The sequence below is a fragment of the Pteropus medius genome, unplaced genomic scaffold, assembly GCF_902729225.1.
Source record: "Pteropus medius unplaced genomic scaffold, Ma_sr-lr_union100, whole genome shotgun sequence".
NCBI classification, from domain to species: domain Eukaryota; kingdom Metazoa; phylum Chordata; class Mammalia; order Chiroptera; family Pteropodidae; genus Pteropus; species Pteropus medius.
The window spans coordinates 4,639,955-4,712,043 of NW_024349505.1; the positions used below are offsets into that span (position 1 = coordinate 4,639,955).

General features: G+C 37.0%; 3 protein-coding genes and 1 pseudogene across 8 annotated transcripts in view; 3 read left to right on the forward strand and 1 right to left on the reverse strand.

The window, feature by feature from the left end:
* Window positions 1-4,730: 4,730 nt before the first annotated feature.
* LOC120618167 (uncharacterized) lies at window positions 4,731-4,849 on the forward strand (annotated as a pseudogene).
* Window positions 4,850-6,866: 2,017 nt separating this feature from the next.
* JRKL (JRK like) lies at window positions 6,867-10,806 on the reverse strand. Of its 2 annotated transcripts, none has more exons than XM_039881989.1 (2): window positions 10,717-10,806; window positions 6,867-10,320 (listed from the first exon to the last, which is right to left on the reverse strand). In XM_039881989.1, exon 2 carries the CDS (start codon window positions 10,156-10,158, stop codon window positions 8,584-8,586), a length of 1,575 nt encoding a protein of 524 aa, XP_039737923.1. In that variant the 5' UTR covers window positions 10,159-10,320; window positions 10,717-10,806; the 3' UTR covers window positions 6,867-8,583. The 2 variants fall into 2 exon arrangements, with proteins under 2 accessions (XP_039737923.1, XP_039737924.1); XM_039881990.1 differs by lacking the exon at window positions 10,717-10,806 and adding an exon at window positions 10,480-10,705.
* A 126-nt stretch (window positions 10,807-10,932) lies between these two features.
* CCDC82 (coiled-coil domain containing 82) lies at window positions 10,933-38,290 on the forward strand. 5 transcript variants are annotated; one of them, XM_039881988.1, is made up of 9 exons: window positions 11,248-11,442; window positions 13,167-13,243; window positions 15,786-16,540; window positions 17,007-17,214; window positions 25,668-25,760; window positions 27,061-27,185; window positions 29,849-30,019; window positions 32,341-32,444; window positions 37,365-38,290. In XM_039881988.1, the coding sequence occupies exons 3-8, from the start codon at window positions 15,800-15,802 to the stop codon at window positions 32,419-32,421; spliced, it is 1,419 nt and encodes a 472-aa protein (XP_039737922.1). In that variant the 5' UTR covers window positions 11,248-11,442; window positions 13,167-13,243; window positions 15,786-15,799; the 3' UTR covers window positions 32,422-32,444; window positions 37,365-38,290. The 5 variants fall into 5 exon arrangements, with proteins under 5 accessions (XP_039737921.1, XP_039737919.1, XP_039737922.1 ...); XM_039881983.1 differs by having other exon boundaries at window positions 11,250-11,442; window positions 32,259-32,444; XM_039881984.1 differs by having other exon boundaries at window positions 11,250-11,442; window positions 13,170-13,243; window positions 32,259-32,444.
* A 3,023-nt stretch (window positions 38,291-41,313) lies between these two features.
* Window positions 41,314-72,089, forward strand: part of MAML2 (mastermind like transcriptional coactivator 2) — a 324,105-nt gene continuing 293,329 nt past the window's right edge. Inside the window, exon 1 of the mRNA XM_039881991.1 lies at window positions 41,314-43,112. Within this exon, the coding sequence (XP_039737925.1) occupies window positions 42,600-43,112 (513 nt within the window). The 5' untranslated portion in view covers window positions 41,314-42,599. The remainder of the gene's footprint in view (window positions 43,113-72,089) is intronic.

Here is a 72,089-nt window from a genome sequence, read left to right on the forward strand (position 1 = left end):
GGAATTTATCAGTCATTCATGCTTGAATCTTTTTTCTTGGGTATTTGCTATCATGAGCTAAAGATTAGGAAAAAATATTCTAATCTGGTAAACAGAAATTAAATGTTCCATGTGTCTACATTTATTTTGAAGCTTTTTGTATATTATGCTTTTTTAAAATGTTACATAACTTTGTATATTGTCATGAACTAACAAGAAACATGTTGAATCCTTGAAAACTAATTTCCTCCTTAAAATACCAAATTAGCTTTAGCCTAATTATATCCTAATTAGGCTAAATTCATATATTCCAGATAGTTAAGCCAGAATAATAATGATAGCCTGATTGGAAGGCAACTCTGTAGAGCTGAAGAGCATATGATTGATGTTAAAGCATCTATCATGATGACTGTAAAAATACAAGATACTTATTAAAGACCAGGCATCTTTGTAATTCAATAAAACACATATTATCTTGGGGAAGATTTTATGAAAACTTAAGATAAAACTCCTTTATTAGACATTTTAATACTTTTAGAATATAATCATTACTGAACATTTTTAACTCTTTACTTTTATTTGTATTTGATTTTTTTGTTTTAAGCCAGAAAATCATCTCTAAGTAATATAAAATGGTATTGTGTATAAATAAATATCTGGAATGTGTCAACAAAACAGATTATTTCTATCATGGGTTCATACGAATTAATGAGTATTACATAGTGTAAGCATTTCTAAATGATAACCTCAAAATAATTCTGATTTTATGTATGCTAAAACTCATCAAAAATCACGAATCTTGTTGTGCATCTCTCTTCATCATAATGTTGATCACAGAAGTACTACAGCAAGCTAAAGTACAAGAGTTATCCTTCTAACATACGAAATATATAAATTACTTAATTTCAAGTTTATGATCACACAAATCTGCAAAAAAGGAATTAGGGGATGATTATTTAAATTTTGGGTTATGGAGTAGGTAAATATTTGGAGGTAGATAATTTGAGATGATATGTGGGATGAGAGAATGACTGAATGAATAACAAAATTGCTTGGTTACATTAAAGGAACTAACAAAGTACTAAAATTAAAAGGGGGTAATTGTTTCTTTAAGAGACATCTTATTATTTAAAATATAAAATACATTTTTTACCCATTAAGATCAAGAAGAAAGAGATTTTACTAACTAGGGTACAAATATAGCCTAAAAAATTCATGGATAATTGAGTTTTCGACATTACATTAAATTTATTCCATTTGTTAAAATATCTGCAGTATACAGAATAAGAATAAGGTAGTCTTAAACACTTAAATAAGAATAAAAAATAATAGTGGTGTGTAATTGTATGATAAAATGCACCCTTTTGTTTTTAATTGTCATGGAGCCCTTATACTTTTGCAACAGATTTTTCTTTACATGCCTTATATAAGAAAAGCCTTATCAAATAAGTCTTTTATAAAGAATGATATTTATACACTTTTCCCTCACATACATACTGACAATTTCCTATTACTTGTGTCAATTTATACCAGACAAATTAACTCATGGTCTTTCTTAAGTCATTCTTGTAGGAGAATATAGAGCTCAAAGAGCAAAAGGCAGAGAACTGAGGCTCAGTCTGTAGGAAACAGTAAGGATACTATGAAGGCAGATATTTTGTTAGATACATAAAAGACATTATGTCTAAAAAGGGTTAATAGAAAGTCTAGTTGGCTGCTTCATATCATTTATTCTCAATTTCAGAATTGCATCAAATACTAAACATCTCTATCATCTTTTGTCAAAATGCTATTAGTGAAAAGGTAGACTCTCACTGTTATCCAGTTTCTTTTCAGTGATAACTGAAAGCACACAACTGCTCTCAGTCAACTTGAATCATCTAAATATATTTTTTTAAATAAATTTTAAAAACAAATCTGCCACATTATCACTCACTTAGCAACTTTTTTTCATAAAGAGATAAAGATTATACAAATGCTTGTCACTAATCAATTCCATGTTCCTTCATTTATCCATCTCTTTTTCAGATTTCTCTTACCTGTTTCTTTAAACTTTATTAACTTTTTAATAAAATATTAGTTTGTATACCTGGAAGGGATCTTCAACCACAATCGACCTTTTATTACCTTGATACCATTAGGAACTACTGAAATGCCCCTTTCTTGAATTTTTCAGAAATGTCTTCAAGTGAGAACTACAAACAACATATAATATTTTAAAAAGGTGCCTTTTAGAGTATGAATAAAAGAGTTAGTTGCCACATCACATAAGAGAAAGCAGCTTAAGAGAATTGAAAAAGGAATGCTAAAGCTTGACATATTGTAAATACCTAAAATTGCTAATCTTGACCTCTACAATACCCTCCTTCAGCCATAACTCCTATTCTTTAAATCACTTTATTCTCTTACTCTTCTCACCTTTGATTCCCTTTTGTCCTTCAATCCTTTCAATTAATAATATAAAAATTAATATACTAGTTCACAAAATATTTTACATTATTTTATTTAATCCTCTTAGCAATCTGTGGTATTATTCCCATTTTAGAGATGAGAACCAGCAGAATTTAGAGATTCGTCCAAGATTACATAGCTAAGACTTCTCGTATCAAGAAAAATGGAGACAGCAGATGCTTTATTCTGATCTTATGTTAATCATATAAATAATAAAAAGTATATGTACTTTTAAAAGAAGCAGTTTTAGCCATCTTAAATACAGGAAGGTAAACTTTTAGAGGACCCAAAACTGTGAGAAAATTGTGTTTCATATAATGAAGTGGTGAAAGCGAGGAGCAAGAGTCCAGATATAACCAAGAGGCCTAGTGCAAGGATCCAGGCATATACACCATCTTTTAGGTTAGGCATGAGAAAAAATGATGCCTGTCTTCAGGGAACAGAGCTCCTGGTAATAACAGAACAATGTCCCTGGTAGCTGGTAAAGTTAAGAATGGGGAGGATCCATGCTCAGAAAACAAACTGCTGAATCCTCATCTGGCAGAATATAATGCCTGTTCCTTATCTTATCAATGGCTCCAACCAAACCTTAGCAGATGTTTCTATATTTCGCACAATAAGTGCTGTATAAGCAGAGACCATAGTCTTTCAGGTGATCTCAGCTATAGTGAGGAATGCAATTAAGGATGACCAAATGTTAGAAGAGTATCAACTCCATGAAAGACTACAAACTCATTTAAGGTTAGGGAAGGGCAGATAATTCTATGAGAATAACTGACATTACCTATTTTTGTTTCAGAAAGGGCTAATTACTCACTAAAATGTGTGCCTTCTCCTTCCATAGTATAAAGGTGTTACCAGGAAGCAGCTGCTAGCTAGGGAGTCATTTCTGAGCATCCCCTCTATCAAGGTAGAACAATGTGATTAGTTCTCATCATTAGAATGTAAACTGAAATATCACTTCTGAGAGAAGTTAACAAGTAGTGTATATTCTTTATTCTCTCTATTCCTAACTGCAAACTGGATGCAGATGATTCTAAAGGTCTAGCAAACGCAAAATCACAAGATGGAAGGAGCCTGGGTCCATGAATCACCAGTTGAATAAAAGTCATGCTCTGACCAAGTCTTATATTATCACAAGACTGCTGAAAGAAAAAAACATTTATCAAAAGTCTTTGAAATTCTAAGATTTATTTTATCAGTGGGAGTTACCCAGATCAAGAGAAATTGGTACCTTGAAGTGGGGTGTGGCTGTGACAAAAATCTCAAACATATGGCATTAAATTAGTAAAAAGGAAGCAGGCATCAGGGAAATAACTACCAGAGACTGATAAGATGGAACAGTAGTAAAAAAACATTTTGTAAATATGACCATAAATAATTTGGAAAGCAGGCCAAATACTTATGTAGCTCTATAGCAGTGGTTCTCAACTGGGGATGATTTTGCTCCCAGAGAACATTTGGCAATGACTGAAGACAATAAAACATGAACATTTTAGTTATTTTTCAAGACCAACTCAATTGTTATAACTCTACTCCTCATATCTGATTATACTACATTATGTCACTCATATCAGAGAGTCTTTTATTTGCACCCTCTTAGTATGTAACAATTCATTTTTTTTTACATTTGTCTCCTCTTCTCCATGATAAATTTCTTGAATGCAGATTGCCTTATCCATGTATCTCATATATTTTCTAGAACATGTCTTATAAAGTATACAATTAGTGTTATAGAGTACACATTTGTTGAATGAATGTATACTACTATGCAAAGCATTATTCCATGGTCCTTGATCTTATAGTCCAATATTAAAAACACACATCACAAAAATCACTTTATAATATAACAAGTCTTATAGAACCTGAGTTCTTCCAAACACTAGTTTTCACATTTGAATACCCTTTGGGTATTCTTTCACTCCCAACTTCTAATTGCATGAGGCTAGTTACTGTATAAAGTTGCCATCTGTCTTAAAGAGGGAAAACAAATGAGAGAACATTTCTAAGTAATGTAGTTGGTTTAAAGAGTTTGAATAATGGTCTTTTAAGGTTAGGAATTAGAACATAACAAACTAAATTTTAGTACTTGAGTAGCAACAAGGGTACAAAAAGCAGAAACCCCTATGGCTATCCATAAGAAGAAATGGTCAGAGGTAAAGGCATGTAGACACATGTATACACATCAGGAAAGGCTAACTACGAAAAAGTAGACATAGATAAGAAAATAGATAATTACCTATTTTTCTTTCAAATCAAGGTAGATAAACTTAATTTGGTATTGTTAAAAAATCCTTTGAGTCTACGGTCATGCTGCCCTGAACACGCCCGATCCTGTCTGATCTCAGAAGCTAAGCAGGGTTGGGCCTGGTTAGTACTTGGATGGGAGACCACCTAGGAAGACCAGGTGCTGCAGGCGTGTAAAAAAAAAAAAAAAAAAAAAACCAGAAAAAATCATTTGATCTCCTTAGTCCATCTAGGTGGCTCTGACATTAGGATATTAATAAAGAGATTACTACAGGTGGGAAGTAAAGCAACAATTTTAATTTCCCTTCCAAACTTAAACCCGGCTTCTCAATTGAAGATACACATCTGGACTTCTGAAGACAGAGTGACCTGGAGATAGATTTGAGATCATAAGCATGCAGATAATAGAAATGGAGGTAGTCACTCAGAAGCAGTAAAAACTAGGAACAAAACAAACAAACAAACAAAAAACCCTTAAAATGTAGAAGATATAGAAGCCAGCAAAGGAATAAATGAGGAAAATAAATCATGATGGTTTCCTTACATAGCCCATATAACATTATGTTAGCTGTTCTATATGACCTTGCAATTAACAAATGTTTTTTTCCCAAATGTTATTTTTCTACATTGATTTCAAGATCTCGAAGGACAAGAATCACTCTTATCCTTCTTTTACATTTTCCTAAGCCTGCCATCCCCAGTATACAGTCTTACACACACAGTAAAACTCAATGAATTCTTCACTGAATTTAAACCTGGCAAAGAATCACTTCCTTCACCCATCCATCCCCTCCTTTCTAAAAGCCCAAATCTGTCATAAAAAGCAGGTCTCTAATTTCCTGCATCGACCCCTTCAGGTAAAACTACTTTCACAGAATTCTTGGCTACTAAGAGTGTGGGTTAAAGAAACATTATAATGTACAGTTGTTTTCTGAGAGATGTTGTATCAAAGCTCGTCGATGAGGACACCTGGCAAGACTGGTTAGAGAACATGAGCTTATGGCTAATTTCTTAGTGAAGAAATAAAAAGCCAAATAAAGCCTCTGCTGGGGCAGTGAAGGAAATGGGAATTGGAAACTAAGAATTTATGATTTGGGGACCCAAAGAGCAGCTGGCATCATTCTCTAAGGGGTTCCAACTACTGATCAAACATATTTAACTTGGCACTGACTTGTTACTGTAATTCCATAGGTGAGAAAGGAAAAAAAAAAAGAGAGAGAGATTACAGGGGCCATCTATGAATCAAGCAACACATACTAGTAAGCCAGAGACTAGGATGCTGAGGTGCACATCATTAAAAACACTTCACTGTAAGCCATATTTCTCTTTTCTTCTCTTAACTATTTGAACCTAACCATCATTTTCTTCCCCGTATCATCTCATTTGGGGGCTTAATTTTTTCCCCCCTTTGATCTGTATGGATCTGAGTGTATACATGCTCATGTGCTTTTGGTAAGAGTAGTTTCCAATATCTCTGGTCTAGCAAGACTTTCATGTTAGTACTATATTGTGCCAACTCTTTGAGATTACCTCAGGAACTAAATAGAAATGTTTGCATGAACTTCTTCCCAATGGTGAGTTTTAAATTGTGGAAGAAAGGATCCTCACTGAGCATGGCTAACCAGAAAGAAGAACAGATGATCCAAGTTTCAAATACTATAAGTTTGTGGATAAACAGTGAAACAGACACTACAGAGTAATGAAAGGAAGACTAACCTCATAAAAGGGTAAAGGAAAGGGCAATTGCTGCCACAAGTACACCGGAAAATAAGTAAGTTCAGATAAATGTGGCAGGTGGTAGAGGGGTATGGCAAGAAATAAATGTTGAAGAATAGAAAAGGTTAAGAGGATAGCCTAGGTTAAATAATATAAAAGCAGGCTTTGGCATCAAATACCCGAGTTTAAATTCTTACCTATAGCTAAGTAGTGGTCTTCAGCAATTATGAGTGTGAGCTGAGCATAAGTATTTCCACCTAATTCACAAATTGAGGATTATATAAGTACATTTCTTAGAACATAACACAGTATTCACTAATTGGCAGCTTTTATAATTATGCTTAAGGATAGAAGGGTCAAAATAGTTTACCACTTGGCAGCTACAGAAAAGAGCAAATAGCTATAAATCAAAGAAAGTATAGTCTCTCACCGTCTAGAGAAAAGAGTCACAAGATCCACACTCAAGGCCAAAAAACAGTGAACCTTTTTTTTTTACTAGATATTAAAGTTTAAAAACACACAGCTTAACAGTAATGGTAATATTACCACTAGGTGGCAATAATACAGCTGAATTTCACTGATAACGTTAATTTGAAAACAGCAAATCCAGACCAAAATTCCAAGCTTTTTAGTACATACTTTCATTTTAGGAAAATGAAAAATCCCTTTACATACAATTAATTTATAGCAGAAAGTGTAATTATCTGATTCAATATCTATGTTAACTTTTGATGCTTTTTTCCTCTGTGTACTAAGGCAATTCATGCAACACATACTACTTTTAAAGTTCTCATCACAGATATGTCTCTAAAAAAATCTAGACATATATCATAAAGATAACAGAAACTATGGAAAGCTAAAAATCTTTTTGAAGTTTTAGAATTCTAAGAAAGGCACTATAAAATACAAAGTATTTCAATTACAACATTAAATCTTTAAGAATGAACGACAGAGAACAATTCTACTTTATTTTTTAAATTTAGGGCCAAAACATTAAATAATATGGAGACACTTTGCTTTTAAATTACAAATTAAATATTCACATAAGTAAAGTCTTTTCAGGTCTTAAATAAACACACTAAATTTTTACTAAGCAAATTTATCAAAATTCTCACAAATTCTAGAATAATGTTTTTACAAGTGCCAAAATAACAAATGATGAAATTCCTTAGAATCTGGCACTTTCCATAATTATTTCTGCTTTCTTCATAAAGCAGGTCATAACCTATGGCTTATTTAAAACATTAAAAACTTCTTTATGAAATAAAAGGGGTAGGTATGACTTTTTAAAATTATAGACAATGTCAAGTACACAGTAAAAAAATAACTTTCAAATTCCAAAGATGTTCCCCCATATATAAGGTGGGAGCTCATATAACCATATGTAACATTACAAAACCTATACTACAATTAGATGAATAAATAATAAACTATACTGTTACCCAATTCACAATAAAGACCCAATTAAAAGCCTATTTATTCCCTTTGTATAAATAACGTACAGTTCCCAAATTTTCAACTCAGTTTTCTACAAATGAATAGATCAGAATATCTTTTATATATAAGCTTTCCAATAGTTTTCTCGCTAATTTAGCAATCACTTTCTATATTGTATTTACCTCATTTCCAGAAAAATCTCTTCCTATTGCCACCCAAATATAACAGTATTAATTCTAAGTTATTTTTGTAATCCATAGATCACTGTTTCCTCATTATAGAACTTCATTTTGAATTATTATAGATCCTGAAATTCCTCATTCTCTCAGCGTATACAGATACTCAAAACAGATAACTGTTTAATATGGTTAACACAAGATTACTGTGGCAGCTCTCACAAATCAAACAAAAGATTTCAGGAAAGTGCTCAATCTGTTCACTACTGTAACTTTTGCTAGAAAATTTAGAGAATGCCACTGTTATGGAAGGGATAATTGTAGATCTACAAAAGTGAATACATGTGTACATGTAATTTATATCTATACAGAACCAGCTTTAAATTATCTGTACAAATAAAAGGACAACAGAAAGAGATGATACAACAAAACACATAACCACAAACCACTTCGGATACATTTTTGTATCTGTATTTCATAGGACTGTGAGAATTCAGAACGCAAATAAAATTAAGCCATTATTGCAAAGAGGTTGAGTTACAAACACAATCACCAAACCAATAACAATAAAATGCCGTTATTGACTTGAGTTGGTCATCTTCTGTTTATTTCTGATGGTGGCTCGAAGTTTACGTATCACCAGTCTATCAGGCAGAATCATATCACCTTGCTGTTCTAGGTAATCCAATAAGTTTTCAGTCCATTGGAGAGCAGCAGCATGATTGATATGTTTCTCTGGAATCAGTTCTATGTCCTCCTCCTCATTTTCACTGGATTCGTCTGTCTGGCCTTGTGCTCTTCTGATGATTTCGCTATCAGTTAACACCTCATAACCTGGTTCAGTACTGTCCACTTCAAGCCATTTTTCAATGTTCTCAGTAGTCACATTTTCCAATCCTTTAGTGTGTTGTAAAATGGTGGCCACGGTAGCCAGCGAAATATCTTCTTCATCAAAGTCCAAGCCTTCTTTCTCCTCTATGGTAGGGATAATCTTCTTCCATGCTCTGCTAATGGTAACTGGCTTTACTAAATTCCATGCCATTGCTACTTCATAAAGTGCATCTAGCAGAGTTAGCTTTTTCCAGAATGATTTCAGGTCATTACCTTCTTCCAAGTTGTTCTGGAGAAGACCTGCACGATAGTTTCTTTTCATTGTGGCTATGACTCCCTGATCTGAGGGCTGAATCAACGAAGCCACATTAGGTGGTAAATATTTAGCAAATATTTGGCCATCATCTGATCTCAGTACATTTTCATTTGGATGTGTTGGTGAATTATCCAACAAGAGCACAGCCTTTTCCTGCAGTCCTTTGGATCTTAAGTACTCTCGAACTTGTGGCACAAATATCTTATCAAACCACTGTCGGAAAATGGAAAGATCCATCCATGCACCTTTCTGGCTGAAATAAGAGACTGGCAGGTTTGAAGTGTCAATTGACTTGAAAGAGCGAGGTTTCTTTGCTTTCCCCACAACACAAAGTTTAAGTTTGTGTAAACCTGTTGCATTGGCACAACACATGATAGTGACTCTTTCTTCAACTGACTTGTGGCCAGAGACAGTGTATTTACCTTTGATTACTGAAGTCCTGGATGGCAGACATTTCCAAAAGAGTCCAGTTTCATCTGCATTGTAGATTTGTTCAGGTTGCAGATTCTCTCTTTCAATAAAGTCTCGAAAGTTGTTACAAAAATCTTCCACAGCGGTCTCATCTCCATTTAATCTTTCATTTCTAATGTTAATTTCTCTAATGCTGTGCCGCTGCTTAAAACGAGTTAACCAGCCGGCAGAAGGGTTAAAATCACCATCCATTCCCAACGCATAGAAGAAGAACTCTGCCCTTTTTGCACAAATGGGTCCGGATACGGGATTCCCTTTTGCTCTTTGCTGGTTGAACCATTCCAACATTGCTCTGTCCAGTTCCTCATACATGGACGGCTTCATAGATTTTCTCTTGGCCAGAAGGCTTGTGGAATCAGAACTGCTTGCATAAGTTATAATCTTTTCCTTATTTTTTCTTATATCCCGAACTGTTGTCTCACCAATTCCATAAATCACTGCCAGTTGTTTGGAAGAACCTCCGTCTTCAAGTTTCTTTATAATATCCAGCTTATCTTTAATAGTCAACACCACTCGCTTGCGTTTCCCGGACATGGTGAGGCTCTGGGACTCTCCTCACACTCACACTGACGCAGTCCACAAAATTCTTCTCTCGCACAGACTCACTTTAACGGTGTTACACACTCGGTCTTTCAACCTTACCAGGAACCTAGTGGCCCTGACCCCGTCCCCGGCTGGGCTTGGCTGGTAAAGCGACTGCAGAAGAAGGTGAGAGGGAAGGAAGTTTGAGGGAAGGGCCTTTAACTTAGATGTGCAGTAGAGGAGGCCCCAAGTCACCGCGGTTAATCCGGATTACAAACATTTTATTCCCCCAGTGGCCGCGGTAAAGACTATAACCCCATCATAATCACAAACCTCTTTTGCGCCTAGGTCCGGAGTGAACGCCGGCAACTAACCCTTGCCACACCCCAAAGTTACGGCAGAGAGCGGAAGAGCCAGGGAGTGCAGACTGGCCCCCTTCCCCAGGGGGAAGGTGGTTTAAGTCCGTCCCCAGCAGCCAGCCCGTTCCACCGCAAGCCCCACTCCCCGGCGCTGGGCTGGGCCTCGAGAGTCCCCACAGCCCCTCACAGCCCGCCGGGCCCCTCTCCCCACCTCAGTTGGAGCCGGGACCCTGCACCGCTCCCTGACTAACACTCCGCGACCGCTCCGCCCCTGCACACGCTCCCGGAAGACACCCCCTCCAGCCGCCCGGCTCCGCCCCTCGCCCCACCCAGAGGCGGGACTTCCCCCGATCCCCGGAACAAGGAGGAGCGTCGCTGGTCTAGAGTGGGTCCCCGGGGCGGAGGAGGAGGCGGAGGCAGAGGCGGAGGCAGAGGCGGAGGAGCATCCAAAGGTGAGGGGGGAGGGGCGGGGCGGGGCGGTATAGCTCGGGGCGGGGACTCGCTCCGGCTCCGGCTGCTAATGGTTTACGAGAGGGGCGGGGGAAGCCGCGCCTCCCGGCGGCTCAGAGAAAAATTCCCGCGGTTGCCTTCGGCGCGGGCGGAACCGCCCTGGGCTCGTTCTCCCCTGGCGGGCCGCCTGGGCTGCGCTGCAGTGGGCGGGATGCAAGTTCTTTCCGCGACGGGGAAGTGGGCGGGGCTGACGCGGGCAGCTTGAGTGGTGATTTCGCGCGTTTCTGGCCTTTCGGGACCCATATTTGTTTTCTGAGTGCCGAGCTCCTCTGGGGTCCAAGGGTTTGTGTCGTCCAGCGCACGTCATCTCGAAGGGTTGTCTAAGGGTCCCGTTTCCTAGCTACGCAGCTCCTCCCCACTCCTGGAGGCAGAGTAGCAGACCCGCGGGCGTGCTGCGCCGATTACCTGCGTCCCGCCAGAAAGCCAGGTTTGTAATCATGAAAATGACTCTGATGTTTACTCCCGAGAGCATCTGTTCCTTCCTCTGCCACTCATCCCTGCTGGATTTAGCGAACCACCTTCAATGTTACAGATTTTAATGAATACTTATAAGTCCGGGATGCCAAACTGGCAGGATCCACTCTGCGAAATTGTGGAGTATTGGGCCATAATAATTAGTGGGGGAAAATGGCTTTCCTCTTTTTATATGTTTCTTCATATTTTCCTATTTCTGTCGTGTTGTGCTGCCCTGTTTCCCGCCAGTGGAAGAACTATGATAAATTTATTCACAGCAATGTGATAAGAACATAACTGTAGCCCTTAAATCACGTATTATACTGCCTCGGTTTGATGTCCCTTGTAATTTCATCAGATTGTGAGCTCCTTGGGAGCAGAGACCGTATTGTTGATTTTTTTTTTCTAGTTACACCACAGCTCCCTGCGTGTGCTGGCACATAGAATCCCATTAAATAACTATTTATTTGGCTTATTAAGGTTTCTCCTCTAAACCGTCATATGAAAGCAAACATCAAGGAAGGGTGATGTTTTACAAATAAGAATTCATCTCTTTTGGTGGCATTTCAAGTAATGGCTGGGGTTTTACTGAGCTTCAAATCTTAAAGTGTAGCCACCACCTAGTAGGCAATTCCTGGAATGAATCTTTTTTTGAGGATTAATTAACCTCAAAGTCCAGAAGAAAGGACATTTCTTCTGATGAGAAATTCAAGTGGCATCAAAGTACCCTTTCTTAGTTTTAGAGTTACTGTGTTAGAGAAAGAACACAGGCAATATGGATAACTTTACATTCTTTGCAGTCAGCGTAGCTATATATGTGCGTCTTACCATTAACTATGAAGCCCAAAGATGTGATAGTATTGATGGTCTTCACTTACTTAATGCTTTCTATTTGGAGTCTTTCTTTCCCATTTCCTAAAGGTAAGATATCGTTAAAGAAGCCTCATTAATTCTCATTTCAAGAAATTGAGTGTATGCTCATACTTAGCATATATAGAAATTACATCCATTTGCATAGATTCTTTTTTGAGTGAATTCTAACCACCAAGAAATGTCTCACCTAACAACCTAGCATTACCTTCTCATTCCTCTTAGGTCAGTTCACTCACCTTTTCCCTCTATCATTATTCTTTCTTCCCTAGCTAACATAGTAAAAGTATCCACAATTTTAAAAAGAGAAGCCAACCATATTCAAATTATCTAATTTTTTAATGACAGAAATTTTGACATTTATATAAATGGTAATTTTGGAATATGAGAGACACCCTATAAATCTGGCAGTTGGCCTAATGAAACTTGATTTATTTTGATTAGATAATGTGCCTCCTCAAACATTCAACACTGAAGATTTCCAAAATTTTTTTCTCATCAGAGACTACCTCTCTTTGAAATTTTTACTTTTCAACCTAATGGAGAATTCCTTAAATTTTGTGATTAGTGTCATCAATAAGATGGTAGAGAGATGTCTGCAGATTTTCATCTCTTTAGTACATTTTTTTCTTGCGTATTAGATAAATAATTTCTGGAAGTTTCTGGCCTAACTCATGTACTAAAATTCAGTTATGTAATTTTAAAAAGCATGTTTGTAAACTTTATTTTAATTCTATTGTCTGAAACTAAAGTTTAGCATAAATGAGATAAAAAATGACTTTTTAAAGGCATAATTTTTACTACCTTGTATGAATGTAATATTGGCAGCAGTCATTGTGTAGCCCTGGACGGGGAATCAGGAGACCTGGTTTCTAATTCCTCACTAACAAGCTGTGTGATCTTCGGTAAGTCATTTAACTCTATGTCCTTGGCTTTGATTTTTATAAATGAAGATCAACGATATCTTCTATGATCATGTCAGGATTTTAAAATATGTATGAAAATACACTACTGTACACAGAGTTTTCTTATAGCTTAACTGTGCAGTCATAGGTATTTTTATAGTATGACGTTCTTAATTGTCTCACCATTGTCATAGGAATCGCCTACTGATGTGATAAATAACTCTTTCCAGCATGGTATTGTTTTGTAAATAATCATCCAGTATGTATGAAACTGCTTTTGAGTACTAATAAAATCTTCTTGCACTTTATTGTTCCTACTGTCCACATTTGCTTTAGTGTATGTGCTGAAGGCATCTTTGTCATTTGTTTTTCTATTTTTTCATTATTTCTCTCAATTCAGATTTATTAAAAAACCTTACCTTTCATTATAGTGTAAAGCACGTGTACTCTTCGCTTATACAAATTTAACTATGTGCTTAAAAAATACTTCTTTGTAGTACTTGGCTTCAAAATATAGCTAGCTGCCTACCTTATCTGGTACTAAGTAAAAATTAAAAAACTAATCTTTTTAAAGCATGGCAGAGAAATTGGGTGGGAATTTTGAAGCAGTATGGTATTCAAAAAAACATACTTTAAGAGTACTATATTTTTTCAAAGGGTAATTTTGACCACACACAATTTTCTTCTTTGCTGTTTTTGATATAAGCCTTCTGTAAGACACATCCCAACTGTAATTTCAAATAGCGGAATATTTGGTCTGTTGACTGGGATTTGTTAAGTTGCTATTACAGTACTGAATATAACTTGTAGCAGTTACTGTGATAAGGTTAGACTTCTGCCTACGCTATCATTTCTGGTGTATAATCTTAACAACCATTGTCCTGATTTTGTATGAGTTGTTACCATTGTAGAAGTAGCCACATTACCCTATAAACATCCAGAATTTGTACAATCGAATCAGTGGTCATCCCTTCCTCTCCACCCCCCAAAGAAAAGTCATCTTGGGAAACTATAAACTTGGTTCAGTAATACTGCCATTGCTCAAAAAACAGAATTATTTTCGAAATTACCTTCAGGGTTTGCAGCACATTTAAAAAATATCTTTAATGGTAGGTAATCTTCATCTTTTGAAATTGGATTTAATTTCTGGAAACTGCTCACAGTCTCTTTTAACTGAAACAAGTAAATAAAGTGGGTATTTAAACCACTTGGATAAAATATGAAGTGTGATTATTTTTATATATTTACATATAGTTTCGATACTATAGTTTATAGAAAATCTCCAGGAATATTCTGTTCCATGGTCAAAATATTAGAATAATCAGCCTCATAAGGTGATTTCTTTGAAGTAGAAGCACTCGTAAGCTCTTAAAGCTCTTATACTCGTATTATGAGGTCAGTCTCATTACATACACTGTGATCATCTTTCTGGTCTCCTTAGCAACCACAGAAGTACATATGTGCTACTGTATTACTCTTTTTCTAGTTTTCTTGTCTTTTGGTGTTCCTTTACTACATACTTGTGATCATTTTCATGGAGTTCATCTTTTTCTGAATCAAAATTTACAGCATTTGTTTTTCTTTCCCAATACTATGTTCTCCTTCTCCATGAAACTTTTTTACTTTTTTACTTTTTTACCTGACTACATTTTGGATTGTTAGTAAGTTTTCTGTTGGATTATATTTTATCTTAACCACTCAAACTTTGAGTCGTTTTAAGTCATTGCCATTTTACTAAAAAGTATATAGAGGCTGCAATCTTAGTGGATAGGTTATCTCTTAGTTTTGCACTGCTATCTTTTTTATGTCAATTACTACTTTATAATTTTCTTCATATTAATTGATTCCTTGTGTTATAATTCATGTCATTTCTCTATTCAGAATACTTCTCTGCTTACAAAATAAATTGTTCTGGTAATCCCACCCTATTTTTCTATACTCATGTCTTTTTTACAGCATAAAGCCTTTTTTTCACCTTTTTGGTCACACTTATTTACTTAACATACCATGTTCTTTCTCAGTGCCAAATTTTTTTTTTGCCTTACCACTTTTATATGCCTGAAATCTCTTTTCCTCCTTCCTTCCTTCTAATTCAAATATAACCAGTCCTTCAGAAGCCTATTAGCTCATATCCAATAAAATCTTCAGTGAAGCACTTGCCATTCTTTTCTTTTTGCATCTTTACACTTTCATCAGTTATTTTTGTCACTTGTTTGATACTAAATGAATACCTTGCATTTTCTTAATTTTTATATGTTTATATGTTTTAGTTTTACACACAGATATTAATCTTCTAAAGAACAGGACCGTGATTTTTCTGTGTATATCTTTCAGCACAATATAGCATAATGCAGATGTTTTTATAGATGTTCAATACATTATTTGTTGAATAACTGTTCTGCCATCTTCACTCAGATATTTCATATGATGTTACCTCTGTGAACCATTTTATAATACCAAATAAATATAGTTTGTACCATAAATGCATTCTTTGTTGTAAACTGGTTATCATTATCACATTCCTAATAACTTTATTTTGTAGAAGCTTAAGTGAAAATGATACATGTTAGAAGACATGAAACAAGGAAAAATTCTAAAACTCAAGAGCGTGAGCAGAAATCTCGAGTCGATTGGAGGCGGACTAAAAGAAGTAGTATTTCACAATTATTGGATAGTGATGAAGACCTCGATAGTGATGAAGACCTCGATAGTGATGAAGACCTTGATAGTGATGAAGAAAGTGTTGACAGTAATGAAAGTGCTGACAGTGATGAAGAGCTTTCTGGTAACAAGGGGCTTGATAGTAATAAAAAGCCAGAAAATGAAAGAGAGCTTAAATTAATTAAAGTTGAAAGTGAAGGAAACAACTGTGAGCATCTTATTAACACTGGCAATAGTTCAACACATGAAGAAGAAAAGGACAAAATCAAACATAGTAGCATTGATTTACCAGATCATGAGAAGCATTCAAGTCAAGAGGCTAATGATCTCAACAAACAGTCTGGACAAATAATAGAGGAGGATTTAGAAGAAGAACACATTAAGCGAGGGAAGAGAAAAAGGCTCTCCTCTGTGATGTATGACAGTGATGAGAGTGATGACAGTGATATCTTAGTTAGAAAAGTAGGTGTTAAACGTCCACGTAGAGTGGTTGAAGATGAATGTTCTTCAGCAGAGATGGAGCAAAAACAACCTGAAAAAACTTCAGCTGCAAGAAAACGAGAAAAATTCCAGAAACTGCAAGAACTCTCAAAACAAAGATCTCGTCAGAGACGCAATAGTAGTAGAGATTTTGAGGTGTGTTATATTTTTTTGGTTTTGTTGCCATTTTTAAATTTTTACTTAAACTATTTAATTTTTATAAAAATTAAAGTACTGAGTCTGTTCTATTTCTCAGTAATTCTAGAATTTATTTTTTAATGAAGTATCCATAAACATGTTTGATTGCAGTATTGTATCTAATATTTTATCATGATCCTCAGTTAATCACTCTTTTTTAAAATTGAAAGACTGTTTTGTATGGTCTTTCCTGTTTTTATCTTCTACTTTTAGTGTCCATTTTAAACATTTTGCATCACTTACCAAGGTATATTATCTTCCTAATTCAGTTTTCAACATGTAACATGGCAAGATTTTTTTAACCTTAAAATATGGAATTTTATGGATTATTTTTTTGTTTTCAGATTTAATCTTTTAATTTCACATCCATACTGTCAATTTTAAAAGTACAATTTACTGAAGGAATATTTTTTACTTTAATTAGGACTCTGAAAAGGAATCCTGCACAAGTAGTAGTGATGGAAATGATGATGAAGAGGAGGAGGATGATTATGAATCTGATGAAGATGGAGATGATTATATTATTGATGACTTTGTAGTGCAAGATGAGGAGGGCGATGAAGAGAGTAAAAGCCAGCGAGACAAAAATTTGACTACATCACAACTGAAATTAGTGAAACAGAATTCTCTTTGTAAGTTAAACATCAAAAAAATGTTTATGACTGTTCTAATCATGATATTATTATCAAATATCAAATCAGCCTTTTACTATCATATTCTAAAGCGGGATCGTAAATTGATTAGGAACTGTGACTTCATTTTCAGGTAACTTTAATTTGTCAGTCTGATAATAGTTTATTCTGGTGGTTTCAGGAACCCTTTATACTCTTAAAAATGATTGAAGATCCCAAAGAGCTTTTGTTTCTGTGGGTTATTATAGTTAGCAACATTTACTTTTGTAGAAATACAAAACAGATAAATTTAAAATATATCTATTAATTGACTTAACATTAGTAAACTCATTACACGTTAACAAATAACATTTTTATGAAAAATGACTATATTTTCTCCCAAAAGAATGAGAGGAATGCGCTTTTACATTTTAATAAATATCTTTAATGACTAGATTAATAGAAGGCAGCTAGGTTCTTGTATCTGCTTTTGCATTTAGTCTATTGTGATGTTTTTGTCGAAATAGATGAAAACAATTTTATTTCAAACAGGTAGCTGGGAAAGGGAAGAGTGTTTTCAGTAAAATTGCGATATTCTCATTTAACAACACAAAAATTCGATGAGTGATAATTTCTTAAAGGTTGGTTTCAATATGAAATCTGAAACAATGTGAATGAAATTTTAGTACTTACTTACATTACAATCCATTGGTCTGTCTTGCACTTTGGATCTTTTGCCTGTGCACCATTTTGTAACATCATGCATGGTCGTTAGGAGAATATTAGTTAATTGGGTTACACAGATTTTCCAAATATTCACACATTTCATTATAAAGTGTCTTTTAAATGACATTTCTTAATATCACCACCCATCTCATCAGAAATTTTTTTAGGTTGTGGACACTATCAAGCTCATAGTAGCATATGGTTTTTCAAAATTCTAATATCTACTTAAAAATCTGTTTTTATCTTTGGCAACAAAAACTTTGATTTCTTGAGAAACCGTTTTTTGTTCTTTTTTGAGAAAATATTTGACAAATACCAGATAACCATGGTTTGTCCTTTCAAGTAAACATGGTATTTCATGACAATTGAGGTTTTTTTTTTAACTCCCAACTCAGTTTTTCTTCAGATCAATCATATTTTAGGATGAAGCATACATCCTATTTCATCCTATTGACTGCTGAAAAGATGGATACTCAAGACTCAAGATTTAATAAAATTAATAACTTTTATTACTTCATCAAGGACATTCTTAAGTGGAAGCTTTTTTACTGAGTGTATAGCAGTGTTAACGATAATAATTACTAGTTTGATGCTACTACCATGATTCATGCTAGGGGGACAGCTACCTTACGCATAATTACTTTTGCAATATCATTAAAAAATCTCAACAGTGTGAAAACAGCAAATGATTATCTTAGTGTTACTTCTTTGGCCTCACAGATCTCCTTAAATGGATTTGGGGTCCTACAGGGGTCTACAGACCACTGGTTTGTAAAACCACTGGTTTTTATCAGGACTTTTGAAGCATCACTGAGTGAAACCTATCAGAGATAGGAAATTAAAATCTTTTATATTTTCATATAGTTAATGAAAATATAATAGGACCCTAAAAATTTAGGGTATCCTTATATATTATTATTCTGATCCCTATAATTGTACATAAATTCACAATTGTATTTATGATGTTTCACAACTGGTAGAAACAGGCTGTTGGATGTATACTTTTTTCCCTTAAGGAATGCATTCTTTCCCAATTTTTTTAAAAAGAACATAGTTACTAAAATTAAGTATAACATGGTTCAATTTAGTTCTCATGATTTATAATAAAATAGTGGATTGAGATATTAATTAAATTTCAAGAAATTTTTCAGTTATAGAGATGCCAGTGATGGTCATCTATACATTGAAAGTTAAGGACTGTTTTCCTTAGATCAATAGGCATTGGTTCACATACCACCTAGATATTTGAGTCTCAGGGAAACTCAGGAAGTATCCCATCATTCTGGATTATAGTATCTAGAATGTGATAGAACATTTGCTGGGAGATACCCACTTATACCCGTGCCTGCTAATTAATGAAAATAATGAAAGTCCTACATGTGGGGACAATTTTAACTTCCTTCTCTATTCTACCCTTCTCAGCTTGCTTTTGCTTTTTTAAGGGCTGTTTTAGATGTACTGAAAAGTTGAGTGGAAAGTACACAGAGTTCCTATATAACCCCTCTCACACAAAATATCCCTGTAATTAACATCTTGTATTGGTTGGTACTTCCGGTATTGATACATTATTATTATCTGTAGCCATAGTTTATCTCAGGGCTCACTCTTTGTGTTGTATAGCATATGGATTTTTAAAAATATTTTTTAATATTTCCTAAAATTTCTTGTTCAGATATAATTGACATAAAAGATTATGTTACTTTCAGGTGTACAGCATAATGATTTGACATTTATATACCTTACAAAGTGATCACCACAATAGGTCTAGTACCCATCTGGCACTATACATATTTATTACAATGTTGTTGACTATATTCTCTATGCTATGCTTTACATCTCTGCAACTATTTTTTTATTTGGAAATTTGTACTTCTTAATCCTCCTTTTTCAACCATCCTCACTCACATCTGGCAACCATTAGTTTGTTTTCTATATCTATAAGTCTGTTTCTGTTTTGTTTGTTCATTTATTTTGTTTTTTGGATTCTACATATAAGTGAAATCATACATATTTGTTCTTCTGTGTTTGACTTACTACACTTAACATAATACTCTCTGAGTCCATCCATGTCGCAAATGGAAAGATTTCATTGTTTTTTGTGACTGAGTACATTTTATAGATTTTGACAAATGTGTAATAACACTACAGGTATCCACCATTATAATATCATACAGAATAGTTTCACTGTTCTAAAAATCCCCTGTGCTCTACCTATCCATTCCACCCTCCCCTGAACTCCTGACAACCACTGATCTTTTTAATGTCTCCATAGTTTATCTTTTCCAGAATGTTTTATAGTTAGAATCGCACAGCATGTAGCCTTTCATATTGGCTTCTTTCACTTAATAATATGCATTTAAGTTTCCTCTATGTCAATATAGCATGATAGTTCATTTACTTTTATCACAATAATATTCCATTGTATGGATGTAGCACAGTTTGTTTATCCATTCACCCTTTGAAGGGCATGTTGTTTATTTCCAAGTTTTGGCAATTATGAATAAAGCTGCTATAAACATTTGTGTGCAGATTTTTCTGTGGACATATTTTCAACTCATTTAAGTAAATACCAAGGAGTTCTGTGCTTGCTTTTACTACTGAGTATCTCTACCTCAGAGACAGATGTAACTCATTTTTTTTTATGTAATACATTTTATCTTGTGTGTTCTTACTTGTAACTTCTATCATTACAAGCTGTCTTTCTTTAACTTGTAACCATATTCGTGCCTTTTCTCCCTTGAGTTGGCACATTCCATTAACCACTGTTCTAAATGTTATCTTTTCGTTCAAGTTTCCAAGTGTACTCAGGCTCTTGTACCCATCAATCCAGTGAAATTGCTCTCACTAAAGTAATTGATAACATTCTAGTTTCCAAAATGCTCTTCATTTCTTCTATTAATCTGTTATTGCTATGTGCTTTGCCACCAGCTATTTACCATTCTCTTTTTAGCTTCTGTAGTACGTCTTGCCTTTCCTTTTATAATATTGCTTTTCTCTCTTTTCCATTTGTCATGTAAATATTGATTTTTCTAAAGGTTTCACCCTCAAACTACATTTTGCTTGTGCTTCAGGCAGTCTCTTCCCTATAACTTCAGCCCAGTCTATGGGCAGGAATCCTTTAACTTTATTTCCAGAACAGATTTATCCGAAATCCATGGTCCAGTTTTTCATCATCATGTTAAACATTTTCATTACGATGTCTTTCAGACACTTCATACTAAATATGTGCAAAACTAAATATTGAGAGGTTTCATAAATTAGTTTTGGGGTGGTTGTAAAATGTTGTTTTTGTTTGTTTGTTTGTTTGTTTTGGTTGTGGTGTTGGTTACACAACTTTATGCATTGATTATAGAACTGTACACCAAAAAGTGAATTTTATGGTATGTAAAAAAGTAAAGCTCAATAAAGAAAGCCAGTGGACATCCCCGCCCAAAAACTAACCTAAATGGTTAATCAACTTCACTTCTTTTTGTATTCCTAATGCCTATTAAAGTTGGTGACACATTATGGGAACTTTTGTTAGTTGGATGAGTAGATGATTAAGATAAGCATGTTGGCTGAAGCCTTCTGGATCTTATAGTTCAAGATAGCGAAATGTTGGATGTGATCAGATTTGTTAAACCAACAGACGGGAAGAGCCCACATACTATAGGGATAATTTATGACTTGGTTCATGTTTTTAATACCAATGTTTATGCCTTTTATAAGTAAGATTCTAGGCAGTTTTTGCTTTGCCAAGAGATTCTGTTCTAAAAGTTGCTATAAATTCTTACTTTTGAAAGTCAAAAAATATTTTCTCATTAAAACAATAACCTATATGATGAATAATGAACACCACTCTATGGCCTGGGTTAGGTTGTAATTAGGCTAATACTCCCAGATTTATTCTCCCCCCAACTCTATAAGAACACTGACAGATACATTCAACATATGATCAAAATTCAAGAGAAACATTATCTAACCCCAAATTTATACCCAATGAAGAATCACAATCAGTAGTCTGTGCAATTTTACCTTTTTGAAGAGAACATTTCTATACGTTGGAAGAAATTTTGTCATTTCCTCACTACCTGCTATTTGGCCCTGAGAGATGCATCAGTAACACTTCAAAGTAGAATAGTTTCCCTTTCAGCTACATAGTTGCAGCATTTGAAACATAGTCCTTTTCTCTTCTCATCAGTCTCTGTTAGTATTTCTCTATTCTGAGACTGCGACTTCCAGAAAAAGGTAAAATAGAAAGTAGACGGATAGACTGGCAGTGGTCCATTGTATTCCAAATCTACAGTGTTCACTCACTAATATTATACACAGGTTGATAGGAATAGCCTTCAGATTTATGGATACTGAAGGTTATTTTCCCAGTATTCTATCATATGCTCAAAGTGACAAAGAACCAAGTAGTAGATACAAAAGTACATCTCTAGTGCCTTGCTAGATAAATACTTGCTAAAATACTGGAAATTAGACTGAGAGAACATTAACTTTCCACCTAGCACTTGGAGAGAATCGTTCTATCAACATAGCACAGAGCGTGCCTAAGAACAATCTCGTATCGATTTATGTTAAATGTTAAATCCTAGAACTTTTCCTGTTGTTCTAGGATAAGTAAAAAGTATCAGTGAAATGTTTTGGCACAAAGCAAAAGTAACATTGCCCTGAAGAGCTAGAGGAAGAAAATGCCTGTGAAAAAAATGTTTTATTAAAGGAAACAAAAGAAAATTGTATAAAGCGTTTGCAATCTGTTTGAAAGCAATAGGAAATTATAAGAAGAGAACAATTTGAGGTGAAAGAGAGCTAAATAAGATACGGATAAAGTGCCAGAAAATTTAAAATGTAAAGTCAAATAAAATCTATGTTGTAAGCTCTAAAGAGCAGAATTAACAGTACAGAAAGTCTCATCAGTCATATGTAGGTTAAACTCAAGAAGTTCTAGGATGGAGAAGAAAAAGTTCTGAGGGAGAAGATAACACATGAAGGAATAGAAATGACCCTATTTCACAAATTCCTGGTTGTGGGGGTGAAATAGAAAAGGAAACAAATGGAAACAGCATGTTTCTGGAAGGTAATAAATAGTATAAGAAGTTATTTCTTCTGAAATTGTTTGATTTAACTTTACAAAACAATCCTAAAGTTCACTATGAAGATAAATAAAATTTGAAAACAGAGTCAAAAGGACTTGCCCCACCAGATATAAGAAGTTATCACAAAATTGCATTAAGTAAAGCATTGTAGTACGGACATGAGAATGACAGCCTCATCAGTGGGTAGAGTAGACAGTGCTGAAACAAAATCTTAGCATATTTAGGAAACTAATGTATGATAAAGGATGGAAAATCAATAGAATGACTATATTATCCAATGATTGGATGTGGGGAAATTGATTAATTACTTTGGAAAAATCAAGTTATAAACACAAATATTGTCGGTTTTCTCCTGTGCCCTTCTGCAATATTTTTATAATCATGGAGGAAAGTTATAAACAATATCCCTAGAATATTCTACAGAAGCCCATCTAATATAGGAGTTAAAGCACTGAAAAAAGTTCTGGAGGAGGCCTGAGCTCTAATATGATTTCTGCCTCTATCTAGTTGTGTGACCTTGGGTAAGTTATTTCATTATTGTGTCATTTTTCTTAATTTTAAGATGAGAGATTCGAATTTCATTTTCTCCAATTTTCCATCTAATTCTAAAATTTCATGTTCTGAAGTATCATAGTATCAAATCCAACCACCATGCATAATAACATCGACTTAGGGGATAGTAGCATGAAATTTGAGTCGGATTGCCTGGGTTCCAACCTCAGTTCCAACACTTAACTATCTGTGTGATCTGAGGGAAGTTTTTCATCCTGTCTGTATCTGTTTTCTCAACTAAAAGTAAACCAAGGGTCATGATAGTACCTGGTAGGCTTGTGAAAAATAAAGTAGTGCATCTAAGTGTATAAAATTATGCCAGGCATATACTCGTTCAATTTTTTTTCCAATTTGAGCTACCAGGAACACAATTCCACCACCATCCACCTATCCACTCAACCACAATGAAATCAAGGCCTTCTTCCTGGCATTTTTCAAGACGATTCTGATACACATTGGTAGGAGAGGGATTCCGTGATTAGGGGGAATAAAACCTCTCCAGATGATTCTGATCTTTTGCCCTTTCCTTTTACTGTTAATCCTAAAGACACTATTATCAGGGTCTGAAATAGAGCAACCGTTCTCAAAACTCTATAGCAGGTGAGTAATGTTGCATGTTAACACATTTAAGATTGATAAAAAATTTAGTGAGATAAAAAATTCTATTGCATTTTATTTGATAGTTAAACTTAAGTGCACAGGGGATGAATTTGATTTTTTTCTCAACATATCTATTAATATCCCTGGAACAGTTTTCCCTTAATACAGTGCTAGATAAAGTTTAAGTTCATTTAAACTTTTAAGTTTTTTAAGTTCATTTAAACACTCAAAATTAAATTATATACTAGTCCTATAATATATCGAGAGGTAAATGAAAGTCTAATCAAAGTTGAATCATATTGAAGTATTATTTCATTTTCTAATTATGTTCTGATTTTTAAAAATATATTCATAAGTGGCTGTGAGCAATTCTTTTGTAATTTTCAATTGATCGTGGTCCCTCTACTATGTGAATTATCTACTCCTGTCATTTAGTTTTATTACTGCTTTATTTTGGTCACTTTACTACTTCAATAAAGTTTTGTTTTTGTTTTTTGTTTTTTAACAAAAGAACATATACTAAAATTTCCCTTAAAGTCTAAAAAAAAAAGAGTTATACAGCCCTTTCAGTAACTAAAAGAAAAGCTAAAAGGTGTCTCCATGTTAAATCCCATCTTTTTTTGTTTTTTTTCAATTGAAAGCAAAGTCAAAATTCACTCATGAATGCTAATAATAGGTCTTATTTTGCTTTAATCCCTTACCAAGCATTTTCCACTTTTCCTGAAATACTCAAGCTGCTTTTAATATGTCTTCACAGGTGCCCAAAGGAGGGCAAATAGTCTATGATTACCATTTGGATCAAGCAAGGGGTCATGTTTGATAGAAAACATTTCCACAGGCATAGTAAACCTTGACCCAAGAGCAATGGTAAATAGTAAGGACCTTCTCTCTTATCATTGCCTGTCTTGTCAAACGTGAGTCCGTGGACCAAACCGAATTAGTGGGAAAGCAGGCTTATATATTTTATATGAGAAAGAGTAGACATAACTTGTTTAAACTAATGCTGAAAATTTTAAATCTGGGGCAGCAGAAAGGGAAATGGAGTTTTTATAGCCACTGGGGTTCTGGCTAGGGAGGCAATTTTAGGGATAATTTTGTATATAACATGATTTAGAGAAAAAGAGTAAGACAAGAGTTTCATGTACATATTGAATAATGCACCTATGTAGTTTCTCTTTTTTGTTCTCTGCAATCATCGAGTTGATAATTAGGTGTACAAGGAACAATTTTGATTTTTTTTTCACAACATATCTCTTAATTTTCCCTTAATAGGTTTGGAAAGTGAAGATTATTTGAAATAACAACTAGAAACTTTGGATTAGAAGCCAGTAAATCTGGAAAATGGAGATTTGTTTAATGACTAGAGAAGTCACTGAGGCAGCTATAAACTTAGGATAATTATGTGATTTCTTATATTTATAGTATTAATTTCTTAGCCTCGGAGAAAGGAACCTGTTATATTCAGGGAATTATTTTGTCTACTAGATCTTGATATTTATTTAAAATTAATTTCAGATTCTTTTAGTGACCACTATACTCACTTTGAAAGAGTTGTGAAGGCCCTTCTGATCAATGCTTTAGATGAATCATTTCTGGGAACATTGTATGGTAAGTTAATAATATGAATGAAACAACTTTTTTTTTCTTTTTCCAATTTTTAAACAACCCACTGTTTTATATATTAAACAAAACCAAGGAGACCTATTCTTCAGGCCCTCCAGTTGTTCTCTCTAGGGTCAGCTGCACCCAAAGCCCATTCATATCAAAAAGTTACTAGTTTTTATTATTTGTGAAGTGTGGAAAGTACAAAAGAAATATGTGATGGTTCCCTACCTTTAGAGAGTTTACAGTGAATTCGAAGATATAGGACATATATACTCACAAAACAGCAGGGCAGTTCAACACTCATGTGTTGTCCCAGTCTCTAAGCTCTTCGAATTTCATGAAAATTATGCCCTGTTTTATGCTTTCATGCCTTTGCTCATGCTGTTTCTCCTTAGAATATAAACTCTTTCTACCCTACATTTTCCAGGTGAGTGTAAAATCATTTCCACCATAAAGGCTATCTATGACTCATTTAAGTAATATTTGTTATCCCCTCTTTTGTGTTGTCATTATCCTGAGTGTGATTGTATTGATGTGTATGCACTTTTCATACTTAATTTTGAAAATGTATTTTTACCTTTCTCCCTTGCAAGAGTCTGAGAAGAAACATACCATATATATACACTTATCCCTTGCATCTAACACTGAGGTTGGCACTTAATGAAGACTATAAATATGTCTGTTGAATATCTACCTAAATGCCAAAATAACATTCTGTTCAGTTTATCGAACAAATGTTTATTGAGTGCCAACTAAGGGCCAGGAATTATTTGAAAGCTGGAGATATGGCAATGACTATGACATACAAGATTCCTGCCCTCATGTTGCTTAAAGTCTAATGAGAAAGGCAGACAATGAGCAAACAAATATATAACAATTTTAACCAGTGATTAATTCTTGAGAAAAAAAGTAGGATAAAGAGATCGGGAATGATAAAGGAAAATCTTATGTTAATTAAATTGGTCAAAAACAGTCTGTCAAGAGGTGAATTTTGAACAGAAACCTAAAATGAAGGAGGAAATAATGCATGGATCTTGCAGAGAGCACAGCAAGTGGAAAGACCCTTAGAAAAGAGTCAGTTTTTGATGTGTTCAAGGAGCAATTGGCCATGTGGTTCTTTCTTTTCCCTCATTCCTTGATGGGATTCTTCTTCCACTTCATTAATTTTTTTCAACGTAAAATGCTTCTAACCAATCAATCAAGTATCTTCCTAAAACTATGGAAAGAAATCGTTAAGTATTCAGCTACTGAAATATTCCATGAGAGCAAAGTGATTGGTTTTTGTTGTTATTGTCCTGAACAGATGGCACCAGGCAAAAATCATATGCACAAGATATGTTGACATCTCTTGATTATTTGGATAACCGCTTTGTACAGCCTCGTCTAGAGAGCTTATCCTCCAGAAGTCGTTGGAGAGAGCAATATAAGGTATACAGTTATATCTGTTTTTTAATCTCTGGTGGGCAGGGCGTGGTGATCTCTCAGGATTTCAGTATTCAGTCAGACTGAATAATCTAAATTATTAGCATTTTTCTTTGTTGTTTCTCACCTCAAAGTAATTACTGTTTTAATCATTAACACTTATATCTATCCAATAATTAAGTAGTTCTAAATGATGAATAACTTTAGAACATCTGTAAGACTTAGCCCTTCTATTAAAATGAGGAGATTGTCTCACAAGATGTTAATTGTTGTATCAAAAAAGAAGTCCTTAAAAAAGTGTGAGAAACAGTGGGTTTAACTTAACTGGAGGACTTTTCAAAGAGCATTAATATGTGAATTTATACTGTAAATCTTCAAGAGGGTGGTACAGAATGTAATGCTTTCCAAATTTGTGTTTTACTATATGGCTCCTTTTCATGAAATACTTCTAACCCCCTAGGATAATTGATTTCCATAACATAATTTGGGAAATACCGGCCTAGGTTGTCTTTGATGTCTTTCTCCAACTTCAGGTTTTGTAATTCTACCAATTTGGGTAAAATATCTTTTCAATTTATAAGATTCATTGGATTTCATGTTATCCTCTAGATTTATATTTTATGATTTCTAATAGTGGAGAATGTACTATATAATTTTTAAGGTGTTTTTTTCCATCTCTGTTTCTAACATTCTATCTTCTAATGATCAGCAAGAGGAAAAATGGTAAGATAAGAGAAGTTCAAGTTTCCTACAGTACTTCTAGCGTTTAAATCATTAGTTGCTCTGCCTCATTTATATCAGGAAATTTGGCTTCACCCAAGGCCTTTTCAGCCCTTAAATTACCTAATGATAAATTAGCCACAGATGGTTTTGGTTTAAGACGCAGTTATTGGATTACAAAAAGAATACTTCAATTGAGAGGATGGCTTGACATTAGGGTCACTATATATATCTTTTAACTTTGAGTTTTTAAACTTCTGTAAACTCCAGTTTCTTCTTCAAATACAGAAAATATTTACCTACTTGAAAAGGAAATATTTACTTACTTTGAAGGTAAAGTAGATAGTACAGCTTTTAGAACATGATATAAATATTTTTTTCTTTCATAGAAAGAAAAATGGCCTTATTCATTATTTAATTTTACCAAGTAATTTACATGCAAAGTAAAGTATTTTATTTGATCTTAAAAGTTAATCCCATGAGGAAAGCACTATTATTTCCTCCATTTTAGAGTCGAGGAAACTATGACTCAGAAAAAATGAGTAACAGAAGGTTACAGAGCTAGTAATTAGCCAGCCCAATATTTAAACCTAGAGACCTCAGGTTTCTAGGGTTTCTCTGACTCTAAAGCGCATACTACTTTGCTGTATTATGCTTTACCATCCTACGGTAGGTTATGCTGAATTTGGATAACCCAATGTTGAAATAATAACTGGAAGATACAACAGAATATTAGCTTACAAATTTAAAGACATAGATGATTTTGGTTAAGATAAGCTAGGTTTTGCTGCTAAAATTAAATAATATGACAAATAAACCAACAACAAAAATCTCAATAGCTTAACCCAACAGAGTTTATTTTTCACTTACATATGTCCAGTCTGAGTCAACGGGAGTGCTCTATTGTAGTCTCTCAGGGAACTAAGCTGATAGAGCTTCCAGCGCACTATGTGCTTTCATCTATAACACAGAAGGAGGGAGTCCAGGGTGGTGGTTAATCACCTGTTCACTCTTAATGTCAGCTTGTAAGTGACACGTGTCATGAAGTGTCATGAAATATGAGAAATATTATGCAATACTGTTGTGAATTATACAATGTAAAAAAGAAGCTATCAGTATGTTGGATACTTAATTACTATCAGGTGATAGAGAATGTGAATGTGGATTAGTAACCCTGCTAATATGCTCATTGCATGTAGTTCAAATATTATGGTCAAACCTAATCTACACTACTAATTAGAACGGCAGTATCTAGCACAGGCATAGAGCACAAGCAAAAATACTCAAGCACAAGTAATTTCACACTTAATAAAGCTTATTTATGAAAGCCAAATATTTTCTCAGTTTGCTTACTCATTGCTAACACAGCTATTAGACTGTCCATATCAGTACTGGCCACTTAGCAATCCTAGTTTCAACTTGTTTATTTTCATAATATTTTAGTAAGTAACAATAGGAGGATTAAATTATTTCTGAAGAATTTGTGGAAAATATGATATAATTGAGACAATAGAGACTGATTGCAATCTTGTTTTTCTCGATTTTTGACTTAAATGAATTTATCTTTTTTTATATTCTAAATTTTTGCTGCTCATTCTTTCACATTTTTAACTACCCCATTAACATTAGAGATGAAAGGAAAAAATAAAATATGTGAAGAACACTACTTAGTAGTAACTCATAAGTGTGAGGGATATGAAACTAATTATTTTCCCAGACTGGTTTATTTTCATTTAATAGCCTAAATTATAAATTCATATTTTAATTTAAAAATATCTTGTCAAACACCTACTGTGTGTTTAGTATTAAAGTTAGAAATACTAGTGTTTTGCTCTTACATCTCATCTTATTATAATTCCTAATTTTTGTTATAATTTGGTTAAGTTCTTTTTATGTCTTATTTTTCTTGCTGTTCTAATCCTTTAAAGCTTCCTCACACTTTTTTTCAGGAGCGGGTAGCAAATTATTCTAATGTAAGTATTCATATGAAGAACCCTGAAGACTGTTCCTGCCAGGCTTGTGGATTGCATCGGCACTGTAAATATTCAGTGCATTTATCAGGAAAGTTGTACAACACCAGGACTATGGAAACAGATGATTTCATGTCACATGATAAACAGGTATTTTCTTTCCCTCTCATTTTAGTTTTCAGTATTTAGAAATTGTCAATATATAAGCTTGCACAAATAACCCTGTTATTTTCACAAATGGAGAAAGCACTAGCAGAAGGGAAAAGAATATAAGGAAAGGGTATAATTTTTGAATATGAAAAATATGTCTTATAAGCAGATTCATGCATATTCTCTAAGTATACATCACTGAAATGGAGCGTGGGTGGTGGTGGGGTTAGAGGATGAGGATGAAAAAGTAAGTAACTGAGGCAGAGGGGAAGCAGAAGTCCCTTTTGAGCCCAAAGGAGAATTAGACCCACTGGGAAAATTTTATAGTAGATAATCTACCAAATTGACAACTGACAAGTGAATAATAATTGAAGATGCATACTTATCCTAATATGAGAATTAAAACCATGCTTCAGTTTAGACTCTATCAGAAGTATGTCAGAGTCTAGAGCAATTAGCACATACTTAAGGTGCTGTTAATTTTGAATGAATAAGCAGAACCGAAGAAAATGTTTGAAATATTTGAAGTGTTCTTGATAAACAAGAGCAAAGCAATACAATGTAAAAGAAAAGAACTATAGATGAAAACTACTGTTTACTTTTTTAATCTATATAAAAGTATTACATTTATAAATGCAAAAATATTAATATTGAAAGCTTCCTCTGAAGAGTCTGTATATCATGAAGGGTGTGTGAGTTTTGGGGCCTAGTTAGAGACCCAAAATTGATTCTAAATGCTACCAGTCAATTATTAAGGTAGAAATATACTATTTATCTGAATTCTGCTAGATTGGGTAGTACGATTCCTCAGTGTTATGTGAAGTAATTGACAGATCCTTCTGAACAATCTGGGTTGCGAGAATTACTTAGAAGTTTGTATAGGGATACTGAATTCAGAATTAGTCTTTAGTATTTTATTTGGCAAGTACTATAAAAACACATTTCTTCTCTAAACATGTCAAATGAAAATTTCTCCATTGTTTAAAAATTGATCTGACTTGATAAGACACCTAGAATCCTAATAAAAATAATTTAATAATTTAAGGATTGTGTTCTGTTGTATAGATAAAAATTTTGCTGTACATTCACTGTCTTCACTGTGTACAGCTAATCCTGGAGAGGAGTGTAAATTAGAAAACCATTTCTATAGTTCCGATATCCTGTAAAGGAATAAAGAGTCTGTAGAAAATAGTTGATTCAAATATCTAAAAAATAAGAGATCTTGTGAAATAAAAGCAAGAATCATTAATACACCAGTCACACAATGGAAAAATATAAAAGTTAACAAACATACTGAAAAATGATTATTCTCCACTTAAAAGCATACAATTAAAATTAACCTTAAGATGCCAGTTGATACCTCTGAAAGTAGCAAGGTATTTTTAAATAAAATGCAGTTCTGTCATGGTTTCATTGAAACTAGCAGTTTCATGGAAATAAGATTCCTAGAGAAAGATGTGATACATCTTCTTAGAATACTGGATAGCTATATATAGCCAAAGGTAACAAAGTTACACATATTCAGTGCCTGTAAGTTTATCCTTGGCAAAGTAATTCAACAAAAGTAAATGACGTGATCACGAAATTCATTGAAACATTATTTATAATATAAAAAATGCAAGTAATCCAAATAAAATATTAGAGTACTATTTTAATAACTAAGTATACCATCATTTTGAGATAACATATAATACTACCACTAAAATAATATTTATGAAATAATGGTCGGTGGAAGTGAAATAATAAGCATTGTATATTCTATCCTTGCATCTATGTAAAAATGTGTGTATTTTATATGTATAGCTATATTCAAACATTAAACTAGTTATTGTATATATTAAGATTGTAAGATCGAAATTCTTTAATAATTTTTTTAGTAATTTTTCTCTTAAAAGGAAGAATCAGTTATTAAAATCTATTTTATATGCTGCTGAACTACAATGTTAGTGCACGTATGGAAAGGAAAGGCTATAAGCTCCCCCTAATACAGGTAGTACATCTTTCACTTATGTATCTCAAGTGCTTAGCCCAATACTTGAATCATAGCAGGTGCTCAGTTTTTGTTAACTGGGTTGTATAAATAAAAGAAGGTAAAGGAATTTGGTGCTAAATATTTTAAAAATGAATAATGCATTTTTTAGATTCTACTATTTAAAAAAATCTGAAAACCAGAAAGTCTATATATTCATTACTATATTATTCACTTCACATGTCAGATTATGTTTATTTCTTGATTTAGGTGTTTATTGTTGGCAGAATTTGTGCTGAACGTACCAAAATTTATCATAAACTGAAACATTTTAAATTCAAATTGTACCAAGAATGTTGCTCCATGGCAAAGACGGGAGAAGTTGAGGATGAACAAGTTAAAGAAACAGTGGAAAGAATTTTCAATCAATTAAAAGAAAGTGGCTGGATTAAGGAGGTAAGGTGACTGATTATAAAAGAACCATCTCATTTAGAAGATTCTGAAGCCTAAGTATGATCAGCAAAAGGATACCAATGATTAGAAGGCAGTGAATCTCTCCTTCTCTCCCTGTCTTTATATTTTCTTTTCTTCCACCCATTCCTTTCATGCTTATCATTGTCCTACCCTGAATAGGTGATACGATGTTCTAAGCATTCATTCAACTCATCAGGTAAATTTTAATCAGCAGTAATACTGTCCTTTTGATCAGGATTTTCTGTCATTTCACTTTTATATATGTGGTATTCCTTACATATATATTAAGTCCCTTTATTTTCTTTGACAAAGTATAGGACTCACCTCTGCTTATCTGCTTCCTATTCTTTAGAACAGTTCTTGTGACCTGAGAGTGAAGAAGCACCTGGTGCCAATCTGAGGAAAGGATCTCGGCTGCCAGTTCTTATACCACCCACATCCTCTTCTTGAGGACATGGGACTTAGCAGTGAGCATTGTAACTGAAGATCAAGGGGAATGCAGAGGTTTCAGGCCACAGCACTGATTTTGATTCCCCCATATTCTGTTGATCCCTAAATTTGATATCAGGGATTAAGTGGGGTTTTGAAGAGGGCACTGGATTCCTAAAGATCTGCTGGCAGCTCATAAGCTCTGGTCTGCTCACAGAGCTTTTAGAATTGTTTATGGTGCATGGAAAGAATGCTAATATGATTGCAGTCTTTTAAAACTTCTAGTTACATGAATGTATAAGAGAGAACATATATGTTCAGGCAACTCAGATCAATATTATATTTAATCTTAAAAAAAAAAGAAAGAAAAGCCTGACTTAAGATCCATTGCTTGGGTTATTCATATCATAGAGGAATTTGTAAAAGATAAAAATAGAAAAGAAGAGAGCTTAGAGAATAAACTTATGAGCAAAGGGAAAGAAAAAGAGAACAACACAACAGAAACTTCTTAGGATATATCATGTTCTGCAGAGCTCTCCCGGTCTGGAGAATGACATCAAGATTGGTTTCTCTTTTGACAGTTATCTGCCCACCACAAACCACCACCCAGTGATCTTTTTGCCTGCCCCACACATCTTGACACTTAAGTCGTCTTTCATTTTCTTCCCTTTAGCTTTTTATCTTTTACTTTCCTTCTGCTGCTCTTACTACCAGTGTTTCTCCTCCCTGTCCTCTGTGCTTTTCAATTTGCCTTAGGGAGGAGCCTTCATTTATCTAGTAAGTCCCATCTTTATTTTCCTAGATAACATTAAATTCTTAAGTGCTTTTATTGATGCATTTAAATGTTGCCAACTCTCTAGTGGGGTTAAAGACCTATTGGGACAGCACATTTTTAAAGAATTGTGTACTAAAGATAGAAAAGTAATTGTGCATGTATTATTATATGTATTGTTTATGGGAAGAACATTAACATTCTTGCAGAAAAAAAACCGAAAGCATTTTCAAATCAAATCTTAGAGAAAGCTTAAAGGTTGCTGACAACAGAAGGGACCGGGAATAAGAAAAAATATTCTTGAGAAAAGAAAGCCAAGTGTCATATTCTGCTTAAAGAGTAACACTTAGCATTGGCATTGAAGGTATTTCAAGATCATACGAGTATAGGACAATGTGCGCATTTTTTTTTTTTTTTACATAAAATACCAAAGAGCGTCATTTTCTTTTTGAGATCTCTCCTACCTTAATTTAAACTATTTGTCCATAGATTTACTAAAAAGATATCCTGGAAACTAAAGAAGTTTATAGCCAGTATAAACCCAGATTAAGTTTTCTGTGCTGTGATAAAATTTCAAAATTGATCAGGTGCTCTGACATTTCTCATCATCACTCTGCCTACCCCTTAGTATGTGTGTGTCTTTGAGTGATAACACTACATATGTTCTGGCAGTGGTGTGTGCTTCTTCTTTGGCTGTAATGTCATGGCTGCATGTACTCTAAACCTTTAGAATGCCAGGCTCAGTGCTACTCGAACAGCTGTATATTCATGGGTCTTTCCACTCTTACCTCCCAATTACTATGTCAGCTCCTCCTTTTACCTTACACAAATTACTTGTTCGTGTCTCTCCTTCCTCAGCTTCTGTTTGATACCGTTTTTCTCCAAGCATTTTTCTTCCATTATTTCAGGATATCACAGCATTTCTTCCTTAAAACCTACCAGCTAGACTATCTTCATTCTTCTTGTTCTTCTAACAATTGAACTAGGATGACTTGTTTTTAACTTAGTAATATTAAAGCAGTAGGAGCAACTCAGGTATAAAGAAAGAACAAATAATCAGAAAATTATAATAAAACTAAAATGGTAATAAATATAATTGTAATATAAGTCTCATTAGAGCCAAAGAATATACCGTCATATGCCATTGGCAAAATTCTAACAAGTGATTTTTTTGTTAAGAAGAAAAGTGCATATGATGATGCGGTTTCCAGGGAAGTTGAACTTAGGAATTGTTGGGATGAGATTGTGAATTCATGAATACCAGAAAGTGAAGAAAGTATGTCAATAAAAGTATCAAGTTTCAGTTTTACAGTTGTATTTAAATTTTAAGTGACATATAAATATTTAAATTGTGATTGGATATCCCACCCCTTTCAAAACTCTTCTCATTTGTTCTCTTCCCTTTTTTCCCCCCTTTTAAACTTTTTTTTCTCTTTTCTTTCACTCCATAAACTGATGTTTCTCAAAACATGGCTCTAAACTGCTTATGTCAGAATTACCTAGAAGTTTGTGAAAAATAATGTGTTTTTCCTGGCCTCACTGTAGACCTTTCGAATGAGAATCCTTGGGGGTATTAAACACCCAATGTTTAACAAATTAGATGACTCTTAAGCAAATTAAAGATTGATGGCCACTGCTTAAAAAATTCATGTTGCACTAGGTTCTCTTCTCAGGCTCTAAGCCCATTCCCTTGGCATTCCCATTCCTTTTTTCAGGACTAACTGCTGCTTCTGAGTACAAGGCACCAAACTCCTTTTATGTTCTGACCTCTTTCTCATACTCTATTCCCACAATTCCAACTGTTTTCATTAGTAGATCCATCTGGCATTCTAAGGGCTTGACATATTATGACCAAAACTGTGCAAATTTGTAGTAAAGAAGAATGATGGAGGCAAAATCTTTAGATGGAGAGAATGGCCAGGTAATACAAATTGCCTTCTGTCTGAGTTTCTTTCCCCTCATAGGTTTTTCTTTTTTCACACTAAAGCTGCACCCCACTCCCACCCTTTAAATTTCAGAAATAATATACTATAATGGTTAAAAACATGAATTTAAATATTTCCTAGTAGTAGAATTTGGGGGCAAGTTACTTCACTTCTCTAAGCCTAAGTTTTCTCTTCAGTATAATAGAAAATAAAATAATAATAATAATTAGGGTTTTGATTGTGGAGCTTAAATGAGTAAAACATTTTTTAAGCATTTAGTGTAGGACCTAGCAATTAGTAAGGTGATCAATGTTAGCTATTATTAGTAATAAAATCAAAGAGAGGTTTTCCTTAGTATAGCTGAGATAGAATGTAATTTTCCAAAATAAATTTAATAAATAAGAAAAAAGGATATAAAGAAATAATATGAAAAGCATAAAAGCAGTCAGACTTTTAAGATATAGGTTTCTAATTCTAGAGTATATTTTATTTATACCTAATAGAACCTGTCTGAAAATTCGGTCAAGAGAATTTCTAAGTAGTCTATAAGTTATTTCCCTTCCTGTTCTTTAAAAATCTTCATTCTTTCCAGAGAAAGTGATCCAGTCAGAGATCTTTGGGGGTGTGGGGAAGGTTTCATGGCCATGTCTAGAAGGAAAATGCACTCCTCATATACCCTTCCATAGGTCCCTATCACCACAAAAGTCAGTCATCAATATCTTCTCTCGCCTCAGTAGAAGTAGAACCAGAGTTCATAAGTTGAATTAAGAAACCATTAGTCAGTTAATCTCCTCAACTGAGGTAAACACTTTGAACTCATCAACCTTGAAATCTCCAAATCAGCCTCTCTTATCTTGTCCCAACCTTAGTTTTACTCTCCATCTTCATTGCTGTCACTCAAATTTGGTCTCTCATTACCTAAATTATTACAGTAGACTCATAACTAGTTGCCAAACTTTTCTAGAATGGTGTTTTACTATTTTTCTTAAAGTACACCTTAGAGTATGTCAACCTCCAGCTTTAACACCTTAAACAGCTTAACAGCTTTCTACTGCCTGTCACATTATAGCTAAAACCCTTAACCTAGCATTTCATACCTTTCATTCTCTGACCCCAACTTCTTTAGTTCAGCCTTATCTTGCTCAATTCCCCTAAAAAACCTCAGATTGTAGTTAAATCTCATATTTTCTTGTCTTGTCACTGTTGTATGGACTGTTGTTGCCTACAGAAAACTCTACCCACCAAATCTTTGCCTACCAAATCTTTTTTCCCAGGACAGAGGCTTAAATGCCTCTCTTTCCTGGTCACCTCAACTAACCATGACCCCTCTGCTGAAGCCTCATAACAGTGTCTGTACTTCTTTATGGCATTTGTTATTGGTTGTTATTGACATATAACTACTGAACTCTGTTCTCCTTAGAGGTAGGGAAAGCAATTTTGTTTTGTACCTAGACAGTCATTAGCAGAGTATTTGATATATGTTATACATTCAACAAATTGTTGTTGAATAAGTTATTGAAGTTGTTATACTTTTGCTATAAATATATTAGAAAAATATGTTACAAGAAAGTTACGAAATTAATAATAATGTTTCATTTGATCTCTTTCCAGTGCTTTATGAATTAGAAATGCTTATTTGAAATTGAGTCCCTGTTTATATTTAAAAAGTTTATTGTTCGTGATTACCATGTTTCTATATGTGTCTGTAGATTGAAAAGGCCTAGCTTATCTTCATTGCTTTGAGTAAAATAACTAGCTTTTTTATTGTATACACAGAAATATGGTCAACTTGAAGAATATCTCAATCATGCGGATTACTTTCAAGATGAGAAGTTTGACTGAATTGTAACACATTTCCTTCAGAGAAGATTTTATAAATTCCTGTAAATGTGAAGATCATATGCCTTGTTCCTCTATATCATGTGACAATTATATATTTTATGTATATCTTCATGGTAAAATATCTTGTTTAAAACATGTTCATCTTAATTTCCATGAAATGTTACTCTACAGTCTAATAAAACTTTCATCTACTGTACATAGAAAACATAAGCTTAATAATTTTAAGTGTATTTTGAAGTTATGTAACAATGCCTTTATAACAGATGACTATCAAGTGAATGAGCTGCTCATGTCCTGTCAGTTTAGTACAAAAATGCTGTATTTAAAAAATGTGTTTAGACAAACACCAACATGTATTTATTGCTGAATCCCTGCCCAGATTTGTTTATTATTCTTTTTCAGCATCAAATGATCTTCACTAATATGTTTTTTACTACTGTAATTATCTAAATCACTGGACCATAGAAGAAACCTCAATGCTTCATTCAGTTCAACCCCTTTCCTTGCCTCAGAATCAGCCTGTAGTTTACCCTTTCCAAGTAGAGGAGTGCTTTCCCTTAGAAATCGATTTCAGGCCTCTATAGAGTGTTTCAACTCTCACATCAGGAATAATATCATGGTATGTATTTTTATGCTTCATAATGTTCTTTTTTCTATTCAATTTTGTCTACACATTAATGATTAAGATGTATTTTATTTTTATCCATAACTTTTGCATATGTTTTTATATAGGATCAGAAGATCTCAGACAGATTTAGCCAAAAATATTTAAAAGCATATTTTGGCATCTGCGTTGCTTTGCACATCTAAATTTTTCCATAATATAATAAAGTAAAATGGTTTCAGAGTGAACAAATGGATCTTGTCTATTTTGTATCTTTAATTCTTGGAAGTGGTATTCTAATAGGATCTATTTTACTGTGGAATCTTAGGTACTTGTTTCTTCAAATGTTGGTTGAACCTGGCTTCATCTATTATGTGGTTCATGGCACAGACTTCAGCGTATGTGTACACAGAAAATGCTACATTTTACTTAGTCCTTACATTGAGATTACTTAATATTTTCTGTATTTTGTGAAGTTATTCCCATTATTATTGTAAACAAAACAGGAAGAAAAAGTTCACAAAGCTGTAAAATTACTGATTTTGATGTTTTGTGTGAGGAGTGCATCCTTTTTGGCTAATATCTCAGGTCATTGTAACTGAGCAAGCTTCTTCAGTGGCTCTTTGGAGAATACAAGAGACTTTTAGATATGTGATAACCCCAAAAGAATGGCAAGGAGACAGGCTGTTAGGAAATGAGCATTAGCATGGATCTGGGGAGCCAAAAGTAAGTAGTCTATAAGAAAACAGAAATGTTGAAAAAATAGAATTATTTTTTACAGGTATTGTGACATACTGTAGTAGTTTATTATCATCATCGTCAATTACATATGAATCAATATCATTGATTCGATATAAAACTAAAAAATATTTGTAAACTTATAAATCTCACATGTCTGAACTTTTTAGATCTAGGAATTACTATAGAAACTTTAGTATTAAGTAGCTGTGGATAGTAGAGATGATAAGGAAGACAGATACAGACAAGTAAAAGGGAAGTAATGCTTGAAAGAATTCGTTAGGCTGTACAGAAGCTTTAGGGTTATAAGAGAAGGACCAGTACCCTAAGAAGAGAAAAACAAGGAAAAAGGAAATATTTATTTTATTGGCAGTTGGATATAATTGACCGTATTTTCTCACTTGTCTACTCTCATATTCAGATGAGTAGTTTTATTCACTACTCTCTTTTTGAGGAATTATAGGACTCGCTTAGATTCCAGTATGTTGATTGAGGTGTAATTGCAGCCCTGGAGCTATTTTTGGGGTAGTTTGGCTTCCCTGTGACTCTTCACACTTGATGTTGAGGCATCAAGCCCAGTAGTTAAGGAAGAATAGGTTTGAAATCAGTCTTGAGTTTGAGTCCTGATCTTTACTTCCTAGTTGCATGTACTGGAACAAGTAGTTTAATTTCAATGAGCCTCAGTTTTCTTATTTATAAATAAGGTTACCAATACTTATTTCTCAGGATTGTTTGTGTATTAAGGGACATATATGCTAAGAGCTATGCCTGAAACAGTGATTGTAAATAAATACAGATGTGAATGGAAAATGAAGATGTGGAAGATAATTATGTCAGCTTGAAATTAAATGGCCATGAACTGTAGATTTGTGCAAAAGACTCTAAAGAAGTGTCCTGTAACACTGGAATATAGTATGATAACAAGTTTTGAAGGTGTCCCTGTCTAGCATAGAAATCAAAGTTGACATTTAGGGATAGCAGATTTGACCAAGGACTCTGTTATTAATCAAAACCCATGCTACTGCAGGACTGTAGAGTGAACAAGTAAGTTTTAAATGTAGATATTACAGATTTTCCTCTTATCAAGTGTGATTGCTGAATATAAAATACCCATAGTAATAGAAAAGATAATGTCTAATGAATACAACTTTTTAAAAATCAAATTTATAAAATCAAAACTCCTTCACTTTTTAATGACACCTCCTGAGTTCTTTCGAATTTGCATTTCTAACAAAGACATATATTCTACCATTTTCCACGTGAGTGGTGAGGAACTTAGCCTGGGAAAGGACAGATAAAAGTATGTACCATTGGAAAATAAAAAGTTATATTCCATCAGAGTGTACTAGTCCCCATTTACAAACTAACATTCCAGGATTTGTGAAAGTAAACTGGACTAATTTAACTCCCAATGTGTTGGGAACTAAATTGTCTATAAATCCAGGCTTAAAATGTCTGCACTGACTTTACCCACTCATTTGTATTCATAGCTCAGTTCGAAGCAAGACCACCTTACTGAGATACTAGAGTTGGTTTAAATGAACATGTCCCATTGCTTGAGACCTCATATCCAGTGACTTCCAAGTTAGGACAATACGTAGTATTTATGGTACTGACTATCCCAGTACTGCGCTCACCTTAATTTTTTCTCCATAATTGATAATGACAAGCAGAATCCAATACACAGTTTGAGATCTTAAAAGTAGGATCATCTGAAGATGAGAGGACAATAGTCTTAAGAGATTTTCTTTGTGTTATTAGACTTCTTGAAATTTAGCTGCTACTTGATTTTCCTCATTACATATGTAAACCAGGTGGCCATGGAGACCTCAGATCTTACATTGTCATAGGCAATCTTGTATTTTGAAAGAAAAACCTTTTTTTCTCTTCAAACTAGTATTGGTAATTTCATAATAAAATATTTTGTTTATCCCTGCCAATTCGCTTGTGATGACCCAGGTGGAGAGACACAAACAGGCAGGAAGGTAGACAAGACACCTCCTGGCCGTTTAGGAGCTCTGAATGTGATTTCCTTTCCACTCCTCCCCACCCCCAACATGCACACACTCATACAGTCTGCTAATGAACATTTCCTCAGTGCTCACCCAGCTTTCGCTAGGGTGCTCAGTGGTGTCATTTACAACATATTGAAAAATGAAAATGATATCCTCGGGGGTGTAATATAGATCTGAAAGGGAAAATACATTCCCTGGCCGGGGATTTCTTAAACATTTACAGCTGATGTAGTAGCTGTGTAGAGGTTGGGGAATTTCCCCAACCTTCCCCACTCAGCCTAGGCCGAGACTGAGCTAGGCAAGCGCCTTGAGACGCGCAGGCTTCGGGATTTACCTCTTCAGCCACTGGGAGGCCCTCTGCGTTCCCCTTTTCCTCGGTGCCTGGCTGCAATTACTCACTCGTGCAGTGGCACCAGCCTTCCACCAGGGAGCCTCGGATACGCTCTCCCGCCCGCCCCCTCCGCCCCCCTCCGCCCCCCCATCTGCAGCTTGCTGGCTCTCTCTTTCTCCCTCTCTGTCTCACTCACTCTCTTTTCTCCCTCTCCTATCCGAGCACAAAGCCTGTGTATCGCCGTGACTCAAGTGGGAGCCAGTGTCAAAAAAGCGGCTAACAGACGGGAAAGAGAAAGGAAAATACAAGCTACTTTTTTTTTTTTTTCCATCTATAAAGCGGAGCAATACAAGAGATAGAACCACATTGCTTATTGCGAGTCCAGACCCTCAGATCCACTGGCCCGGATGGAATGTACAAAAGTGGACAGAAAAGTGGCTGGACATGACTCGGTGCAATTTGCTGGAAGTTTGTAAGTTTGACCATCGTTTGTAAATTACTCTCGGAAGAGTTTGTCTCTCGATACTGTATTAGAATAGAGCCGGGGGTGAGGGATAGGAACCTAAGCGGGAAAGAAAAAAAAAATGTGTTGAAAGATCTCTCTCAGTGGCTAGCGACTTCAGACTGCTTTCATTTAAGGCTAGGAAACCTTAGAGGGAATGAGGATTTTTACCGCTGATTGGATTAGCTGAAGAAAAAAGCATGATACAAAAGTCCAGTTACTGACATTGTTAACAATTGAAAAGCTGTCTCCCTCTTTTGGGAAAAGACAACATCCTACAGTCTTCCAAAGAGGAGAAAACACCGGAGCGAAGGGAAAGGGAGGAGAAATTAAAAGGCAAAAGACGGGCTCTCTTGATTTTTGTACATTTTGAACATTGACTTCAAAACCTTCTGAAACAGCACTTTCTTTTTTAACCTGAGGAAAAGTAAAGGCTGCGGGTTACATAGACCATGGTAGAAATGTGTTTCTCTTCAGAAACATCCCCATAAAGAAATTTCCGAAACAACTAGGTGAGGGGGGAGTCCAGTTCTCTATTAATACCTCTCTCAATTCCCTTTGCTGTCTGTTTCTGTCTCTGGCTTGACAATCCCTGAATTCTTGCTCTACCCCCTAGATCACGTGTTGACAAAGTACCTAGTGGCTCTTGTCAGTTTGGTGGGGGGTCGGGGTGAGGGGGTGGAAAACCCCACCAACTCTGTACAACTTCTCCAGAGCTGTCAAACGCAATTAGAGTAAGTTGATCACCGCTTTTTTCCAACTTATCCTCTGTGATTGGTTTCTGTTCTTGCTCCTCATCCTCTTTTTACTAACGCCCCTCCCCCATACCTCCACTGCTCCCCACAACCTCTGAAGATCTCCATTCATGTGGCCCTGAACACTGAACCCACATCGTCAAAAACAGATTTGCTTGCAATAGCCAGCAGTAGCCTCCTTCCACCTCACCATCCCAGAGGCAGCAATCATTGTGTCCACTAAGATGGGGGACACAGCGCCCCCGCAGGCCCCCACAGGAGGACTAGGGGCGGCCCCTGGGGCGGGGCTCCTTGGAGGGGGCTCTGTCACCCCAAGAGTGCACAGTGCTATCGTGGAGCGCCTCCGGGCTCGGATCGCCGTCTGCCGCCAGCATCACCTGAGCTGCGAAGGACGCTATGAACGGGGTAGGGCTGAGAGCTCAGACCGGGAAAGAGAGAGCACCTTGCAGCTCCTGAGCCTTGTACAGCATGGCCAGGGGGCAAGGAAGACTGGCAAACACACCAAGGCCACAGCCACTGCTGCCACCACTACAGCCCCTCCACCACCCCCTGCTGCCCCTCCTACAGCCTCCCAAGCAGCAGCGACAACAGCCCCACCGCCCCCACCAGACTATCACCATCACCATCAGCAGCATCTGCTAAACAGTAGCAATAATGGTGGCGGTGGTGGGATCGATGGGGAGCAGCAGCCACCAGCTTCAGCCCCAGGGGACCAGAGGCACTCGGCCCTGATTGCGGTAAGGCACCTGGTTTTCTCATGATTCTGGCTGTGTTCGTATGGCCTTCTATGAAGGTAGAGCTTACCTTGGCCTGATGTGGAGTGGACAGCAGTTAAAAGGGCCAAGATGTCACCTGACTACTTCAAAGGCCATTGGGTGTGCCGTATGTGTGGTTTATACTCTTACTCATCAAGTTCTGCTCGTACTCATTCATGGGTTTTCCTCTACTTGTAAGGTATTCCTTAAGTGGTAAGAAGCCTGAGTTTTCCAGAGGTTCTCTGAGGTCCACAGCTTGTGGAAGAGGTAGCTTCAATCTGACAAGATCTGAGCCACTGAGCAAGGCCAGGTCTCAAGGATACTCCTGCTTTGACTAGCCAGCTCTAATTAGGCCCAACAAGCCATTCTTCAGCTGAAAATATTTATCAGTCCAACTGACCTTTATGAAAGCATTTTCCTTCTTGTTCCATTCCCCTCCACCCCCCTTTGAAGTGGCCCTTTCCCCTTGGGTTAAGAGAACCCAAGTGCTGATTTCCAACATAGAAATTCCCTGAGTGTTCTCTCAGTGAAAAACAATATTTGGAGGGAGATATCCCAAAGACAATGAGGGAATATTTTTAAGAGGTCTACTCCCTGATTTCCTATAGACTCCAGTCCCCTCTCCCATCTAGCTTCTCTTCATAGGCACTACAGGTAGGTAGTGCCAAATTACAGCGTTTATTAAAGTAGGCAGGCACAAAGGGGCTATTTCCATGCTTTCACCCTAGGAAGTACCTTGTCTTCAGCCACTTCTGGTGACAGGACCTCAAACCTGAAAGTTCTGATCAAATTTCTGACTGGAAGTTCTTCCTCAGAGGCACAGACACACCCAAGCCCAGAGGGAGTATCCCCTGAATCATTGGTTCTTGACGCCAGTCCTGGTCAGGTGACTGCCTGCCGTGTGCCCGCTTCCCCCAAAGCTGCTGGGCCAGCGGCCTCTGGGTAGAAGGTGGAGCCCCGCAGCCCTGCAAGCTTCCTCCATTTCGGAGTTCTGTAGGGCTCCTGAGATCCTGTGTCCTCTCATAGCACAGCTCCAGTTTGCCTAAGTCAGCCCAAATGAAAGTCAGCAACAGGAAATGGCCAGGCAAGCCGAAAAGTACTCAAAAAGCTCAAAGGAAGGAGGACACTGTGTTGAACTTCTCCAAAGGAGTTTGAAAAGATGCTCTAGCAGAGGACACCCTGCAGACAAGCCCATAAGGATCCCCCTTATTCCTGGCCTGGGTCTGTGGTGATGAAGTTTCCAGAAACTCTGGGGGCTAGGAGGGTGCTCTTCCCCTCTCCCCCACACACATTTTGCTTGGGATGCCTAGAACTGCAACTTCCTGGCGCTAACTCCAGATGAAAAATAACTGCTAACAGTTAAACTGCCCAGTGTTTGCTGTTTTATCCTTGAATACAATTAGCTTGTGGGGTTCTGTTAGAGCTTCAAAGCCTAATTTCCTTTCCGTACCACCTGCTCTATTCTCGCCTCTCCCTGGAATTCGTTAGGAGAGCAATGGGAGTTTGTTTTATGAAGGAGAGATGCTGAGGTAGGGCGGGGGGCAAAGAATCACTCGAATGGAGAGAAGAATGAGGTTTGTATGCATGTGTGTGTCATTGGCATCTGCAGCCAAAAGTGTCTAAATGCCTTGATTGTCCCCAGTAAATTTATAATCTGTCTGCAAGTCTCCCAATAATACGGCTTTGTGTGGCTTCATGGTCTCCTGGTAAGTGTTTCTGGGGATGACACAGGGACCGAGGCACCCAGCCCTTCTGAGTAGAGAAGACTGATCTCTGTACTGGGTGCCAAGACTGGATGTGGTCTTCATATCCCAGCCTCTGCAAGGAAAGTGGCATGTCTGCTCATGGCCTTGTTCTTTTGCTCTTTGCTCTTATCCAACTTGGAAGTAAGATGAGGCTGCCCTCTTTTACTTGGGGGTTTTGGGACCTGAAATGAAACCAACTTCAGTGATTATTATAACTTTACGATTAGCAATATCCATGCTGTGAGGATGTGAGAGAACAGTGTCTGGCCTTTCCCGACTGAAGGCTTGCTTACTGCTGCAGAAGTCAAAGGTGGCTGCCGTACCACTCCTATTCAAAGACGGAATATGTTTTCTCCTAACCACCAACCATCACCTAAAACAGTCCCTTAGAGCATCGCCCTCTCTGACTGCAGTGATGATGAGCAGGGCAGTGTGAGTTTAACGCCTTGGAAAGAGCAGTTCATTCCTAATGGTTGCTTTTCATTGAAAATGTGTGGCATTGCAAGGGGTGACCCACCACCCCCCTTTGGGTTTTTGGAAATTCCCTTCTTCATTTTAGCTTCTAAATTTGGTACTTTGTTACTGAGCATGGTACTCAGAGATGGTGATGCACGTACTGTATTAACCTGATAACATTGTGTCTGAAGGGAGGCCTGGGCATTTGGGAGTGATTCACCAAGCGCATTAGATCTGCAGGTCTCACTTCACTCAGGCTCTTTTTATTTTCTGAAACACTATTAATTTAAAGGAACCTTTACGCAGAAATGAGTGTCAGAATTCCTTCCTAATTGTGTTGCTACTGTGTCCATAACCAGATTTATTTCTGTCCGGGTGTGTTGAATGTATCACTATAATAGTTCATTCGTATGCCGTAAGTGGCCATAAACATCCTTTGGAGAAAGGCAGAGAATATTGATCATCTAAAATCAAATATGCACTGTGTTCTCAGATGAAAGCTCTGTGTTCTGCATACCTGCTAATGCAATGCCTTGTATGTCGTCGGTAATAGCTGAATGAGGGTGAAAGGAGAACTTCTGTTCCATGGCATAGTGTTAACTTTGAGGGATGTTATAGTGCAAGAAATATGTACTGTCTGAGCTTTTTTCAATAGCCGAAGATTCAAGAACAATGCAAGAATAACCTCCAAGCCAGTTCTAATTCTGTCCACATTGAGAGACTAATTCTGCAGCCCTTACTCAGCCAGTTTCTTCATTTAGCTCAAGTACAGGCTCAGGGGAAGCCCCATGGCTGCATGAACTGCAGGAATAGGGCCTTTCAGAGGGCCCAGATTGTAGAGCTTTGAGCAGATCCGCATTTCTAACCACTTGGAGCAGCCTTTAGGCACTAAATCATTTCCTGGTGAAGTATGTTTGAATCTCTGAATGAACTGTGAAACTGAATAATTGCTGGTCCATGGAACAGTACAGTTTAGAGCTTCCGTGGTGCATTATTAATCTTTCCCTTTTGCCTGAGACAAGCTCTTTTTCTGTTGCAAAGACTGTGTTGCTAGGATGGATAGATAAGTGGTTCCAAGTCATCTTTGGCTTTAGAGATTATCTTTTCTCTAATGTAGTGTGGAGGAAAGAAAGCAGATCAGACAAGGAGTCTGCATCCTCCGTTCTGTGCCTGCTTGATCACTACCAGCTGGGCGACCTAGGACAAGTTACTTAGCAGTCATGTGTAAAACAGAGAGAACAATAACGCTGCCCTAGCTTGCTGAGAGAAGCAAATGAATGTGTTTCCGAACAGGCTTTGGAAAAATAAAGCACTGCAGAAATGCAAGGCATTACTAGTAGTATTACTAATAATAAACTACTAAACAATGAATTATAATACCAGTTTTTCCAGGGATTAAAATTGTACTTAAGCTTGCAGTTGTCTGTTTTAAATGGTGAAATAGCTTTTATTGTAAATAGAGGGATTAGTATTTCAAATTCAGTGCTGTTAAGATAAGACTGAGATATCAGTGCTTAAGTATTCCTGAAGGTCCCCAAAAATTCTGGTTAACATGGGCAATGCTGTGAAAGTGTTTAGGGTCTTCAAAAGCAAGTCCTTTGCAGCCCCCTGCGTGGCCCTGAGCAGCTTTGGAAAGGTGTGTCCACCAGAGTGTCTAAGGAATATTAGAAAAGTCGTTTGCACAAATGGCATGGGAAAGTTAAATATTTTGTCAACAATAGTCTAAAATGTTAATTGTTAGCTTAAGAAAGTCAAACAAGTTAAATCACTGCCAGAGTCTCCTGGTTATTTTTAACTGATAATAATCAAGTTTCCAATTGACAATTCAAAATTGGAAAGCTGTATAAGAGGCTGAAAACAAAAATACTTTATCGCCTAGATCTGGGTGTCTGTAGCTGTCTATGTGATGAATGTCCTCCCAGGACGGTGATACGAGTGTTTACATTATTTATATATGCAGCCATCATCTCCTTAAGAACTGTCCTATTTTTGTTCTCTTTTCCAGAACAAAGTAATAAGGAGAGAGTTCTTATTTATCCAGGACCTTCCTACCACTTCTTTCAAGTAAATACAAGTATAAGGTCTCACAAAGGCAAAAAAGTTCAAGTGGAGAGAGAAATCCTTTATCAAAAATTGACAGAAAGTTTGCTTTGACAGCAAAGTGATGTTATTATGTCAACCAAAATGTCTTGCTTGTTTAGGTCAATGTTTATATATAGACATCATCTGCTTTCTTTGAAATAATGTCATTGCTAGGTGATGTTCATAAAATTTTTTTAAGCCTTAAAGTTTTTTTGTTTGTTTGTTTGTTTGTTTGTTTGTTTTATGGTGACCCTGGTTAACGAAATTCAATAAGTTTCAGGTATATTAAAGTTTCATATTGTATGGCTTCCCTATGCAAGTACCAAGACAAGCATGGGTTTTCAAATGTTCTTAGACATAACAATTAAATATGACTAAAAGTGTGGCTATGATGAGCTGTTTTTGTTTTTATAAATATATGTGTGTTTAGCACTGCTATTTAATCTTAAAAAGTCTAAAAGGAAATTCGAAAAAATATATATTATCTATTTCTGCTATGCATGGCAGCTAAACCATTCTGAACGAATTCTAGTATTTCCTTGCTCTTTAATCCAGTCCCTTATATATGATCACAGGCAAGGTCCTGTTTAATGAAAACAGTTCTAAATTCTTTCTTCTGCATTTTCATGCTAATTTCCCTCACACTGTAACAGGCTCTGTGGAAGAATAGACAGAAAAACAGCTAAAGACGTAGTCCCTGCTTACTTACAGTCTAGCAGGCAAATCAAGACCACATCAATAAAGTAACAGCAAAAGTACTAACTAGGTAGAATGGACCAAAACTGACAGAAAATCAGAGGAAGAGAGGAATATTTACTGAGCTCTAGAATATACAAGGCGCTTTTATTACTTATGTAATGCCTTACAAAAAAAAAAACAAAAACAAAAAACAAAAAAAAACAGGCTTGTTAGCAACATTTGCCCCATTTTACAAATAAGGAACTTGAGGTTTAGAGATGTAGTAAATGAAAGAATTTAATGCATAAATTTTATAGTTCAGCCTGTGTTCAGATTTCAGATCCCTACTTTGCACCTGCTAACTATATGAGCTTGGGGAAATAATTATGTTCTTTTTCGGGTGTCAGTATTTTCATCTGTAAAATAAAGCTGATATTCTTTAGCATAAACAGTCAGCATAGTGCCTGACCATAGTGCTCAAAACGTGAGGACTGTTGTTAGTGGTCGGTAGGAGAGATTCAAATCCAGGCCAGGGAGAGCTTTATGGAAAATGTGGTTCACCAGCAGTCTGGGAAAAGGGAGAGAATATGGAAATGTGGAATGGGGTAGCTAAGTGTGGATGGGCATGAATGTTAGGTGTTTGGGGACAAAGAGTGAAGCCTGACTGACATTGTGGTTGGGAACAGGTGAGGCGGATCCACTTCCTGGAGAGCCTGGGGCTCTCTAGCAAGAGTAAAATCAAAAGTCTGGAAAATGGTAGGGCAAGGATGGCTCAGAGGAGTCAGCATCTATGAAGCAATAACAATCCTTCATATACTTGAAGACAAGTATTACATTTCCCCTCCAGCAGGCTCTTCTCATAGCGCATTGCCTAAGTGTTCTGTATTACCTATCTTCAAGTCCCTTGAGCTGCTTAATGCCTTGCTATTTACACACTTCTCCCGTTCACAGTGAGTTATATACAGCATGACATGGCCTTTGGCATCAAAAGGAGATAGTTTTAAAAGCATGCTAGCTAGACTCAAAAGAGAAACTAAAAGAAGCAGAACCAACTACACCTCTCTTCTCAGGTTCACTGCACCTTCCAGGGCAAAAAAGAATTGCCCTGTGGGTAAAAGTGTATTCTCTTGATATGTAAACTGATCTTCTCAACAAATGAGTTCGCTTGTTTACTAACTTGGAAAAGGTGTTTTCATTAAAAAACATTGTGAGCAGAAATTTATGAGAAACTATGATTCTGGAAGATCTTTGAGATTTACTTATTTTCTTGCTCACTTGCTTTTTAATAGATGTGTTACAGATCTTTTACTTGCCTTAAGGTTTAGTAGGATACCAGTTTCCCCTACTCGGTCCATGTTCACAGGGTACAGGAAAGGTACCCTTTGGAAAGATGGCAGAGGAGAAAAGCCAACAGTGCTTTCCCTCCTGGATTCAAGGCATGATGCTAGGATGCTGACCATAGCTAGGGGGCTATCTACCTATGGCTGCCAGCTTCATCACTTTCCTACACATATCTAAGAAACAAATGTGGAAGGATAAGAGTTGCTTCATTTCCTTGTAAAGGGGATAAAGAGAGAAGTTCATATATGCTCCACAAGGCATAAAAAAGGCTAGAGAGTCAGGCCCTATTGCCAAACGAATGGCTATGAAAATGGGCAGGTAACAGAATTTATATGCACTGTGCTCTCTATGGGTCTTAATGGTTTTAGCAAAGATTCTGAAATTTCATGTCAAGATTTGTGGATGTGGGTGCTTTTTATGGTTTGGAGAAATTGTCCATTAGTTCAATAAAGGATCATTGAACAGCTAGTCTGTCCCATGGGAATTAATGTATTCAGATGGTCAATTTGATATAGCCTTTGCCCTCTTAGTATTTATAGTCTAAAGGGAATATGGGTGGGGCTAGAAGTAGAAGTGTTCAAGTTGGCTGTTTAAGGAAGCAAGGCAACATAGCAGTTAAGAGCCTGGGGTCAGGGGCGAGACTACCTGGTTTGAAATCACAGCTCTTCCACTTAATAGCTGTGTCTTCTTGGGTAAGGTAATTAACCTCTCCTGCCTCAGTTTCCTCACCTATGAAATGGAACACCTTTGCAAAGAACTGACTACTTAGGGTTGTTGAGTAAATGATGTAAGTACCTGCCACCTAGTAGAAGCTCAATAAATTTTAGCTGCTGTTGTTATTAATGTGAGAAGTGACATGTTCGAGTCAGATTCATAGTTTTCTCAGCCCTGGATTCTCTCTCCAGAAATGTGTCAGGGACATTTTGTAAAAGGACATGGCTCCTCTCTTTAATATTTACTTAAAATGGTTAGTGAGGGATATCATATTACCCAGTTTCCCTAAATAGTTTAATATGGAGATGTCATCTGGGATAGATTTGCATTTTCCTGGAATGGGTTTAAATTGTGTCCTCCTTGAGAACAGGATCAATTAATATTTCCTCAATTCCTGAGATTCTAGGACTCCTAATCGAGAACTTTACTGGAGTATTTATTTGACTTTTTACTTCTTCTACAATAGAGGCTGGGTTTCCATTCAGTTGCCCAGCAAGTGTGGCATGTGGGCTTTGTGGGTAAATTGGGAAATTTAAACTATTGAAAGTTTGGAATCATTAGAACTGAATAGCCCAAATTTACCATTTAACTAAATTATTAATTCAGAGTGATGAATAATTCTTAAGTGAATCTGGTTACAGAGTCACAAAGAGTTAGAAGTTCCCTGCTATGGAGATTTAAATTTATGCTCTTGAAAGCCGGATTTCTGGCTCAAGTTGCTAAAGAATCAGTTAACTAACTCACTGTGGCTGTGAATGAACAGGCATCGGGAGTTTGCCCTCTTCTCAACACTGACCTGGAGCATGTTGAAAATTTTATGCCTTGATGTGGTTGGTTCTTAGCTTGGAATCTCGGCTTTGCTCAGTACCTCTAAAGTGTGACTTCCCATAAGAAACAGGAGGAAAATTTGCCAAGACTTCAAAGCAATTTTTAGTGATGGTAATTCTTAATTAAAAGCACAATGTTTCTATGAAGAAGTAACAGGATTAGAGTAAGAATAGTCTTGTTGGGTGCATGATGTTTGGATGTTTGGGTGAGGATAGATTTATTGGCTCTAATTCAGGGCAAAGAAAGTAGTCAAAATTATTTTATTTATTAGTTTGTTTATTCCCCATAACTGAAATGCACATTCCCCTCCACCTCTGGAAGGATAATATTCTTAGGAAATGTAGAATCAAACTCATGTTGGGTTTGTTTTGTTTTATATTGTTTTTACGGTGTTCCTGCTCCCTGAATCATCGTGTCAGGTTCATATGTTAATATGGAATCATTAACGTTGTCGTTTTAAAAATTCTCTTTTGTCAGAAGTGTAGCTGAGTTATATTTGTGGATCTTTTCCAGCACACTAATAACTCTTACCCACATGAAGCCAACACCTTAAATTTCTCATTGTACAACAAAAGTTCTCTTCAGGTAGTTCTGACCGGTTTGAATAGAAAGTTACATGGAAAGTTACATGTCTGCAGGTTTTGTTTTGTTTTCAGAAAATTTATTTAAGGCAAAAGTTTGCTGCAGCTGCTAATAACTTACCAGGAGTTTGTTGGATACATAGTATAATCTCTTAGAGTCATGGTAACCAGGGTGCAAAAAAAAGTGGCTTAATTGAATACAATATGTACTGTACTGTGTCTTTGGAATGACGATTGTCATACTTAAGTGTGCACTGCTCATTTCTGGAGGTCTCTGGAGTCTAAATAATGTAAAAATAAAAATATTCTCTGGCTAAGAAGCTTGAGAAACTAAGTTTTTTGTATTTGTTGTTCACTTAAGTGGACCGATACTTGCTAAACTGGCTAAGGCTTGCATATTTGATTGCCACACTTCATCATGTAATTTTAGACAGCAAAAGGTATGTGCTAGTGGTATTAACTCATTTGATTGTTTCACAGAAGTGTTGAAAAAGTGCAAAGTACAGACATAAGAGTAAACAGGAAAGAGCAGCGGTCCTCCTGACAGAAACAACTGGCAGAGGTTTTAGTTCAGTAAAGTTTGCGCCCAAGTCCTGTAGCCATTGCACCAAAGAGAGCTTCCTTTTCTCGCTTAGATTCTTTGCATGTGGATCTGTTTGCAGGCTCAGTCCCCCGGAGAGAGATTCTGAGCTGTCTTTGTGCTAAATTAAACATTAGTTTTCTCCTTGGGAACCTGATCTTCCATAGACTAGGCAACAATATCTTTCTGAGAGAGCTTCCAGCTATGCATTTCCCTAAGGAAGAGACCGGCTCAGGAGCCTTTTTACCTCTACTGTCTGTTTAGCTGGTTTGAGTGTGTGTTGCATGGGAATTGTTTTGTCTAACCAGGTCTAGAAGCCCCGAGAGCAAAGACTTGTACTCTATTCCTTGGTGTAATGCTGGAGGACTATTGCCGGCTTAGCATATAATACATGAAAATGGTCAGAGCAGCACCCAGATCATGGGAGAGCTCAGCTATCCATGAGAAGAAATGTCCTTTGCTCATTCACTGCTTCCCAAATTCTGTACCCATGGCAATGAAAAGGAGTATGTTGCAAAATAAAAACCATCTTGTTTCTAGCCTTTTTTTTCATCTCCATCCTGCCCATCCCCCAGGAAGCTAATTCATATTGGTCTAAAAATAAGACACTCTTCTATCAGTTTGTAGAGTTGCATGAACTCTTAGAAAGAAAACGGACCGAACCCTCTCTTCATATATGAAAAAGCCCGTTGGAAAGAAAATACTCCAAGATCCCATTGCAGTAGAGATAGGTCTAGAACTCAAGTTTTCTGACATCTACTCCAGGTTATAAAATGTGGTCCTTTTATTAAGGAGTTTTTATAAAACTATAAAAAGAACAGTTAGGGGTAATTGGGAATTTTTATTAAAGTTTTGCCAGTAGAAAAAGCATGGAGCTTAGAGCCTATGGTAGATTGTTTTTTAAATGATCACGATGTTTCCTTCCATTTCAAATTCCCCTTTGTAATGTGACTTTACCACTTCTCCCAGCAAAAAGTGGATGCTATTTCCCTCTTCGAATCTTAAATCGCCTCGTTTTAACCAAGAGTATATGACAGAAATGACTTTGTGCTGCTTCTGAGGATGGGCTTTAAGAAGCTCTCTTGGGCTTAAAATTTCTTAAGAGGATAAATCATGTGGTAAGTGTTCCTACCACAAATAATGATAATAATAGCAGGAGAAAAATTCGGGAAATGATAGATGTTTATGGTCTTGATGGTGGTGATGGTTTCACAGGTGTATACTCATCTCCAAACTTACAGAATTGTGTATGTTAAATATATACAGCTTTTTATATAACCATATCTCAATAAAGTGGCTTAAAAATAAAAAGAGGCCCTCTTAGAACACCGATGCCATCATGTAAAGAAGTTGGTTTAGCCAACTGAAGGATGAACATCCACAGGCAGAGAACCAAGGTGCCCCTGCCTCTAACCAGCACCAACTGCAACATGAGAGTGAGGCCATCTTAGGATAGCTAGTCCTCTAACTCAATGCAGCCATTTGAGTGAGTGAGCCCAGAAGAAATCAGCAGAGGAACCACCCAGCCAACCTAGAGAATCAGGTGAAATATTGCATTATTGTTTTAAGCAGCTAAGTTTTGGACTAGTTTGTAATTTAGCAAAAGGTTAACTGAATCAGAACCAGAAAACCTTAGTGTGGAAGATGGTCCGACCTCTAGGTATGTTACCTCAGGACTGGTTACTTCACATCTTTGAGACTCATTTTCTTCCTTTCATGATAATAGGACATATCTCAAAAGGTCGTGAGGATTAAATGAGATAACACATGAAAGAACCTAACATGTGATCTGACACACAGTAGAACTTAACAAACACTAGTTTCCTTGCTTTCTCTTTTGTCTCTTCTCACTGTATTATAATTCAATTCCCACCCCCACCCCACTTAGTCTTCTCACTTTTACTTCATGTGCATCGATATTCTCATAGGCTTCCCCAGCTCACTGTTTCTCTGCAATTTATTTTTCCCTCCTGAATGATGGCCTGGTGCTGTCATTCCTCCTAACTACCAAATTTCCAGCGTTCTTGTTACGCTCCAGGGAACACATCTGCCTTCGGTAGTCTACCCTTAAAATAGAGAAGGGTTAACCTCATAAAGATGTCACTCTCCGTGTATTGTTACGCTGCCCTTGGGAGAGTCAAACAGCATAGCAAATATATATGGGCAATGTAATTGCATTCGATCTTCTAGGTCACATAAGACTTTACTAGCGAATACAGCGTACACAGGAGAAAGTAAGCATGTTCTGTCTTGAAGAGTGTTTCTAAACTCTATCCCCTCCCTTTTTTTTTTAGGTAGCAAATTACCATAAGTCTCACATTTTTTCCATCTTACACTTCATTACAAATTATAAACAAAGAGGAAGTGATATAGTAACACTATATTATAGTTACTATACTTACTAGTGATATAGTCAGAGTTCTGGCCTGGGAACTGGTCTTTGATGATCCTAGTGTTCCCACTGATACTAACTGGTAGGGCAGCTTAGTCAAGTCTATTTACCCTGCTGGTACTACTCTCCTTCTTGGAAAAACAAGGGGCACTTGGTGCGTGAGTGATTTGGATCACCTCTGAAGTCCCTTTTGGGTTAATACGCTTTGAATAATTTCCCTGATATTTTGCTTTAGTTTTCCAAATTTCAATCTCTTCTTAAATATATCTGTTAGGAGCAATCCAAAGAAGGAAGATGACAAGGGTGACCGTATTTTGTTTTTTAAAGGAAGTACTGGTGAGGAGGGTCTGACGTAACCTTGGGAACAAGGTCCAGCTGTGGCGAAGGGAGAGCATATAGCCATGTTAATTACTTAACATCGTCCTAGGAGCAATGAACAAATTACTCCGTATCTGACTCTATCTGTTTGGGTTTAGGGTTTCAGTATGAGAAACACAGTTGTAAGACTACAGTTTGATTCATTAAATTTCTTTTTAGAGGGAACACTGATTCCCCCACCCCCACCCCCATCCCTAGAATCTCCCAACTACACTAGGCAACATTTCTGTTGGGTAAAGAAGATTCCCAGTTGAATACTCTTGTGAAATAATACGTGATATATAAAATGAAAAGGAAAATATTCTCGGGATTTTTTTCTTCAGAAATCGACTAATGTTTTAGCTATGTGCATCGCTCTCTCCATCTGTTTGTCTCTCATATATATACACATAACAATTGAAAAGTGCTGATTAATGGATGGGATTTTATATGTGTCACCACTTCATTTTTAAAATATGCTTCTGCTTTAAAGGGAAACTACAGAAAAGAATCACTGAGAAATTGGCCCCGAGGAAGGGAATTCAATCCACTGCCTCCCCCTCTTTTTTTTTTTCTTATCACTAAAACCCTAAGCAGAGGGTGTAATCACCTATTTCCCAAGGGCATCCTTAAGCCCTTCAAACTCAGATCTGTTGAGGGATTTAATAAAACTGGAAAAAAGGAATGCACAGGATCTGCTCCAAACAAACCAACAAAAGAAAATTTACCCAAGCAAATATTAAATCTAGAGAATTTCTTTGATAGCACAACTCCCTCCCTCCCTAGCTCTTGCTTTAGTTAGAGCACAGCTCTTCAGATTGCATCTTTATGACTCCTAGAATCTTTGGGGTCTGCAGATCACATCTTAGGCTCCAGGCCAGCCCAGTGCATTTTCTTTCACAAAGCGAGATATAACTAGCAGGAAGTCAAAAGAGTCATTTGGTTGTGGTTGTTGTTTTGTTTTGTTTCAAAGGGTAGACACACTCAGCCTTATTGTCTGTTAGATTAGAGCCATAGAGATGATGATTTTTTTTTTCTATAACTTCTAAACTCCTTAGCTTTTCTTCTGTTAAGATTTTTTTTTTTTTGGATTTTTAGATGAAAATGTCTTGGCATTTTGCTATGCAACATGGCTTTTCTTTCTAAGAATACTAAGATAAAGGAAGTCAAATTTTTTTTCTTTTCCAATAGATGGGGTCTTACTTTTGCTTGTAAAATGTGCCCCAAATCCCCTCCTTCCCTTTCTTTCTTTCTCTCTCTCTCTCTCTCTCTCTCTCTCTCTCACACACACACACACACACACACACACAGCCTTTGTTTACTATGATTATTTTTAGTATGTATAGACATACTTTGGTTATATGGGTGACTTTGCAGAGAAAGTAGAAATGAGAAAATGCATTAAAGAGTATAGGAAAGATGATCAGTTTTAAAGGAAATTGCTGCAGAAAACAAGAGTATGCCAAATTGCAAAAACTAGAAAGAGACCATTAGACCACAACAGTAAATGGGAGTGAAAGAGACCTCCATTCTGGTTCAAGCTGTCCTGCTAACAGGGTGACCTTGGGGCTAGGCACGCCTCCTTTGATTAGTTTTCCCATCTGTAACCCAAGAGAGTTGGAATCCTCAACACTTTGCTAGGCCGCATTATTCTTGTAATAGAGGATTCAACTCAAATGTCACCTCCTTGGAGAGACCTCCCTAGCTATCCTAACTGATGTCCACACATACGATTGATCTCTCTCTCTCTCTCCTCTTTCCTTATCACTTTACCCCATTTTGTTGTCTTCAAAAGTTTTATCGCTTTCTGAATTTAGGTTGATTCCTTATTTGTTTGTGCATTTCCTATCCTTCCCCACTAGAATGTAAGCTCCATGAGACCAGGGACTTTATTTGTTTACTACATGTATCCCCAGCCCCAAGCTGGGAACGTTTTGGATTCACATTAAAGACTTGTTGAGTGAATAACCAGATTAGTGGCATTTAAACGGGAGATGCCTTATGAGTCTTTCAGAGATGAAGGTAGGAAAGAGAGGTAGAGAAATATGTGGTGGGCCTCCTAGGTGTCCACCTCCTGTTTAATTATATATTCTTTCTCTCTCTCCCTCTCTATAAAGGTCTATCTATAGATATAGATATGTCTATATGACTTCATGTAATTAAAAACATGGTTCTAGTGCTACAACCCTTTGAAAGCTATAGGGGCATGATGATCTTTTAAGAGTCTTCTCAGACTGAACTTCTTTCTGTAGCCCCATCTCTCATAAGGAGAAAACACTGGTGCAAGAAAAAGGATGATGGAATAGAAGTTATGTATATTGTGTGCCTAGTGTATGCTGGGTCCTGTGTTAGGCCTTCGAGCCACACAGGAGTTAACAAAATTCTTGTTTAATGGAGTTTACATTTTAATGGGGGGGAGGGGCAGAGAGTAAACAAATAAATAAGTGAATGAGGTAAATGTAACACTGATACAATAATGCACAACTCTTTGTTTAGATGGGAGATTGATTTGGATCAATTAAAAGGAAGCGAATCTAGGAAGAGGAAAGTGATAACCGTAAACAAATGGCTACCCTCAGAGCTAGAAGATGGGCTCCTTGGCCAGTGCCTGCTCCGAGCCTGGACAGCTGCCTGCACAGTGGTCTTCCTGGTCCAGGCTTGGGTCAGTGTGAGCAAAAACCGGTTCTGATGTTTCTAGGTAGGAGGGTGGTCATGTCAGAATCTTTTGTGCCTTGGAGCTATTGTAATCATTTTGTTAGAAGTCATTAAGATTTGAGATCTAAAGAGAAACTGCTTAAAGGCATGTTTTGAGGAAAAGAAGAATATTGTCCCTCTTTTGGAATAGAGACAGAAAAGAAAGGGTCAGGAAATTAGCATCAGGACCCTAAAGAGGTAGAGGCATAGCAGGCCCTCAGGAGGCAGGCACAGGCAGTAACTGGTATTTGCAAAAATCACTTACATCATCTCACATGTACACAGACCATATAGTCCTCACAAAAACCCAAGTGTAGCTTTAAAAATTTTTACATATAGGAAACAGACCCTGATAAGTTGAGAAATGCTAATAATATCTTACTTTTAACTAGCTAATTTACAGCTTATCTAACATGTATACACAGATGACCGCACTTTGTTCTCTGGGGTATTATTACACCCATTCTAGAGATGGGTAAGAGGCTCATCTGTGTGTACCGGCCTGTGCTAACTCTTTTAGTGAGAAGCGATCGATCCACCCTCCTGACCCTGAGCCTGTGCAGGGTGCATGGCTTGCAAAGTTGAGTAGCTGGGCCCCAAATGTATCACTGAATTTGCATCTAAGATGAGGACATTGAATGTCTTGAGCTTCCAGAAGCACACCCACACACACTTTGAAGCAATGACTCTCCTAGAAAGAATGGCAAGCATGAATGGAATGAGGATGTCAGACACGGAGGGCACATCAAGTCTAGAATAAGGGAGGCTGAAAAAAGCGTCTTGTTTGTTTGTTTGTTTGTTTGTTTCCTTTTTAAAAATTTAATTTGTAAGAATACAAGGCGAGATGAGAAAAGTTTTTTTTTTTTTTAATTTGTGAAAGCCCACACTTTGCTCCCTTTATTTCTTGTGAGTCTAGTGAGTCAACTCGGAGGTCTGAAGAGAGAGGGCTAAAGGTTGTTATGAAAAGAAACTTGATCTTGAGTCAGAGAAGCAGATTCATCTCTGAAATCAAGATCAGTCTCAGTTTTTCTCCTTGCTGTTGCTTATTTTGGAATGAATATCTTAGATGGAGCTTAAGGGAGAGACCTGCAGCTTTTTGCTGAAAAGTGATTTTGAATCTACTCTGATTCAAGTTAAATATGTTTTTTATGCTGATGGGTCTTTTCTCATTACCTAGAGAAAATGCAGGAGTTTGTAAATGATGGGATTTTGCTTCAAGGTGGAGATGTGCCTTATTTATCTTTGTTTTTCTAAGGTGTACAGTACTGTCAGACAGCTATAAGCAAACATCTAAATGTTTGTTGAAATTAAACTGTGGCAAGCATGAATTTTTAAAGGTATCCAACCCTTTATATTTCTATGACTAAATGTACTGTGCACCAAAGGCGAAACATTGATCTTCAAGATACCTTTTCATTTCAACATATATTTTTAAATTACTCTTATTAAGTGTTTAATACATCAGGTACTCTTCTAAATTTTTTTTTTTTAATATTAACCTGTGTATTCTCACAATTACATGATGAAGTAGGTATCTTATTTCCATATGACAGATGAGGAAGTTGAGGCATGAGAAGAAGGAACATGCCCAGATGACTCAGCCATGAATGGTAGAGTCGGGATTTGAACAGAGTACAATGATGCCACTGCCCGTGCATCCAGTTATGGTCTCCTACTGCATGCAGGAGAAGGTAGAAACATGAGCAATGTCACACTCCCGGTCACACATGATCCAAACTTCCTGAGCTTGGAAGCCAAGTGCAGCAAGACCTTTGAAAATCAATAACAGAACTAACTCATCACCTATGGTGCAGATGAAATTCAGAAGGAATGCCTAGGGACCACAGATTACTATTTGAGAGTTACCAGTTTCCTGTTTTTTAAGAGGTAGAAAGTACTCGACCACATAAGATCTATGAGTGACAAGTAAGTTTCAGCTTGCATGCCAGGGTATATTGGTAGTTGCCACCGAGACCCTAGGTGTAGAAGATCCTAAGGTGACATCCAAGCTCAGTGGGAAGAGGGCCATTGTGGTTCATTACTGAGATCCGCAGTTGGCAGAGAGAAGGCAGCATGGCTGACAAGTCCCTAGGATGGATTCTTCAGGATTCAGAAACAAAACCTGGAGGGTCTTGAATATAGATTCCTGTGAAATGTAGAATACGCTAAGACCTGATCATACTGTCAGTGGGGCTTACGTCCATTTATAGAATAAAGTCAGGTTTAAATAAGTTATTTTGTAAGTTCCTTGAAGACACTGTAACCTTTCTTCTCTCTGAGAGCTCCAATAAGGTGACTGAGGGTATTTTCAGTATTTCACAAAGTACAGTGCAAACTCAGCTTCACTCCCTCCCTGACTAGTACCCAGACTGGCCCCAAGTCCCTGTGATGTGGAAATGTGGAGACACCATCACTTATGACCGGTATAAGTGATATCGTGTCTTGGGTTTGTGAACCCCCTAAACTGAAAGCAGAAAATTGTGTGATGGCATATATACATTTTTAGTGTAGACATGTTCCGTAGTTTTGTCATAGTCTCCAAGGATTCTAAGGGCCAAAGAAACCCAAGTGAGGCTGTGGTGGCAGGAAGAAGAATCCACTGAAACTAGGGTTGTGTGATTCTTCACTCTACGCTGAGCAGCCAGTTCTTGGAGATCTGAACATTTCCTTCGAATTTCAATAATCTGGGCAGAAAGCACATGTAGCTTTCTTCATGCCTAACATATTTCCTTTACCTTGGACTTTTATTATCTCTATCAATATTTTCATCTTCTCCAAAAGGCAAGCAGTCCTCAGGTACAGCTGAAATTTTTTTGTTCCGTTTTGAGTTTAGTTTTGAGCCCAGTCCAGCAACATTTTCCTTTGTTTTTAAGTGACCTTCCACCATTTTGAGCCTTTCTCCCCTCCCACCTTGATCTCTAACTACAAATTTATGTCTCTGTGTCATTGTGGGGAATTCTTGGTGAAAGGAAAAGCTGAATTGGAGCTTGGTCTCAAAGATTTTCATAGTAACACTGATTCTTTATTATTAGCTGTGCACTCCAGGCTGCTAGAGTTCGTATTTTGGCAATGGACCATCAAACACCCTATTTTTAAGAGCCTTTAACTTAGTTGTAAACATGTGCTATGACTGGGAGCTCACTTTCTTAACTCATATTTACCAAAGAGGTTGAACTGTTGAAAAGTTGTTATAAAAAAAAATAAAAAGCTCAGACCTTCAGGACTGTTTTTCTACACTCGTGTAACTCAAATATGTGTGTGATCTAAAAAAAGAAAATTTGGCATTTAGTTGCTTAATTTGATGGTCCAATCATATTGGTAATTTGAGGGGAGGAAGAAATGGAACCGTGAGGTAATTTTACTTTGACATATGCCCATCAAACATATGTGGAGGAAATGATGATTGCTACACATATTTAAGTGATTGGCCAGAACAGCTCAAAGGCAGTCCAGTAAGCTGAGTAAATTGTTTAGAGTCATCTAAATTTAGAATAAAAGTGTTCTCTAGACATATTTCCCACACACTCTAAATTCTAGAAACTTTACTAGTCCCAATAGGACAACATAAATATTCCAAACTCTTGTCGGCTTGCTTGTACATAGATGTATCACTGACGTCTGAGGACCTTAAAAAGTAATATCCAGAAATTCAGAGAAGAAAAGAGTAACGCAAATATGTCTATTTCTTATATCTCTGGAAAGAATTTAGGCAGGTGTAACAAACACACAGATTAATGTTTTGAGGAGATTGTGACTTACAGCCCTAAAGCAAGAGCTTCAGGAATTTAATGCTAAAAAGGAGAGGTTGAACTTTGACATCGTCCTCTTATGATTTAAGATCCTGAAAGTAATGTTAGGTAATTTCTCATACTCCATCACAGGAGAAATGCCAGTTTTCCACGAAAGTTTAGCATTTCTTAAAACCTTTTCCAGCAAAGGAAGGCCACTGTGCTTCAGAGACTGACCACATTTCTGAGATGGAAAGAATATAAGATCTGGGAATGTGTGTGTTTCAGGGGTCATGAGCCCACTGGGCAGCCGTAGTCTGTTGGAAGTACCTTGGCCTGGAAATCCTCTGACTAAATGAAGAGGGCATCTTTTCCACACAGATTCTGTTGGAAGGCACTTTTCCTCAGTGTTGTTTTGACCCATCAGGCTGCCTTCAGATATTTCCACCCCATACCTCAGGCAGATGAGTGCCTGCTCTGGCCAGCACATGGCTTTCACATGTTCTCTCCTGCTTCCCCGAATAGATCTTCTCTGAAGACACTGGCTTTCTTGGTCCTTGTCATGTAATATGTTGCTTTGTTACCATGCTTCTGGCTTTTAAATCACATTTTTCCCTGTGCTTTCAAAGACAAGAGCCTTCTGGTCCTGGTGAGCCTTCATTTGCTACTAATGCTGGGTAGTTGTTCTTTAGGGAATAAGAAATCCAATGCACCTGTGCATGAACACCACACACACACACACACACACACACACACACACACACATGCACTCACCTCACAAACTCATAATGTACCCATCTTCTTAAAGTAAAAATGAATTGAAAACTACCACTGCATATAAATTCAGAAATTCATAAGATAATGTCTCCATGCTAGAAGAAGGTGGGGAGGAGAAGGAGGAGAAACACGACCAACCCACAAAAGGAATTGTTCACTCTATTTCTGTCAGATCTGCTCTGGGTAGGACTGGACATTCTACCAGAGTTATCTCCAAAGTTAATAAGAATGCTTCCTTCTTGAGTTACCATGGAGCTTGGGTGCACCAGAAATCTTGAGAATGATCTCAAAAATTATACTCTTCAGTCAGATGAACAGAGCTGCTTTAGGGCTGTGATAATACACTAAGTAGTATCTTTCATAATGACTCATTTGTCTCAGACTCCCAGCGTGTCATCACCTTTGATTATATTTTATTGTTAGGTTTGTGGTGGGTATTAATTGACAAGTGACATAAACCATAAACCAATCAATATTATAAGGAGATAATTCCACTTAATTTAATTTTCCTCTTCTTGAGCTGCAAGTATCTCATATATCTCTCTCTCTATATGACATATATATAGATAGTTATATTATATATAATATATATATTCTAACTCATAACACTCCTTTGATGGAAAAAGCATCATTGCCGTAAAACAGTCTTGTCTGGTTTGTATGTCTCTTATCTCCCTGGGCCATCCTGGAAAGCTCCTTGTAGCTTCTGCAGGATAAGCTGGTGATTCTCACTGATGAATGTTTCTTACATGACTTTTTGAGTGAGGTTCTGCTCTGGGCACTTTGCCAGATTCAGAAAAATCTCAACTTGATTCTCTCTGAGAGCTAGCCTTCTGTGTATGACCTGTGAGGTACTCATTGATTTCGTGGTACTTATTACGGTCTGAAAAGTATCTAATTGCTTTGTTGTATGGTCATATTTTCTCCACTATTGGATGTAAGTTTCTGAAAAATTTAAAATAGAATCAAAATTAATTTAATGTCAGCAGGAAGATTTTTCCTAAAAGTTTGTAAGGAGAGCTCTTCCCTCCTTGGGTGTGGTGGGTGCTCTCTCTGACCTGGAATAAACAACTGTAATACAGCATTTGTGCCCTCCTGCAGTTACACATGTACGTAGCTGCTCAGTGAGTAGCAAAGAAAAAGAGGCCAGAGTAGAACAGAAGAACATATATTCATGTTTTTAAAACTTTCAGGAGGAAGAAGAATTGGCAAAATTTAACTCTTAGAATTCTCTGTAAAAATTTTTAACATAGTTTTTTGTTCAAAAGTGAATTTCCAGTTCCCATGTTAATAAAATGACAAGATTAATTATCTATTAATGCATAACAGATGACTCCAAAATTTCAGTAACAACTGAAAACAGTAAATGTTTATCATCTCACACAGTTTTTAAGGGTCAGGAATTCAGGACTAGCTTGGGGTCTCTCATGAGGTGGCAGACAAGTTAATGGATGGTACTGCAGTAACCTCAAGGCTTGTCTGAGGATGGAGGGTCTGCTTCCCAGTTCATTTACATTGTTCTTGGCCAGAGGTCTCAGTTCCTTGCCACCTTGGCCTCTTCATAGGCTGCCTGAGTGAGTGTTCCCAAATCACAACAGGTGGCTTCCCCCAGAGACAGTGATCTAAGAGAGAACCTTACATGACTGTGGAAGCCAGTTTTTTACAACCTAATCTCAGAAGTGACACACTTTTGCTTCTGTCATATTTTATTGGCCACATGAGCCAACCCTAATACAGTGTTGGGGGAACTACACAAGGATATAAATACCAGGAGTTAGGGATCATTGGGGGCCAGCTTAGAGGCTATTTAACATATTAATGAATAAACATTGGCCAATAGCCCAGGCTACTATGTTCCGTTCTGTGATATTAAGGAAGGTTATGTAAAAGGGGACAGGTATTTGATAACAGAAGGAAGTCTAACTCTGGGTGGTGAATACACAATGCGATATATATACGACTTACTGTTGAATGATATATTTAACTTGTTTGATGTTAATCAATGTCACTCCAATAATTTTTAATTAAAAAAAGGAAGGTTATGCTACAGACTTTCTAAAATCAGTCCATTCATTCACCTCGCATGTATTTAGTGAGTGCCAGATGCATACCCCTAGGCTACGTCAGGGAATAAAACAAAGATCCTCACCCTCATGAGTCTTACATTCTGTTTCATATTCTGCTTTTCATGTAGCAAATCCCAAGGGTCAGTGGGCCCGTGTGATTAGGGCATATTCATGGGTCTCAAACCATTGTTTCATACTGACTTGCATTTGACCAGCTTCACGGGAAACAAGGATAGTTATTTTCTATATCTGCCAGAGTAAGGATAGGCTTTTTGAAAGACGTAATAACAACACAATCTCTCTAGTGATTACATTCTTCTAATAATTGTCTTAAATGATTAGTTTTCTTTGATAGCTAAGTGAGGAAGTAAAATACTTAAGAATTAAGGGAAGTAAAGTACATTACTTAAGAATTAAGCTTTGGGAGTCAGACACTTCCGGATTCGAGTCATGACTCTCCAGCTTTCTTAATGTGTTACCCTGGGCATGTTGTTCGACTCATCTGAGCTTCAGTTTTTTCATCTGTAAAATGGTGACAACAATAGCACCTTTCTTGAAATTGTAAGCAATCAGTTTCTGAAAACACGTGTTATAGGATTTGATACATAGATACCACTCTGTTTTATGTCTTTTCTTCATTCTGACCGTATCTGTGTACCACAGAGACTTATTACTAAAGGTGCTGTCAGCAGTGACCCCTTAGTTCACACCAAACTAAACTCCTCAAGACAATAACAGGCAGAGTAATTTTACTCCCAGAGCAGTTTCCCTCTGTGTCACTTCCCAGAGCTATGGCTACCCCTAGTGTGTGTATTAGGTGGGAAGAATAACTCAGTCTGAGGTTCATAACTTGTGTTAAAGCCTTCGATTTATCATCAAGAGTTTATCATTTAGATACGTGACTGTTTTTTCCATATCCCTCTGGTGGTTTCCTACTGATGCTGTTTCTGTTGAATATACTTTGCTAATAAATCATTTGTCAGCAAAGGGGCCTGGAAAGGAAAGACATATGTGCTTGGGGTTTCTGTCTCACTCTTTTAGTCTCAAACACCTGTGCTAGGAAGCCCCTGATTTTTCTTGGTCCAACACTGAGCAGGCAGTTACTTCCTGCCATGGAGGTGTCTGCCTTCCCAAGGCTGGGAAGCCTGTGGCTCTACTCCCAGTTCCTCTCTCATTTTCCTTCCTGGAGTGATACCATTTGAGAGGGAGGGGCCTGCGTAACTGCCAGCCCGAGGAAGAATATACAAATTAAGCAAATAGGTGTGTTTTGGCAGAGGGCGGCACAGTGTAATTCTTGGAGATACCTGCTGTTTTGGAACTCTGTGTTTTACATACCCTCCTAATTTCTCCTGGCCTCTATCGGGCAGGAATGTGTACATGGGAGATATATAATCCCTTGAACTACTGGAAGACATGAATAAATGTGATCGTTTCCAGGCAGTTATGGGCTCTGAATTAGTTTAAGAGGAGAGACTTCTAAAGACCCACAAGGACAGAGAGGGATGGGGAGAAAGGAACAGATGCTTTGCATATAGGCAGTCCTGAGTTTGAATTCTGGTCCTGACACTTATTGATTGGCTCTGTGACCTCAAGTGATGGTATTTCTTAACTTATCCAAGCTTATTCATTTAGAAAATGGAAATAATAGCAACCTGTGAAAATATGTAAATCACATAGCACTTTGAACAATTAAAAAAAAAAAGAAAGAAAAGTTCTCAGGAAATATTCTTTTTTGTTCTTTCTGAACTCTACCAATTTTTAAAATTAATCAAGTTGGAACATCATATTGTTTTTATTAGCAGAAGATACTTGAGGCTTCCGGGGCTTTGGTTCTCAGACATGACTGTATTTAGCAATCGCTGGGGAGTGTGCTAAACTTTTGGGCTCCATCAGCAGAAATTCAGGAGCTCTGTGGAAGGTTCTCAGGCTACGTTAGAGACACAGGCTCTGGGGGGACTCCAAGTCTTGGAAGGTTTTGAAATCACCTTGGCTTAAACATTTTATGCATTTGTGGAAGGCAGATATGAAACACATTCTTTGGGTTTTGAAAACATGAAACCATAGATGTTTTAGAACTCTGAATGCTTCCATGTGCCTTCTGGAAGCTGTAGAAGACACAGAAGCAGAGATTTGCAGAGGTGCATCTTCTGTTCTGTGGAAAATCTGTGGGCTTCTTGTGTGACCTGGGTGGAACGATTCACTACTTTCCACAGGCCCCTTTCAGAATGCAAGCAGGAACAGGACACCCAGGAATATCTGTGGAATGCAGGCCTGAAGCTGAAGGACAAGTAAAACCAGAGGGCTTATGCAGATGATGAATGCCAAGACACTGAATACTTAACACTGAAATGGTAGCAATTGCCCACCAGGGTGTGGAGGGGGCTTAGAGCCCCAGTAGCAGAGAAGTTGTCTAGTTCTATGACCTTCTATGTCTGTTGGATCATTTCTGAATTCCACCTCCAAGATGTAGCTTCTATCCCCTGTCAGATCACAGTCTTGGCCCGGGTCAGTACCCCGTCTACCCTCAACTGCTACAGCAGCCATCTAACCCGTCTCCCTTTTAAGACATAGTACAGTAGCAAAAGTTACCTTCTTACTGCATAAAATTGTTCACATCATCCCCCTGCTTAATATTCTTTAGTAGCCTCCTGTTGTACTTAGAATAAAATCCAACCTCCTTACCCAAGCCTGTAAGTTCTGTATATGCTGTTTCCTATTGCACTTTTCAAGTTACTGCACCCTTACTGCACCCAGCCATGTGTGGGGCACTTAATTCCCCAAATCAGTCAAGAGCTTCCCTGTCACAGAGCCCTTTATCCTGTTATTTCTGTAATGGTCACCTGGCTGGCTCCGACTTAATTTTTAGATCTCAACATAAATGACAGCCTTACTAAATATCCCTTCTAAAGAGGTTTCTCTCCTGTTATTTTGCGTTTTTGCTCCTTCTTTGTATTTTTTATAACACATTATAATTTGCATTGTCTCTATTTATTTAGTCACCACCCCCAACCCCCATTTTGTTCCATCATCCTCTTTAGAACATAAACTCTGTTTTGCTCTCTTTTTCACCAGTTTGCCTGTAGTACCCACTGGAGTGTTTGAGCATTGCTTGTTAAATGAGTGAACAAGTACTCTGACTTGCTGTGTCCCAGAGGATAGGGTTTGAAGAAGGATTAATGGGAATAGCTGCTTCTGTTTTCCAAACAGATTCATCCCTCTAGAATATTCCATGGAAGGAAATTGCAGGAGTATACAAGTGACTCACCCAAACTGAAATTCAAGGAACCAGAGATGTTTTCATTCTGTTTTTCAGAGAAGTCACAAGTGAGTGCAGGGCCGTGTCCATGTGATAGAACATTTGTACATTACTGTTTACTAGTGCTTTCGACTACCTTAATGGCTAAAGTCCAACTGCTGATCTGACCATTGAGAATAAGTGCATTCTGCAGTTTGGTTTATGTAAAACTGAAGCTTGTATCAACAGAATCAGGGTCTCCATAGACTTCTTCACAGCCAGTCCCTTCATGCATGTTGACACTTAGAACGAGATGCACAGCCCAGCTCAGGATGATAGGGAGACTTTGAACCAAATGTCCTCAGGGACATGCCAGATTCCTCTCTTCTCTATTGGGCCTTCTGGGGATCAGGAAGGAGGTGGTTGAGTCATTCTGATCTGTCAGAGTGGGTGGGTGAATGCTATATGAGGACAAACCAAGAACATTAAAACTCTTTGATTCCAAAGAGAGAAAATATTAAAAGGGTGTATGAAAGAAATAGAAGTGTGGAAGCCATTCACAAGATACTAGGACACAAGGACTAGTTTAAATGTTAAAGTTTGAAAGAGATAGCATTAGAATAAAAAAAAGATACTTCTGCTTCTTACAATACATAGTAAGCTTATGGGAAATCTAATCTCAAGAGACAGTAGGCCGAATGAAAATATAAGTGTAAAATAAATTAGATGAAACAGAAATCTATTTTATAAGCAACCATGATGGGTTACTTAGAAAGTATTTGGGGATGTCATTTCTAGTCTTTGAGGTTCACAGCAAGGACAATAATGTTCTCCCACAAAACATTCTTTGGTACCATTTATTCCCTCATCCTTTCAAAAATATTTATTCACAAAAATACCTCTATACACGTGGGTCAGGCATTGCCACTTGTTTCATGGGAGACGAAACCTGTCTGATTGAGACCCTCTTTTTTAGTATATTCTTTAAAACTGAGGAAAATGGCTCAGGTTGGTGAAATTAGATTAGGGACCCCATACTATATACCTTGAAAACTTCCAAATGCCTCCTGTGTACCTTGTTAGACCTTTTAGAGTTGACACTTGCTCTGAGTAGGACAATTGGACTTTTAAATTGTGAATAAGAACCCAGTTTCTCACTGGCTGCTGTGACACTGCTTCCAGCTCAGATTGCTGACTTCATTTGTCCTCTCGCCTACAGTCTGGACTGCAGGGGGCTGGGATGGAGCCATGCTTGCCCCTGCCACAATCATGGCAACTTCCCCTGTGGACCATATTGTGCCAAATATTTATTCTGGGTACAAAATGAGTCTACATTATCTCCTAAGCAGAATAATAGAACAGCAGTTGACACAGGGCAGGAATTTGGGAGGCATCTTGGAAAAGGGAGAAAAAAGTTGAACTAATCTGCCCATTGCCCAGTTCCCCTGTGTTTTAGGTTATCTTAGCAGAAGTAGTTCAAACAAAGAGAAGGCAGTGACAATGACACTGTGAAGAATGCTCATTATACCTCTTAGATACGGCACTGGTCACCAACCCAGAGGAAGGATGCTGGTATTGTCTGCAAGTGGGTGAGGCCTCATGTAAAAAAATCTGGAGTATGAGGAAATGTTAAACAAACTGGTCTTGTTCTTATTAGAAAGGAGGGGAATATCAAGATAACTTAAAAGTGATTCCAAACTACCACTCAGGATTAAAGGTGTCGTCTTTGAAACAATCCAAAAAGACTGCCCGTGTCCGGGTCTCGTAGGCCACACGCTTCTAACCAGCAGATCCTCGGCCCCACTGGTGGGGCACAGGCTACAAGGCTCTTCCCTTTGACTCTTTGCCCTTGTGGGTTTCATTTTCATCTTTAAATCTCATCAGCCAGGGCTCAAGCTAAGCAACATCTTCCTGGCAGAACTGAACCTAGGAGACCTTAGAAAGTTTCCCTTGAAAAAGATCTGCTTCAGTTTGCTTCAAGTTTTTTCTTTCCCTTTTTTTAAAATGTAAGTGTAGTTGGTATATGATATTATATTAAAAACCATAAAACTTAGAAAACAGGCTGTAAACTATTTGACATTAGTCTAAGCAATATCTTTTTTGGATCTGTCCCCTAGAGCAAGGGAAACAAAAACAAAAATAAATAAATGGGATTTCATCCTTTTTCATATCCCATCCCTGCCCCCAAAGACCCCACTGTGGGAAGAAAACAAGCAAATTTTAAAAAATAGAGAATCCAGGTGGATTATTGCATGTTCCCAATCAAACTACTTCAGAGCATGTTTTCACGATACACAGATCGCCTGATTCAGATGTCAGAATCACTTGGAATGCTTGATAAAAAGCGGATTCTGGGGTCCCATCTCAACCCTAGAAAATTCAAATTTCTGGCAGAGGGCCCAAATATTTGCATTTTTAATAATGTATGAGAACCTACATGAGGTCAGGTCTACTTGTCTTTTATTCATGAATGTATCCCAAATACCTAGATCACTTCCTAAAAACACCTAAAACGTTATGAGGCTCTGTAAATATTTATTCAATGGATAAAGAACCAAAACCTAGAAAGATTTATTTATTAAGATTGCTCTTCTATTAAATAACAGCAGAAGCCAGTGGAGGAGAGAGGAGTTTTTAATGGGAGGAAGACAGACTAGAAAAGAGGAAGGAGAGAGTCTATTTAAAGAATAGGGCAATTTCTGGAAGGCTAGGCTTAGGTGGGGCATTAAAATGGAGACTTTGTGTGACTAGAACATGTGGTGGGACTTGGCAGAGGAGGAAAGAAGCTTGAAAAAAGGGAAATGTAATGAGGCAGTAGTTAAAGCAATAGTTTTTAAACATTAGTGAGCCCCTAAATCACCTGGAGGCCTTGTTAGAGCACTGGTGACTGCTCCCCTTCACCCTAAGTTTCTGTTTCTGCAGGTCTGGGGTGGAGCCTGAAGATTTCCATTTTTAACAGCTTCCCAGTTGATGCTGCTGCTGCTGAGAACTTGCTTTGTGAACCACTTAGAGTTAGACTGTTGGCCTCAGGAGTCAGAGATTTTAAGTATGGACCCCACTCTACTTGTGAGACCTTGACAGTTTAACCTTTGTATCTCAGTTTCTTTCACATGTAACAAGGATAATAATGACGATTAGCTTCATTAATGTGTCCAAAATACCTAGATCACTTCCTAGTTGAGTCGATGCATGCAAAATATTTAGCAAAGGGCTAACACATCCAAGCACTCACTATCTTAAAACTTATTATTTTGTCTGATGCTACCCATGTACCTTTTTGGAAAAACAGAATATAGCTGTTCTTCTGATGAAAGCAGAGATATAATTTCATAGAACAAGCATAATATCTAATTGGAGGATGGACTAGTTTAGATTCTAATATAATAAAGTTATTTATCTCTATCTCACAATATAGTACCTAACTAGCTAAAGTTGATTCCTGATAAGAAAACACACAAAGGCTAATTTTTGCAACAGGTAAAAGTAGGTAGCCTGACTGGAGATGGATAGTGGTGATAGTTGTACAACAATGTGAATGCAATTAATGCCACAGAGCTGTACAATTAAAAATGGTTAAAAATGATTAATTTTATGTTATGTGTATTTTACCACAATAAAAAAAAAAAGGTGCAGATAGCCCAAGTGTTAACTTCTGCTCCCTTCTCCATGATCTCCTGTAAAGAAATTCATTTTAGCATATAGTTTAGCAATTATTATTCAAATTAGCCTACTTAGTTGGAAGAGTGACTAAATTTTGGAACACACACTGTACATCTTCTGGGCAAGATATCTGGGCCTGCCTCGTCAGTTCAGTCTCCAATAAAGCAGTTTTAAAGGTGAATCCAGTGATGTTTTAGGTTCCCTAATGGTGAACTGCAATCATGTCTCATACACTAAAACCTACCTTTCTGGATTCTCACTGGGTGATAGGAAAAGAAATTGCTCTTAAGGACTTGGCCTGAGACCACCTACCTTTTGTTTGAACGTTTCCTTTCTGAGGTGATGAATTTGATAGAGAAATATAGGCCTTTGGCCCATTCCGGTTATATAGGTATTTATCTAGTGTCTATAGCCCTTTTTTTAAATGGCAAGTGAGGATACCTTTGTTCTTAAAACCAAATACTACATCAATGGAAAAAAAAGTCTTCCTGACAAAACACATGAGAAAGATCTGGGAAAAAATGATTTAGAAAAGCAAATGCAGGCATCTTTCAATTGCCCAACTCAGAGTGAAATTCAGACTCATAGAGATAGCCCTTCTGTTATATAAGCAAGTTGGATTCTAAAAGCTCATAAGTACGTTGTATATAACTTGGTATGCATTTTCCTGTAGCACCATTTCTACATGTGAGAATATATTTTGAACTTCAGAATAGAATTTGGACAATCAAGAAGAGATGTCTCTCCTGGCCTCAGCTATGAGCATCTAATCTAGGTTCCACAAGTTTACTACATCTGTAGCAATCTACAGTACTAATCCTGGAGTAGTATCCCTTTGCTACCACTACTATTGTCCCCATGGGAGGAGTCCTTCAAGTTGTGCATTCATGTCTCCGGTATGACTAACATTCAAGGTTGGAGGTATTCCGGAAATCACAATTTGATTTTATAAGATGGTTTGTAGAAACAGATAATAAGGATTTCTCATGGTTTCATAAAAAAAGAAATACAGTGTATTGTGACTAGCTTGTTCTATTTCTTCCCA

Excerpts from the sequence above, each read along its gene's own strand:
- CCDC82 (XM_039881987.1), top strand. The coding sequence starts at position 15,800 with ATGATACATGTTAGAAGACATGAAACAAGGAAAAATTCTAAAACTCAA. Across the intron at positions 27,186-29,848 it reads GTTGGAGAGAGCAATATAAG|GAGCGGGTAGCAAATTATTC; the intron begins GTATACAGTTAT and ends ACTTTTTTTCAG. Across the intron at positions 30,020-32,258 it reads TCATGTCACATGATAAACAG|GTGTTTATTGTTGGCAGAAT; the intron begins GTATTTTCTTTC and ends TTCTTGATTTAG.
- JRKL (XM_039881989.1), bottom strand. The coding sequence starts at position 10,158 with ATGTCCGGGAAACGCAAGCGAGTGGTGTTGACTATTAAAGATAAGCTG.